General features: G+C 41.2%; 2 protein-coding genes across 2 annotated transcripts; one reads left to right on the top strand and one right to left on the bottom strand.

Moving 5' to 3' along the window:
• Positions 1–14,247: 14,247 nt before the first annotated feature.
• LOC113261465 (olfactory receptor 2V2) lies at positions 14,248–15,195 on the bottom strand. The gene has a single exon (XM_026507587.2). The coding sequence runs from the start codon at positions 15,193–15,195 to the stop codon at positions 14,248–14,250; it is 948 nt and encodes a 315-aa protein (XP_026363372.1).
• A 27,541-nt stretch (positions 15,196–42,736) lies between these two features.
• LOC113261464 (olfactory receptor 56) lies at positions 42,737–43,684 on the top strand. Its single transcript, XM_026507586.1, has one exon. The coding sequence runs from the start codon at positions 42,737–42,739 to the stop codon at positions 43,682–43,684; it is 948 nt and encodes a 315-aa protein (XP_026363371.1).
• Positions 43,685–60,948: the final 17,264 nt, after the last annotated feature.

Genomic DNA, 60,948 nt, shown 5'->3' with positions numbered 1-60,948 from the left:
GACCTCCACACTGTTTTCCAGAGTGGCTGTACCAACTTGCATTCCCACCAACAATGTAGGAGGGATCCCCTTTCTCCACATCCTCTCCAACAATTGTTGTTTCTTGCCTTGTCTATTTTTGCCATTCTAACTGGCGTAAGGTGGTATCCTAGTGTGGTTTTGATTTGAATTTCCTTGATGGCTAATGATTTTGAACATTTTTTCATGTGTCTGTTAGCCATTTGTATGTCTTCATTGGAAAAGTGTCTGTTCATATCTTCTGCCCATTTTTTGATTTGTTTATTTGTTTCTCGTGTATTGAGTTTGAGAAGTTCTTTGTAGATCTTGGATACCAGTCCTTTATCTGTAGTGTCATTTGCAAATATATTCTCCCATTCCGTGGGCTGCCTCTTAGTTTTGTTGACTGTTTCCTTGGCTGTGCAGAAGATTTTTCTCTTGATGAAGTCCCAGAAGTTCATTTTATCTTTTGTTTCTCTTGCCTTTGGAGATGTGTCATGAAAAAGGTTGCTTGGCCAATGTCGTAGAGGTTGCTGCCTATGTTCTCCTCTAGGATTTTAATGGATTCCTGTCTCACATCGAGGTCTTTCATCCATTTGGTGTTTATTTTTGTGTATGGTGTGAGAGAGTGGTCAAGTTTCATTCTTTTGCATGTAGCTGTCCAATTTTCCCAGCACCATTTATTGAGAGACTGTCTTTTTCCCACCGGATGTTTTTTCCTGCTTTATCAAAGATTAGTTGCCCATGGAGCCAAGGGTCCATTTCTGGGTTCTCTATTCTGTTCCATTGGTCTATGTGTCTGTTTTTGTGCCAGTACCATGCTGTCTTTGTGATCATAGCTTTGTAGTACAGCTCGAAATCCGGCATTGTGATGCCCCCAGCTTTGTTTTTCTTTTTCAACAGTTCCTTGGTGATTCGGGGCCTTTTCTGGTTCCAAACAAATTTAAGGACTATTTGCTCCGGTTCTTTGAAAAATGTCCTCGGTATTTTGATTGGGATAGCATTGAAAGTGTAGACTGCTCTGGGTAGCATGGACATTTTAACTATGTTAATTATTCCGATCCATGAGCACGGAATATTTTTCCATCTTTTTGTGTCTTCCTCAATGTCTTTCAAGAGTGATTTGTAGTTTCTAGAATATAGATCTTTTACGTCTCTGGTTACGTTAATTCCAAGGTAACGTATGGTTTTGGTGCTATTGTAAATGGGTTGGATTCCCTAATTTCTCTTTCTTCAGTCTCATTATTCGTGTATAGAAATGCAACTGATTTCTGAGCTTTGATTTTGTATCCCGCCACGTTACTGAATTGCTCCATAACTTCTAATAGTTTGGGAGTGGATTCTTTTGGGTTTTCCATATAGAGTATCATGTCGTCTGTGAAGAGAGACATTTTGACTTCTTTGCCGATTTGGATACTTTTTATCCCTTTTTGTTGTCTGTTTGCTGTTGCAAGTACTTCTAGTACCATGTTGAATAATAGTGGCGAGAGTGGGCATCCTTGTCGTGTTCCTGATCTTAAGGGAAAGGCTTCCAGCCGTCCCCCTTTGAGAATGATATTTGCTGTAGGCTTTTCATAGATGGCTTTTATGAGATTGAGAAATGTACCCTCTATTCCTACACTCTGAAGGGTTTTAATCAGGAAAGGATGCTGTATTTTGTCAGATGCTTTTTATGCATCAATTGAGAGGATCATATGGTTCCTGAGTCTTTTCTTGTTGATATGATGTATCACGCTCATCAATTTGTGAATGTTGAACCACTCTTGCATCTCAGGTATGAATCCCACTTGGTCATGATGGATAATCCTTTAATGTACTGTTGGATTCTATTAGCAGGGATCTTGTTGAGGATTTTGGTGTCCATATTCATGAGGGAAATCGGTCTGTAATTCCCCTTTTGGATGGGGTCTTTGCCTGGTTTGGGGATCAAGGTAATATTGGCCTCATAGAATGAGTTTGGTAGCTTTCCTTCTGTTTTTATTTTTTGAAATAGCTTTAGGAGAATAGGTATTATTTCTTCTTTGAATGTTTGGTATAATTCCCCAGGAAAACCGTCCGGGCCTGGAGTTTTGTTATTTGGAAGGTTGTTAATCACTGACTCAATCTCTTCATAATTAATTGGCCTGTTTAAAAGATCAATTTCTTCCTGTTTCAGTCTTGGGAGTTTATAGGTTTCTAGTAAGGATTCCATCTCTTCCAGATTGCTTAATTTATTGGCATATAGCTGTTGATAAAAATTTCTAACAATCCTTCCAATTTCATTGGTGTTGGTCGTGACCTCTCCTTTTTCATTCATAATTTCATTTATTTGGGTCCTTTCTCTTTTCTTTTGGATAAGTCTTGCCAGTGGTCTGTCAATTTTATTGATTCTCTCAAAGAACCAGCTTCTAGTCCTGTTGATCTGCTCTACTGTACTTGTGGTTTCTAATTCATTGATTTCTGCTCTAATCTTGGTCAACTGCTTCCTCGTGCGTGGATTAGGCCTGTCCCTCTGTTGCTGTTCCAGCTTCTTGAGGTGAGAATATAAAAACTGCATTTAAGATTTTTCTACTCTTTTGAGTGAGGCTTGGATGGCTATGTATTTCCCCCTTAGGACTGCCTTTGCAGTATCCCATAGGTTTTGCACCGTTGTGTTTTCATTCTCGTTGGTCTCCATAAATTGTTTAAGTTGATTTTTGATTTCCTGGTTTATTGAGTCATTCCTGAGCAGGATGGTTCTTAGTCTCCAAGTGTTTGAGTTTCTTCCAAATTTTTCCTTGTGGTTGAGTTCCAATTTCAGAGTGTTGTGGTCTGAGAATATGCAGGGGATAATTTCAATCTTTTGGTATCGGTTGAGACCTGTTTTGTGTCCCAGAATATGGTCTATTCTTGAGATTGTTCCATGGGCATTAGAATAGAATGAGTATTCTTTGGTTCTGGGGTGTAGTGTTCTATATATATTTATGAGGTCCAACTCATCGAGTATGGCATTCAAAGTCTTTGATTCTTTGCTTAGTTTTTGCCAGGGTGTTCTGTCTATTTCTGATAGTGGGGTGTTGAGGTCCCCTACTATTAATGTATTTTTATCTATATGTCTCTTTATTGTGGTTTATAGTTGGCTTGTGTATCATGCTGCTCCCCTGTTCGGGGCATATATATTTATAATTGTTCTATCCACTTGTTGGATACATCCTTTAAGAATAATATGGTGCCCTTCTGGCCATATGCACCCCAATGTTCATAGCAGCAATGTCCACAATAGCTAAATCGTGGAAGGAGCCGAGATGCCCTGCAACAGATGACTGGATTAAGAAATTGTGGTCCATATATACAATGGAATATTACTCAGCTATCAGAAAGAACGAGTTCTCAACATTTGCTGCAACGTGGACGGCACTGGAGGAGATAATGCTAAGTGAAATAAGTCAAGCAGAGAAAGACAACTATCATATGATTTCTCTCATCTATGGAACATAAGAACTAGAATGATCAGTAGGGGAAGAAAGGGATAAAGAAAGGGGGGGTAATCAGAAGGGGGAATGAAACATGAGAGACTATGGACTATGAGAAACAAACTGAGGGCTACAGAGGGGAGGGCGGTGGGGGAATGGGATAGGCCGGTGATGGGTAGTAAGGAGGGCACATATTGCATGGTGCACTGGGTGTTATACACAACTAATGAATCATCGAGCCTTACATCAAAAACCGGGGATGTACTGTATGGTGACTAACATAATATAATAAAAAATCATTATTAAAAAAAAAAAGAATAATATAGTGCCCTTCTTTGTCTCTAACTATAGTCTTTAGTTTAAAATCCAATCTATCTGGGGGCACCTGGGTGGCACAGCGGTTAAGCATCTGCCTTCGGCTCAGAGCGTGATCCCGGCGTTATGGGATCGAGCCCCACATCAGGCTCTTCCACTAGGAGCCTGCTTCTTCCTCTCCCACTGCCCCTGCTTGTGTTCCCTCTCTCGCTGGCTGTCTCTATCTCTGTCAAATAAATAAATAAAATATTAAAAAGAAATAAATAAAATCCAATCTATCTGATATGAGAATTGCTACCCCACCTTTGTTTTGAGGTCCAATTGCGTGAAAGATGGTATTCCATCACTTTACTTTCAGTCTGAATGTATCTTTGGGTTCAAAATGAGTCTCTTGTAGACAGCAAATGGATGGGTCATTTCTTTTTATCCAATCTGCAACCCTGTGTCATTTATGGGAGCATTTAAGCCATTCACACTGAGACTGAATACTGAGAGATATGATTTTAATGATGCCATGTTGCCAGTAAAGTCTTTGTTTGTATTGGCTGTGACTTTCTGTTCTGTATCACTCTTGGGGCCTTTTTACCTTTATAGAACCCCCCTTAATATCTCCTGTAGGGCTGGATTCACGGTTACGAAATTGGTTAATGACTGGCAATTCTGAAATGTCTTTATTTCTCCATCAATTCTGAATGACAGCCTTGCTGGATAAAGGATCCTTGGCTGCATGTTTTTCTCTGAAAGAGTTTTAAAAATGCCCCCCCCCACCATTTCTCTCATTCCAGGTCTGTGTAGACAGGTCTGACGTAATTCTGATACCTTTGCCTTGGTACGTGAGAAATTTCTTTGTCCTGGCCGCTTTCAATACCGTATCCTTGGATCTAATATTTGCGAAATGCACTATGACGTGATGTGGCATAGGTTTGTCATTGTTGAGCTTGGGAGGGGTCCTCCCTAAATCTTGGACATGAATATTTGTTTCCCTCGCTAGATTAGGGAAGTTTTCAGCTACAATTTGTTCAAATATCTCTTCTAGGCCTCTGTTTTTCTCCACCCCCTCGGGGATGCCGATGATTCTGACATTGGATCGTTTCATTGAGTCAGTAATCTCCCATAACCTACATTCGTGGGCCTGGATTTTTTTAAGTCCAGCTTCTATTTTCGCTTTTTCTTCTACTAACCCATCCTCTAATTCGCTAATATGTTCCTCTGCCTCATTTACCCTGGCCGTCAGAGCCTCTAGTTTTCACTGCATTTGGCTTATAGAATTTTGAATTTCTGCCAGATTCGCTCTAATTTCTGCCCTTAAAGATTCTATATTCTGATTAACATTTTCGTTAATACTTTTTTCAAGTCTACACATCATCTTGACCATTGTTACTCTGAATTCCATTTCGGATTATTTGGTTATATCCATATCCATTAGTTCTGTGGCAGAGGCCACAGACTCATTGTCTTTTCTTTGCTGGGGGGATTTCTCCTTCTCGTCATTCTGATGAGGAGAGATTGTGGGGTTGTCCAGAGCCCAAATTATTGACCAGGACCCAGGCCGTGCATCCTTGTTTTATAGGGATCTTAGGGATTTGGGCTTCTTGATTTTTGAGCCTGCTTTCTGGGGGAGGGGCCTGCCACTCCAATACTCAGGCAACCCTGTTTGGGTAGGGTCTCCGTGTCTCCTGCGAGGGGAGATGTGGATGGGCACCCTGTGAGCCAGTGTTTCCAGGGTTTTGTTCTCTGGTGGCTTTCCCTGGCGGTTTGCTGTGCCTTTTCTGAGAAACAGAGCTGTGTTGGCCGAATCTCAGCCCCTGTCACAGAACAGAGGGTATCGCGGGCCATTCTCCACTGATGATGTGGCCACTTTAACTCTGTTTCTGTTGGTGCTGCTTAACCCTGCAGTGTCCCGGGATGTGCGGCCCACTACCAGCGTCCCAGCTCTCACTTCCAGGGCCGGTGCTTCTCTGTCTTTTGTGTTTCTAACACCGCCACCCGCCAGCCGCCCCCGCGTGCTCCTGGAGCTCCCGGTCTCATTCTGTTTCCAGTGAGCACACTGGAGTTCCGTGAGAAGACTTGTGGCACGCGCTCCCCGCTCATGTTCACAGTCTGTTTTCTCGCGGGTGCTGTATGCGAGTCTGCCCACTCCCCCGTGCAGGTGGCTACCGCTTCCTGGCGCCCAAATGCGGCGGCTCCCTCCCCCTTCTGTTTATCTTTTGGTATCTGTGTGCAGTTTCACGGCTTCCTGCCTCGTACCTCAATACTCAGCGCTGGAGATGTTCATTTGTAGAGATCCAGATGTATCTTCCTGTGTCTCAGGCTGTTTCCGTGGATGTTCAGGCTGGTCTGGTACCTATCCAACTCGACTCAGGGGACTGGCTGAAAAAGGTCCCCTACTCCTCTGCCATCTTCCCCTTAATCTCCATGTATTTTTTTTTTTAATTTCTTCTTTATCTACTGGTGAACCCATTCATTGTTTATTAACATGTCATTTCACTTCAAGGAATCCTTTTTAGTATTTCTTGATTGGCTGGTTTAGGAGTCACAAAATCCTTTAGTTTTTGTTTGTCTGGAAAACTCTTTATCTCCCTTCTGTTCTGACTGAAAGCTTTGCTGGATAGAGTATTTTTGGCTACAGGTTTTTCCCATTCAACACTTTGAATATATCATGACAATTTGTTTTGGCTTGCAAAGTTTCCATTGAAAAATCTTCTGCTAGCCTTGTGGGTTTTCCCTTGTAAGTTACTGACTTCTTTAGTCTTGTGGCTTAAAAATTATTTTTTCTCTATCAGTATATTTTGCAAAGTTAATTACAATATGCCTTAGTTTTGGTCTGCTTTTGTTTATTCTGTTAGGGGTTCTCTGTGTCTTCCTGATCTAGATATCTGTTTCCTTTCCCAGATTAGGGAAGTGTTCAGCTATTATTTCTTCAAGTAAATTTCCTGCCCCCTTTGCACTCTCTTCTTCTTCTGGGACTTCTATAAAATGAATGGCATTATGTTTGATGGAGTCACTGAATTCCCTAAGTCTATTCTCATTTTGCATAATTCTTTTCTCTCTCTTTTGTTCAGCTTGATTACTTTCCATTACTCTGTCTTCTAGGTCACGAATTCATTCTTCTGCTTCTCCTATCCTGCTGTTCATTCCATTAAGTATGTTTCTCATTTCATTTATTGTTCATTTTACCTGTGCTGTTATTCCTTATCTCTGTGTTAATGGTGTCAATCATGTCTTCCACTCTTCTCAAGTTCAGTAAGTATTCTTATGACCATTGCTTTAAATTCTCTATCAGGCATGTCACTTATATCTGTTTTTCTCAGATCTCTTTGATCTCTGCTGTGACCTTTTCATGTTCCTTCATTTGGGATAAACTTCTTTGTCTCCTCATTTTGTCTGCTTCTCTTTGCTTCTTTGCGTTAAGAAAGTCAGCTGTGTCCTTTGCTCTTGAAAATAGTGACTTTATGAAGAAGAGATCCTGGAGTGCTCTGGAGCATAGTGTCCCCTGTTCATCTGAACCTGGCACTTCAGGAGAGTATCCTATGTGTGTTGCTTATGCCCTGCTTTTATGTCTGAGTCAGTTTTCCTTTCAGTGCAGTTGTCTGCACTAATTTCTGCCTGTTGTGGCTTGTGCTTGCTCTCTGTGGTGTTAGATGGACCCAGACAGGCCAGCTCTGAGGGGGTAAATTGAGAGCAGGATGGCAGTCTTAGCAAAATTTTTGCTGGGCCACTGAAGCACTTTAACACAGCTGGGGGTTGTGAGCTGGGGTAGCTCAGGTTTGGGATTTGGGATGGCTCATAATGGTACCTGTGAGCACCTGTCTGGGCTGGATTGTGAAGGTACCTGTGGGCATGCAGCTGGGTGAGCCTTGATGGTGGCTGGAGGCTCACAGTTGGGTGTGTTGTGGCAGATGTGTGAGGTTTATAGTGGTAGCTGTGCACTGGGAGGCAGGGTGGGGTACCTCTGTGGCTTTAACAAAATTTGCTCTGAGCCAAAGACTGAGGTTAGCAGACTTTAAGTGGGTGAGTCCTCAGGAGAACTCATGGTGCACTTCTAGTGAGTTAGGTAGCAAGTGTCTGTGTAACCCCACATCCCACAGGTGCCTTTGCCTTTATGCTGGGGAATGGAGGAGGAAAGTGGCACCTGCCAGCTCCCTCATTTTCAGAGAGGTCCCTTGACATACTTCAAAATGAGTATGAACAGATGCTATCACTCACCCTCTCCATTTACCCAGTGCTGAGCCAGCTCACCTCTAAAGCACCAGGTTCCAAGACCCACTGGTTTTACAAACTCACAGAATTCATCCCCTCTGTTTTTTTATTTAAAGATTTTATTTATTTATTTGTCAGGGAGGTGGGGGGGGGAATGAGCGCTCACAATCAGGGAGAGTGACAGGCAGAGGGAGAAGCAGCCTGCCTGCTGAGTTAGGAGCCTGATGCTGGACTGGATCCCAGGACACTGTGATCATGACTGAGCCACCCAGTCATCTCCTTTCTGGTTTTTAAAGCCTGTCTTCCCCGTGTGAGCTCCCTGATGGGAGGGCCTGTTTCTCTGCCCTCTCTGCAAGTGCAGCTCCCTTCCTCATGTGGGCAGCCTCCATCCAACTTTCTGACCTTTCCAACCTTTCAGATGCATCTTCTTTTCTGTTTAGCTTTGAAGTTTGTTCTGCCAGTCTTTGGATAGCTCTCTAGTTTATTGGCTTGGATGTGGATGATATCTAGTTGAAAATGTGGGATCAGGTGAGCTCAGAGTTCTCTTAATTTGCCATGTTCCCAAGCCCTCTCCCCCATTACTTTAAATTTTCTCTCAGACATACTACTTATCTCCATTTCACTTAGGTCTCTGGCTGTGATTTTGTCCTGTTCTTTTATTTGGGGCATATTCCTCTATCTCTTCATTTTACCTGATCTCTGTCTGTTTCTGTGGGTTAGGAAAGTTAGTTACATCTGCTTGAAAGTAATGGTTTTGTGAGGATGAGGTCTTGTGCCTTGCAGTGCAATGTCCCCCGTTCACCTGAACCTGGCATTTCAGGTATGTCCTATCTGTGTTGCATGCACCCTGTTGTTGTGGCTGAGTCATTTTTTCCCTTCAGTCCAGTCATCTGCAGTGGCCCTCTACCTCTTGTGGGCTGTGTGGTCCCTGTGGTGTTAGTGGGCCAGTCTGGGGCTGCCTTAGGCTTGAGCTGAGTCAGACCAGGTGTTTGTGAGATGCAGTAACACAAAATTGCAGGGTGCTTTCTGTGTATTGTCCCATGAGAAGTTTCATTGGTGGCAGGGCCATTGCTAGGGCCTCTGTCCAACTGCTGTGTGTGGATATCTTTCCTCTCCCTGTGGCAGGAGTCTCTCTTTGGAGTGGTGCTAGCACCTGTTGGGCCTACTAGCACACTGCCAGGATTGTGGTACAGTTTGGATGGGCTCTGGCCAAGAGTGTATTGGAGGGGGTAGGATGTCTGTATTTGCAAGGTTTGTGTGCTGGTCCTCTGTGGGAGGGAAATTGCAGCACCAGGGGTGAGACAGGCCTGGCTGGACGAGGCATCAGCCAAAGCACAGGGAGGGGATGTGACAGTGTTAGCAAGTTAGGGTGCTAGTGAGTGTTGATATTGTGCTTTTTCCCACAGGTGGCATGTGTTTATGCTGGGTGGTGGGGGACGAAAGTGATGCCTGCAACTTCTTTGTTCTTGGAGGAGTCTTCCAACCATTTCTGTCCCTCCAGAACATGGTCTGAGATGTGTAACAACTCTCCCTCCATATGCCCCAGATGTATTCCAAACTGATACTTCTATGCTTTATCTCTATGAGGTATTTGTTGTGCTATTTCTTTAAGGGTAGGATTAAAAAAAAAGAAAATAAGGGTAGGATTCAGTTTCCTCTCAGCTTCCTGACTCTCCCAGAACTGAGCTAATTAATTTTTTTTATTAAGATTTTTTATTTATTTATTTGACAGAGATAGAGACAGCCAGCGAGAGAGGGAACACAAGCAGGGGGAGTGGGAGAGGAAGAAGTAGGCTCATGGAGGAGGAGCCCGATGTGGGGCCCGATCCCGGAACGCTGGGATCACGCCCTGAGCCGAAGGTAGATGCTTTAACCGCTGTGCCACCCAGGCGCCCCGTGAGCTAATTAATTTTTTAAATCACTGGTTGTAAGAACTCACAAAATTTGGTCCCTCTGGTTTTCAAATATCTTCCCTGTGTGGGTTCCCTGGTGTGATAGTCTGTTTCTCTTCCTTCTGCACACCCACAGGTCCCTCCCTCTCATGGATGATCCTGTAGGTCCATTTAGCTCCCCACCATGTCTCTACTCTTCTACCCTCTTTGATGTGGTCTCTTCTTTACATTGGTTATGGAATTTATTCTCCCAGTCTTTGAGTCATTTTCTGGGTTATTTATACCGATGTGAGTGTTATCTAGTTGTACACATGGGATGAGGTAAACTTAGGGTCATTTTACTCCACTATCTTCCCAGAAATCCATTCTTTAATTTTTAAAAATAAATTTTCCAATGGCCTATATAAACCCTTTTGCTCCTGGAACTACTTTTACTGTCTGAGATTTCCATTAATTAATGAGTTGAATAAAATCTGTGACATGTTTATTTGATACTGAATGAGAGTTGTGTTTTTAACTGAAAAAAGGAAACTTTGACAACCCCATACAGAAAAAAAAATATGTGATTCAATTCTTCCCTCTATTTAAAAATTCTGAATCATGAATTAAGAACAAACATTTTAAAACATATGATGACAGAGATGGTAAATGAAACTATTCAGAAGGGAAGGCCCTTAATGAAAACATTCTAATCAATGACACCAGGAGGGACTAGGGAGTCAGGAGGACAGGTCCCAATCTAGAGCCCTACCTCCTTGGGGAACAGACTTCACCACCAAGGGAGGGCTGCTTTGATCAGTCAGTTGGGTCTGCAACAGGGTCTCTCTCAGTGCAGGGAAACCAGCACATCTTCATCTCCTTGAAGGAAATGGGGCTGAAATGGAAGCAGGAGGGACCTAGGAAAGGTAGAGAGGAGAAATTTCCAGGAGAAAGAAAGTCTTTTGTGGTGAAAACTCCAGGCTCTCCTCATATCCTGTAAAAAAGGGTATTGACTGAGGTATTTGGGGCACTCCTCATCCACAGGCAGGAAATACCCAATGCCTTCCACAAAGGCTGTAGAAAGGTTTTGAAGAAATGCTAAGATTGGTTAAAATGGGAGACATGTTTGGTCTCAATAAAGAAATACAGGAAAACCTGGAAGAGAGCACTTCATGTCAAAACACTGGCAGAATCCTTAGGGGTTAGGAAAAGTTTTTCAGAAACAAAAATTATAGCACAGAGATAACATTTATCCCTCATTCATAAGGGGAGTACAGGGAGTGGGCTGGACCATGGGGGGAGGGGTCTCATGATTAAGGAGGAAACAGAACCTCACCTGTGGAAAGAAACCCTCACTGAGGCCAGGTCTAGTGCGCAGCTGAGAGGTTTTATTCCCTGACACTCCTCACTGCACCCACTGTTCTCCTGGTCTATTGTGACAAAGGAAAGTTTATTGTATTTTCACAAATCCTTGGAGACCCCTCCTCTGTCACATCTCTGTCCCCAGTCTTGGGCAATTAAGCTCCAAGGGAGGGGAGGCTCCTGCAAAATTCTCTGCTCATCTCAGCTGTTCCAACAAACAAGTTCTCTCTCTCAGGGGGAGGTGGAGAGAATTGGGGAGTGAGGGTAAGGTAGGGGACTTAAGTGGTCTGAGCCCCAGTGTCCTTGTCTGTAAAAGGCACATACTGATGTTCACCACAAAATGTTTGTTGTGAAATTAAAGTGAATAGACAATCTAAAGTCATCTCCCCATGGTAGGTCCTAAGAATTGTAGTGACTATTAGTGTCACTGTCCTCCATTCTCTCCAACCTCGAAAACTAAGCAAATGCCTTCCTGTGGTTTAGTCCAACTTCCAGAACACATTTCTGCCCTCTTTTTCCCCCTTGAATGTAACAAGGAATATTTTATTTTAAATATTTTATTTATTTATTTGACAGAGAGAGACAGCCAGGGAGAGAGGGAACACAAGCAGGGGGAGTGGGAGAGGAAGAAGCAGGCTTCCCAGCAGAGCAGGGAGCCCGATGCGAGGCTCGATTCCAAGACCCCGGGATCATGCCCTGGGCCGAAGGCAGACGCTTAATGACTGAGCCACCCAGACGCCCCAAGAATATTTTCTTCCAGAAAAAGTTTTATTGGAGCTGGTAGAGAGTTTAGATGGATGGATACAAATAACACCAACAACTTAACTACAGATATTTGAAAATATGTCTTCAAATACAGATCAAATTCTGCCATTTATGTTCTAAATGTAATTTCCCAAGGGAAACAGTACAGTGAATTTTCCTGTTACAGAAACTGAAATAACAAAAAGTGGCTAATTCTATTGGAGGATTATATAAACAGCACTTTCCTATATATTTCTTATGTGCCAGACAATAAACGTCTTTACCCCTTTCCTCAAGAATCCCAAAGACCTTACACTTTATTCTTCAAAGAATATAAAGACTTCAAGAAGTCTGTATAAAGTTCCTGGTCACACAAATAACCCAATTAAAAAATGGGTAGGAGACATGAATGGACATTCCTCCAAAGAAGACAGGCAGATGGCCAACAGACATGTAAAAAGATGTTCATCATCACTTATCATCAGGGAAATGCAAATCAAAACTATAATGAGATATCACCTCACACCTGTCAGAATGGCTAAAATCAACAACACAAGAACCAACAGGTATTGGTGAGGATGTGGAGAAAAAAGAACACTCGTACAATGTTGGTGGGAACGCACACTGGTGTAGCCACTCTGGAAATCAGTATAGAGATTCCTCAAAAAGTTAAAAATAAGGGCACCTGAGTGGCTCAGTCAGTTAAGTGTCTGCCTTTGGTTCAGGTCATGATCCCAGGGTCCTGGGATAGAGCCCTACAACAGAGCCCTGCTCAGTGGGGAGCCTCCTTCTCCCAGTGGGGAGCCTCCTTCTCCCTCTCCCCACCCCCTCTCATGCTCTCTATCTCACTGTCTATCTCTCAAATAAATGGATACAATCTTTTTTAACAAGTTAAAAATAGAATTAATGTATGATCCAGCAATCACACTACTATTTACCAAAAGAATACAAAAACACTAAATCTAAGGGATACATGCACCTCTATGTTTATAGCAGCATTATCTATAATAGTCAAGATATGGAAGCAGCCCAAGTGTCCATAGATAGATGAATGGATAAAGATGTAGTATGTGTAAATGAAATACTCTTCAGCCATAAAAAGAACGACATCTTGCATTTACAAAGACATAGATAGAAAAAGAGAGTATGATGCTAAGTGAAATAAGTCACAGAATGACAAATGCCATATAATTTCTATCATATGTGGAATTTAAGAAACAAACCAAAAAGCAAAGGGAAAAAAAAAGAGAAAGGCAAATCAGGAAGCAGACCTGAGAAACAAACTGAGGGCTTCAGAGGGGAGGGGGGTGGGAGAATGGGATAGATTGGTGATGGGTAGTAAGGAGGGCACGTATTGCATGGTGCACTGGGTGTTATACGCAACTAATGAATCATCGAATTTTGCATCAGAAACCAGGGATGTACTGTATGGTGACTAACATAATATAATAAAAAACATTAAAAAAAAGAAGCAGACCCTGAGAGAGAGAGAGAGAGAGAGAGAGAGAGAGAGAGAGAAATCAAGAAACAGACTCTTAACTATAAAGAACAAACTGATGGTTACCAGGGGGGATGGGTGGCATAGGGGATGGGGATTAAGGAGTGCACTAATGATGAGCACAGGTGATGTATGGAAGTGTTGAATTACTATACTGTACACCTGAAATGAATATAACACTGTATATTAACTAACTGGAATTAAAATAAAAACTTAAAAAGCAAAACAAACAAACAAACAAACAAACAAACCCCACTTACATATTAAAAAAAAAGTTCTACTTTTTTTTCACAGAACCTGAAGGGTGAGCATTCTCTAAAGAGAATTTTATAAACTTGTTTTTTGTCATCTGGATGCTTTTCATCTAAGATACTAGTGTGAGACTTTTAATAAATCAGATAAATGATATCTATATATACACATATGGAATATTGTATGTTGCCTGGCACATAGTAGGTTCTGAATCAATGGTAGAGATTAGCAAGAAGAGTTAGGAAGTTAAGCTCAGGGCATCCTCTGATAGTAGAAATTATTCCAGTTTTAAACAATAAGTGATAATAATCCCAATGCGTTACTTTTGTACAGTGCTTGGGTTTACAAAGTCCTATGTTCCAATGTGATGCATTTTACAAATGAATTAGCTCACAAAATTTAAAAAAGCTGGTTTTTCACTAGACATAGAAGAGGGTTTAGGGTTTAAAAAGACATCTCTAAGCCCACAGGTGTTATGATCACTATTAATGAAGAAACAGAGCCTCACATAGAGATTATTTACCCAAATTCACAGTATCAGGACATGGCATCGCCAGGCACAGGGTGTCCTGGCCCTTCAGTGCTGGCTGCCAATCCTGCAATGGTCCAACCCCTTCCTCAGGGCCCCCATCACCTCCTGGTTTCTTAAGCTATAAATGAGGGGGTTGAGCATAGGAGTAAGGACTGTGTAGAAGATAGAGACCACCTTGTCATGGCTAGGGGCCCGGTAGCGCCGAGGCCTCAGGTAGATGAACATGGCTGCCCCGTAGAAGAGGGAGACAGCTGTCAGATGGGAGGAACAGGTGGTCAGAGCCTTTTTGCCAGCCTGAGCAGAGCGCATGTGGAGCACAGCCCTCAGGATAAGAGCATAGGAGGCAACAATGATGGAGAAGGGAAGAAACAGCATGAAGACACAGCAAGCATATATAACGTTCTCAAAAATGGATGTGTCTATACAGGCCAGTTTCAACAAGGATAGCATCTCACAAAAGAAGTGGTTCACTTCCCTCAAGCCACAGTAGGGGAAGGTCATTACTACTACCATCTGGATCACACCATCTATTATCCCAAAGGCCCAAGAGCTCCCAACAATCTGGAGGCAGACCCTCTGACTCATGAGGACAGGATAGTGAAGTGGGTGGCTAATGGCCACATAACGGTCATAAGCCATGAGTCCCAGCAAGAGCCCCTCAGATCCCACAAGACAGACAAAGAGGCCAATTTGTATGCCACAACCCACAAAGGAGATGGACTTCCTGCCAGAAAGGAAGTTGATCACCATCTTTGGCACATTGGTGCAGACCAACATGAGGTCCATGAGGGAGAGCTGACTGAGGAAGAAGTACATGGGTGTGTGAAGTCGAGGATCTATATAGATGAGGAAGAGGAGGAGAACATTCCCACAGAGAGCCACTGTGAAGACCACCATAACCACAGAGAAGAGGACAAGGTCAGTTGGACTGTGAGAAAAAATGCCCAAGAGGATGAAGTCATCTGTGGATGATTGATTCAACCATATCTCCATGGCTTAGTTGAGTTTCCTGGTCACCTGTGAGTGTGAACAAAAAATATTGGATGACTGACATTTCTTTATTACCTCTGCACTCCACATCTTCAGCCAGCTCTTTTCTTCATAACTCACGAGACCTCAACAACATAAACTTTGGGACATAGAAGGGACATTCCTTTATATTCTCATCTAACAGCAATAAGAGTCATCCTAGTTTATAGAATGGGCCAATGATCTATTTATGTATATCCTTACCAGGAAGAATTTATCATAGAACCTTTCTGCAAGCAAAGTTTTGGCTTTATTATATGATCTTGAGTCTTTTATGATATCACACAGATTTGGTTAACTATCTTAAACAAGGGTGTACCTTCTCAGTCCAAGAGACCATTTATATGCACAATAGAAAAGAAAGTGTTTGAAGCATGAGTTGCTCTTTAGCCTGTATGTGTTTTTTTATTTTCTGAGAGTGTTATCATGCTAGTCAATCTGGTATATTTATAGTATTGATAAAAGAAGTATCTTTAGTGCCTCCCATGAGAAGGAAGAGTGATAATCAGAAACCATTATTGTCAGTTATTTTGGAAAGTCACAGAGACAATGTGGAAAAGCAACAGTTTGGTGCCCAAACCTATTAAGAACAGTGAGGTCTTCAGTTGTGCTGAGACTTTTAAAATAATCCCAGGATTAGGCTTCAGTAAAAGTTGACTGATAAACAGGTAATATCTACTTACTAAGTTACCTTTAGTAGACATCAAAGAGCCTTATAAAATATTTCTAACCACTATTTTGCACATGACTTTCTGAACCATTTATTTACTGCTTCGTAAAAGTTCCAATTAAGTTATCAGATCATGTCAATTAAAAGGGATTTCTCTGGATCTTTGGTCAATAATTTTTGTAAATACCTTACTAAGGAACATAATAAGGTGACATGACCTGATTTTACATGAACAAAAGCCAAATTAAGAAATAAAAGTCATGCATGTTTAGAAAGTCATGCATATGAAAACTCCCTTGAGGATAGTCACAATATCTGAACCCAAGGAAAATAAAAGAATAAGTGATTACGAATAATTAAATGGAAAACATCATACTATCCTGATACAACTCTTTCTTTTATTGTTGTCCTCACTCTCTCTCTCCATTGAACCCTGTCTTCACCCTCAAAGGCATTTCCAGTTTTTAGGCTTCTTCTTTTCTCTCTTATCAGCCTCCTTCTAATTTCACCTGTCCTCTTTATTCATTCAGGGCTGCACTATCAGGCATTTGCATGGTTCTGAAAGTGGCTTTTCAGTGTGGTCTTTTCCCTTAAATTTGCTTTAGCAAATTTAGCTATCTATTAGCTAATGTAATTAGCTATTAGCTGTGTAACAAATAGCTAAAAAAATTAGCATTTAAAATAAAATGGCAATCATTTATTATCTTACAGTTTCTGTGGGTCAGGAATGTAGGTGAAGCTTAGCTGGGGACCTCTGGCATAAGGCCCCTCAGAGGATTACCATGAAGTTGTCAAAAAGACTGCAGTCCCAGGCTGGGCTGGAGGAGGTTCTACTCCTGAGATCACTCATGTGGCTATTGATAGACCTTGCTCCCTCTTCATGGGGCTGACTCACAGCATGACAACTGACTTCTCCTAGGGAGCAATACTGGAAAGAGTGAGAGCAAAAGCACCCTAGATAGAAGTCACAGTCTTAAAACATAGTATTGGAAGTGACATCCCATGAGTTCAGCTGAATTCTATTCTTTAGAAGTGAGTCACCAAATCTAGCCCATACTCACTGGGAAGAGAGCACAAGGGCATGAATACCAGGAAAGGGGACCAATGGGGCCATCTAAGAGGCTGTCTACCACATCTTTCCATGTTCTATCTCAAATCCTGATTATTGATATAACTATGCTGGAGTCTAATTATTTTAAAAAGTGATCTTGTCATATAAGAAAGATGGTGAAAAAAAAGAAAGATGGTGATTTGTAAGTTGCCTAGAAACAATGAATCAAACATGTTGAGTTTGTGAGTCTATCTCTCATCTGCTGAGAAGTAACAGGGCTCTCTGCCTGATTCTAGTGACAAGCAACCCACAATCACTAGAAAGAAATTAAACTCTTGCATCCCACAGTACTCCCATCCATTTTTTATTTGACCTCATAGTAGGACCCTGCAGTGAAGGTACAGTGATATTATTAAATAGACCCTCTTCTACAGATGAGGAAAATGAGGCTCTGAAGAGTTGGCTGGAGTGCCCAAGGTTACATGGCTGGTAAACACAGGACGAACACTTGAGAAGAGGGCTTTGGAACCTAAGCTCTGGACACTTACTGTGTCAGGATGTTTCTGGGCAAAAAATATTCTTAGAAGGACAAACTACCTTATCTTGTAGAAATTTTCAGTTAGGAGCTTCCAATTTCCTAATGTAATTCTTGGCTAACTCCACAGCCTTCTGATCCATAGTCTAGACTCTTAACACTTGGAGATCCTTTTGCTAAAGAACAGTTGTGGTTTCTTGTAAGATACAACTTGTATCACAGATGAATATTTGATCACTCATGATAAGTTCCTGTCTTACAAATTCATTAGTTTAAATGGATTTCCTGAAGCTAGATGAATATTACAATTACATTTCTGACTTTGTGAAACTCAAGGAAAGTCTTGGAAGGGATTACCACAAGGCTGAGGGGGAGGAGAAAGAGAATCCATCTGCCTATATGTCTCTCCAAGTGACACCAAAATCTTTGGATCGCAGACACCTCCCAAGCCTGAGCCAAGCCTGAGTCACCGCCTCAAACTTCCAATTCTCTGCAGAATTTATATAATTGCATTTCTTGTTCACATTTCAAATAGAAAACAACTAGGCATTAATGTTCACCTGCATGTGTTAGAAAAGTAATATCTACTATTCTCATATTCTTTCTTTAATATGGTATTTTACTCTCCCAATCATTCAAGCTCAAAATGATTCATGCTGAATACCTATGTGCCTCAAGTCCAAAATTCTCGTGGTCCTGTTGATTTGCCCTTTGTGGAGAGTCTTGCTTCTTACAACTGACCCTCTATTTTCATCCCTTGTGTCACCACTGTATTCAGAGCATCTTCATTTTGCCAGCATTCATGCAATGGCCCTGACCCAAGGACCTCCTGGTGCATCGCAAATTGTAGGCACTTCCCAGAGCACCCCCCCTGTGGGCCATGTCACTGCTCAAGACTGAGAGCAGAGATCCACCTCTAACCTATTGAAGTCCAGGTGTGGCCCTGCTCTCCCTTTCCAAGTTTTCATCCCCAACCCCTTCTAAATAAATCCTACATTCCACCTCAACAGACACCTGAAGATTGCCAAATATGACTTCTCTTTGCCTCTTTTGGTTTTGCTCACACAGTTCCATTCACCTGGCATATCTTTCTCCAAATTCCTCTTTTCAAATTTTGTCTTTCAGACCTCAGCTCAAACCTGCTTCTGCCATTGAAGGGGTCCCAAGTAACCCCCAGTTCAGATGATGCTTTCCCCTCTGGTTTTCTACCTCACATTTGTTTGGCCTGAGAACGTGCTTCTTGGGTTGCAGTTATGGTTCACAGCAACCTCTCAACTGGTTTCCCTTTCTTCTCTACCCAGCAGCTGGAGAGTTAAACCATCTGAAATGCAAGTCAGATGATGTCACTCTTGGGCTCAAGATATGGCATTGGCTCCCAACACACTCAGAACCAGGCCAAACCCTTGCAAGGCCCCCAAGTCCTATGCACCCACCCCCAAGGATGCTCTTCCCACACCCAATACTGCAAGATGGGCTCTGACCCTGTCCCCTTACTCAGGGTGTTTCTGCTACCAGAACCTCTTTATTCTTTCCTGGATCAAGCCAGACACATTCTTACCTTAGGACATTTACCTTCCCTTTTCATGGAGTGTTCCTCCTCCAGTTATCTTCATGGCTCACCCTCACTTCAGATCTTTACCAAGTGTCATTGAGAACTTCTCTGCAAAGCCTCCCATGTTCCTATATATGTGTGTGTTGACTTAATAAAATAACCAGATTAAGTAACAGGAAGCTACAACCTCCAAGTTCTGAGAGCAGAAAGCCTGGATTTTTTCATTGCAGAAGCTGTTGTTCTTGACCTGAATGTACTATGAATTCATGGCTGGAGTCTTTCCTGTGAGGGACAGTAAAAATCTTCAGGTATTTACAAATGACAAAGATGTTCTCCACAAATGGATGAGAGTAATATCTAGGATACATTTGTGAGGGGTGTATTCATCTCTACTTTACTTCCTTGCAAAGAGGAAATGCAAAGACCACATAGGACACTGTCTGTGTAAAGATCCAGGGTGATTTCCTATGCTGGGTTGGGCCTGCTCAGATCTATAACCAGGGAGTTTGGCTGGGTGAGCTTGTCCCTACAGAGGGGAGCATGGCCTGACTCATGACCAAAGACTTGTGTCCTTTACACCAACAACTCCCTGTTACAGTGTGTGTGTGTGTGTGTGTGTGTGTGTGTGTGTGTGTGTATGTGTATGTGTTCTATAAGAATAAATTGCTGTACCTACAGCCTTTAAGTACTATCTTGGTCATATTGGACCCAGATTATCCAACCAACAGAACAGATCAGGTCCCTCAGACTTTATAGCTGAACTTCCTCCTGTTCTGAGGATGTCCAGCACTACTCTCTGTGTGTAGAGGCATTCAGCTGAATACATTTTCAAGGAGATGTACCTCTCTCTCTCTCTCTTTCATCACCTCTGACAATAATCACACTTCTCTGTCTCATCAGAAATTATTACATCACACTTGTAGTACAAGTGTCTCTCCCTTAAAAAAGCCTTTTCTTTGCATAAACAGCAATTACAATTATAACAGAAAACCCTAAAAGACATCTGGAGTCCTGGGTCCAAGACATAGCTGTGTCACCACTAATTGTGGACCTTCTTCAACATGTAGACCCTCTGTTGCAGGAGGATAATCACACATTGTCCCTCACGGCTTTCCTGTGAGCCTCAATGAGAGAGTTTATGTGGAACTTTCTAGGAAAGGGTTCTGCAAATGTAACTAGTACTAACATACTATGTTGGTCACTAAAGATATTTCTCTCCCTATCCTGGATGGCTCAAATGAACTGATTCTTATACCCACTGCATATTTAGCATTTCCACTTGGATATCCAGTGGTCTTATCCAACCTGAGGTAACCAAACTGTGCTCTTGGTCTCCATTGGAGAAACACCTGTTCTGACTTTCTCAGTTTAATTAAGGTCAGGTCTCTCCAGTTGCTCAGGGCACAACACATGCATCATCTTGAATCCTCTCCTTCCCTCTCACATCCCAACCATCAGAAACTTCTGCTGCCTTTTCCTCCAAATGTATTCACTCCTGACCACTTTTCACTTCTGCCAGCTTCCACGTTACCACACCATTGTTACTATTTTCCTGGATGATAACAGTGGCCCCTAACTGGGATTTGCCTCCCCATTCGACTCTTGCTTCCATGTTAGTCTATTTGCCACATAGCACTGGAGTGAACACATCTCTGAAAGATAAAAGCTTAAATGTTTCAAAACTATATCCAGACTTTTTTGGAGAGTCTTCCATCACCACCAAGACCTCCTTTTCTTCTGCTGTCCCTGGAATTCCCTTGACTCCTCCAGTTCACTTGTCCACCATCTGCCCCTTGAGTTCCTCCTATACAATAGGCAGACACCAGCTCAGGCACTTGCTTCTACATCTTCAAGGAAGGCTATTCCCAGATATGCTCCACATTGTTGCCTCACATCCCCTTCACATCCTCAGCCAGGACTTGCTCAATACCTGTTTGGAGTTCAAATCCTTCCTTTCCTGTTCCTTCTTTGCCTTATATTTCTCAGAGCACTTAACACCACCAGGCATGCCACATTTAATTTATATGGATTTGTTTTCTGCTTTACCAATGAAACCTATATTCCTTTTTTTAAAAGATTTTATTTATTTATTTGACAGAGATAGAGACAGCCAGCGAGAGAGGGAACACAAGCAGGGGAGGTGGGAGAGGAAGAAGCAAGCTCATAGCGGAGGAGCCTGATGTGGGGCTCGATCCCATAACGCCGGGATCACGCCCTGAGCCGAAGGCAGATGTTTAACCGCTGTGCCACCCAGGCGCCCCAAAACCTATATTCCTGATGCCACTTTTGCTCATGGCAGGATACCTGGATCCTAGAACAGTGCCTGGCATATATTATGTCCTTAGTAGATATTGTTGAATGATTATTGTAAAGTGCAAACAACTCAAGAAACTATCCTAGCATCTCACATGCTCATTTCCTGCTCTCTTAATTTATTTCTCCCTTTTAGGTAATGGCTTCATTGTCTTTCTAGAAACAACACTATGAAAGAATTCACCTTGTCTCTACAATATTATTTTGGGGATGAGGTAACTCCATGTCTACTTTTAGCCCTCTCCTTCCTCCCCTTCACCTGTACCTCTTTCTACTCATCCTTTGTCTTTCTGCTTTAGATCATTCTTCAACCCAGGAACCCATCACTGAGCCCCACAATCCACAGAAAGGGAAAGAGGAAAGGAAGGATTAATGAGACATTTAGAAAAGAAACAGGGAGAAACAGATCAAAGGAAGAGGACTAGAAGAAAGAGTGAGGAGGAACAACACCAGAAAGAATGTGCTCAGCCCCTGTTCCCTGCAAAAGGAAGGAAATAAGACCCCGAAAGAGGCAGGCAATAGAAGGAAGAAGAAATGACCTACAAACAGTAATAGAAACTGTGAGGAAGAGAGAAGTAGGTGATAGGGAAAAGGTCCTCACTCACCTGTGAGTGGGTTTCTTAGAGGAAAACACATTCAGCAGATATCCTGTGGAGGACTTTTTACATTCAAAATCATATTATCAACCTTCTTCTGAATTTGTACTTACTATGTCAGAGGGGACAGAGAGGAACACCCCACCTCAGCTCTGATCTCCTTCCTTAGCACCACCACTCCCACAACTTTGTAGCCAAACTGTGAACTCTCTAGCTCTAACAGTGGGTCTCAGACAAACAACAGCTTCTTCTCAGCCAAATGGTAGAAGGAGAAAGGGGACTTAATTCAGGAGATGGTAGTAGGAAGATGGGGTATGTGCCAGGACCTATGTGTCCATGCCCACTCACTGATGACCATTCACATTCCATAGGCTGTTCTCAGCCTGGGTTGCAGAACTGTTTCTACTGCCCATGCAATACTTAACACTAAACCTGATTGAGGAGGGTGAAGTTGTGGAGTCCTGGGGGAGCCCACTCCAGGCTTGGAACAAGAGCTCCCCAGCTTACAATTAAGGAAACTCAAACAGGGACCCTGGGGACAAAACTGGGAAGAGGGCCAGTGGGGATAGTGTTAGGAAACCTGGTCAGGGGAAGGCCATGGGACAGCAAGCCATACGAATGGGGAGCATTCTTGGTTCTCTACCCCCCCCCACAGACACATTCCACACTTCCCCAGTAACACCCCAGTCCCTCACTGGGTCTCCATCTGTGGCTGTCCTGCCCGGCTTTCCCTGCACCATGCAATCCACACCTGTTTTTTACTTGCCCCATGGAGTCAGCCTGTATCTCTGATACCCATGATTGCAGAGTACTGGGTAAGATGTGCTTAAATCAAGGTAGGGCCACACTATCTTGGCCCCAAGGATTTTCTAGTCCAATGGGAAGGAAAGAAGAGCACTCTCATTTATGATTCAGGAGTGACATGGAGCTGGGTGTCATTCCAAACACTTTCAGACATATCTGTGAGCTAACTACCCTCTCAGTTTGCTGTGGACAGTCCTGTGATCTAGTTGTTAAGCCTGTCCTTCCTGTGTAATCTGTAGAACCCCCTTTCACTCTCCAGAGTGTCCCAGGTTGAACAATAAATTTTATACTCACTGTACTTTTGCCTTTATGTCCTATAGAGCTAGGCAGTTTTTTCATTGGCCAATATGTTTGCAATTTACTTGCCAAACAGTTAAGTCACAAACTTATTTGAGAACTGATATTCTTACAACATAGAGCATCTGAACCCATGAATATGGTATATGTCTCCATTCAGATTCTTTTTTTCATTATAATAATATTTTTTTATTATATTATGTTAGTCACCATACAGTACATCCCTGGTTTTTGATGTAAAGTCCCATGATTCATTAGTCCATTCAGATTCTTTAACTTTTCTTAGCATGTTTTGTAGCATAAACTCTTTGAACCTCTTATATTAGGATTATTCCTGAATATATGATGAATTTTAAGTGTTTATCAATTTCAAATGTATTCAAAAAGTAAATAGAAATTTCCCATTATTCCTAGCTTGATGTGAGTGATCATGAATGGGTGTTGAATTTCATTAAATGACATTTCTACATGTCTTGAGATGATCATATTTTCCTCCTTAATACTGTTTGTATTCACATTTACTGTATTAATCATGCCTTTTTATTTATTTAAAAATTTTTTCAATTTAAATTCTGTTAGTTGACATATAGTGTAATATTGGTTTCAGGAGTAGAAGTTAGTGATTCGTCACTTACATATAATACCCAATGCTCATCATAACAACTACTCTCCTTAATATCCGCCACCCATTTAGCCCTTGCCTCATCCTCTCCCTCCATCAACCCTCAGTTTGTCCTCTATCAATGCTCATCATAACAACTACTCTCCTTAATATCCGCCACCCATTTAGCCCTTGCCTCATCCTCTCCCTCCATCAACCCTCAGTTTGTCCTCTATCATTAAGAGTCTCTTATGGTAGAAGCAGAAAAAGCATTTGACAAAATGCAGCATCCATTCTTGATAAAAAACCTTGACAGAGTTGGTGTAGATGGAACACACCTCAACATCATTAAGACCAATAGCTAATATCATCCTCAATGGGGGAAAAACTGAGAGGGTTTCCCCGATGGTCAGGAGCAAGACAAGAATGTCCACTTTTACCATTACTATTTAACACAGTATTGGAAGCATTAGCCTTAGCAATCAGACAACACAAAGAAATAAAAGGCATCCAAATCAGCAAGGTGGAAGTCAAACTTTCACTATTTGTAGATGACATGATACTATATGTAGAAAACCAGAAAGATGCCATCAAAAAATTGCTAGAACTCATACATGAATTCAGCAAAGTTGCAGGATATAAAATCAACATAGACAAATCTTTGCATTTCTATACACCAATAATGAAGCAGCAGAAAAAGAAATCAAGGCATACCTAGGACGCACCTAACCAAAGAGGTAAAAGATCTGTACTCTGAAAAAAATAGAAGACTTCTGAAAGAAATGAGGAAGACACAAAGAATTGGAAAAACATTCCACACTCACAGGTTGAAAGAATGAACACTGTTAAAATGTCTATGCTTCCCAGAGAAATCTACACATTCAATGCAATCCTTATCAAAATACCACCAGCATAACAATCCTCAAATTTGTATGGAACCACAAAAGACCTCAAATAGCCAAAGCAATTCTGAAAAAGAAAGCAAAGCTGGAGGCATCACAATTCTGGACTTCAAGGTATATTACAAAGCTATAGTCATCAAGACAGTATGGTACTGACACAAAAACAAGACGCATAGATAAGTGGAACAGAATAGAGAACCCAGAAATGGACCCTCAACTCTGTTGTCAACGAATCCTTTTGTTTTTCTTATGGCATAGTTTAACAAACATCATATGTCTTTGTACTTTCCAAATTTTCACAATTACAAATAATGTTGCAAATAAAAAGCCTTGTCAATATGTATTAGTGAATACAGAAAGGTACATCTTCAGAGTATCCTATAACTGAGCCAGTGATGGTTTCTATATATTGGTCATTATATTACTTACTTATTCATTCTAGGTATGGTCAACTAATTTTCAATAATCAGGAAAGAATATCCACTGGAAAAAGGCAGTCTCTTCAACAAATGGCGCTGGGAAAATTGGACAGCCACATGCAGAAGGTTGAAATTGAACCACTTTCTTGCACCATACACAAAAGAGCTTATCAAACTTGATATCCAAAAAAACACATAATCCAGTTAAGAAATGAGCAGAAGATATGAACAGACATTTCTCCAAAGAAGATATCAAGATGGATAACAGGCACATGAAAAGATGCTCAACATCACTCATCATCAGGGAAATGCAAATCAAAATGATGACGAGATACCACCTCACACCTGTCAGAATGGCTAAAATTAAACACAGGAAACAACAGGCATTGGCAAAGATGTTAAGAAAGGGTAACACTCTTGCAGTGTTGGTGGGAATGGAAACTGGTGCAGCCAGTCTGGACAACAGTATGGAGGTTCTTCAAAAACTTAAAAATAGAACTATCCTATAACCCATCAATTACACTACTAGGGATTTACTCAAAAAATACAAAAAACTGATATGAAGGGAGACATGCACCCTGATATTTATATCAGCATTATCAACAATAGCCAGACTATGGATTGAGCCCAAAAGTCCCTTGACTAATGAATGGTTACAGATGAAGTAGTATACAATGGAAAATACACAGCCATCAAAAAGATGAAATCTTGCCATTTACAATGACATGGATGGAGCTAGAGTATATTATGCTAAGTAAAATAAGTCAGAGAAAATTAAATACCATATGATCTCATTTGTATGTGGAATTTCAGAAAGAAAACACATTAACACGGGGTGGGGGAGGGAGAGGGAAAAAACCATAAGAGACTCTTTTTTTAAATTGTCTTTTTTTTCGATGTAAAATTCCATGATTCATTACTTGCGTATAACACCCAGTGCACCATGCAATACGTGCCCTCCTTAATACCCATGACCAGCCTATCCCATTCCCCCACCCCCTCCCCTCTGAAGCCCTCAGGTTGTTTCCCAGAGTCCATAGTCTCTCATGGTTCATTCCCCCTTCTGTTTACCCCCCCCATAAGAGACTCTTAAAGATAGAGATCAAACTGAGGGTTGATGGAGAGAGGGGGGGTAGGGAGTGGGCTAGTGGGTGATAGGTATTAAAGAGGGAGTTTGTGATGAGCACTGAGTGTTGTATGTAAATGATGAATCACTGAATGGTACTCCAGAAACCAATATTGCACCGTATGATAACTAAAATATAAATAAAGAAAAAAAAAGAGTCTCTCATGTTTTCTTTCTTTCTCTCTACCCCCCTTCGCATACGGTCCAGCAATTTTTGGTGGAGCCTTTTGTATTTTCTACATAGAGTATCATGTCATCTATGAAGACTGAAAGTTTGACTTCTTCCTTGCTGATTTGGATGCATTTTATTTCTTTTTGTTGTCTGATTGCTGAGGCTAGGACTTCCAGTAGTATGCTGAACAACAGTGGTGAGAATGGACTATTCTGTCATGTTCCTGACATTGGGGGTAAAGCTCTCATTTTTTTCCCCATTGAAGGTGATATTCACCGTGGGTCTTTCATATATGGCTTTTATGATGTTGAAGTATGTTTCCTCTATCCCTACACTGCAGAGACATTTATTTATTTATTTATTTTTCAGAATTTTATTTTATTTATTTATTTATTTTAATGATTTTTTATTATATTATGTTAGTCACCATACAGTACATCCCTGGTTTCCGATGTAAGGCTCGATGATTCATTAGTTGCGTATAACACCCAGCGCACCATGCAATACGGGCCCTCTTTACTACCCATCATCGGTCTATCCCATTCCCCCACCCCCGTCCCCTCTGAGGCCCTCAGTTTGTTTCACAGAGTCCATAGTCTCTCATGTTTCATTCCCCCTTCTGATTACCCCCCCTTTCTTTATCCCTTTCTTCCCCTACCGATCATCCTAGTTCTTATGTTCCATAGATGAGAGAAATCATATGATAGTTGTCTTTCTCTGCTTGACTTATTTCACTTAGCATTATCTCCTCCAGTGCCGTCCATGTTGTAGCAAATGTTGAGAACTCGTTCTTTCTGATAGCTGAGTAATATTCCATTGTATATATGGACCACAACTTAATCCAGTCATCTGTTGAAGGGCATCTCGGCTCCTTCCATGATTTAGCTATTGTGGACATTGCTGCTATGAACATTGGGGTGCATATGGCCCTTCTCTTCACTATGTCTGTATCTTTGGGGTAAATACCCAGTAGTGCAATGGCTGGATCATAGGGTAGCTCAATTTTTAACTTTTTAAGGGACCTCCACACTGTTTTCCAGAGTGGCTGTACCAACTTGCATTCCCACCAACAATGTAGGAGGGATCCCCTTTCTCCACATCCTCTCCAACATTTGTTGTTTCTTGCCTTGTCTATTTTTGCCATTCTAACTGGCGTAAGGTGGTATCTCAGTGTGGTTTTGATTTGAATTTCCTTGATGGCTAATGATTTTGAACATTTTTTCATGTGTCCGTTAGCCATTTGTATGTCTTTAGTGGAAAAGTGTGTGTTCATATCTTCTGCCCATTTTTTGATTTGTTTATTTGTTTCTCGTGTATTGAGTTTGAGAAGTTCTTTGTAGATCTTGGATACCAGTCCTTTATCTGTAGTGTCATTTGCAAATATATTCTCCCATTCCGTGGGCTGCCTCTTAGTTTTGTTGACTGTTTCCTTGGCTGTGCAGAAGCTTTTTATCTTGATGAAGTCCCATAAGTTCATTTTATCTTTTGTTTCTCTTGCCTTTGGGGATGTATCATGAAAAAGGTTGCTTTGGCCGATGTCGTAGAGGTTGCTGCCTATGTTCTCCTCTAGAATTTTGTTGGATTCGTGTCTCACATCGAGGTCTTTCATCCATTTGGAGTTTATTTTTGTGTATGGTGTGAGAGAGTGGTCCAGTTTCATTCTTTTGCATGTAGCTGTCCAATTTTCCCAGCACCATTTACTGAAGAGACTGTCTTTTTTCCACCGGATGTTTTTTCCTGCTTTATCAAAGATTAGTTGCCCAAAGAGCCGAGGGTCCATTTCTGGGTTCTCTATTCTGTTCCATTGGTCTATGTGTCTGTTTTTGTGCCAGTACCATGCTGTCTTTGTGATCACAGCTTTGTAGTACAGCTCGAAATCCGGCATTGTGATGCCCCCAGCTTTGTTTCTCCTTTTCAACAGTTCCTTGGAGATTTGGGGCCTTTTCTGGGTCCATACAAATTTCAGGACTATTTGTTCCAGTTCTTTGAAAAATGTCCTTGGTATATTGATCGGGACAGCATTGAAAGTGTAGATTGCTCTGGGTAGCATGGACATTTTAACTATGTTAATTCTTCCGATCCATGAGCATGGAATATCTTTCCTTCTTTTTATGTCTTCCTCAATGTCTTTCAAGAGTGATTTATAGTTTCTAGAATATAGGTCCTTTACGTCTCTGGTTAAGTTAATTCCAAGGTAACGTATGGTTTTTGGTGCTATTGTAAATGGGATGGATTCCCGAATTTCTCTTTCTTCGGTCTCGTTATTCGTGTATAGAAATGCAATTGATTTCTGAGCATTGATTTTGTATCCTGCCACATTACTGAATTGCTCTATAACTTCTAATAGTTTGGGAGTGGGTTCTTTTGGGTTTTCCATATAGAGTATCATGTCATCTGCAAAGAGAGACATTTTGACTTCTTCTTTGCCGATTTGGATACCTTTGATCCCTTTTTGTCGTCTGATTGCTGTTGCAAGGACTTCTAGTACTATGTTGAATAATAGTGGCGAGAGTGGGCATCCTTGTCGTGTTCCTGATCTTAAGGGAAAGGCTTCCAGCTTTTCCCCATTGAGAACGATATTTGCTGTCGGCTTTTCATAGATGGCTTTTATGAGATTGAGAAATGTACCTTCTATTCCTACACTCTGAAGGGTTTTAATCAGGAAAGGATGCTGTATTTTGTCAAATGCTTTTTCGACATCGATTGAGAGGATCATATGGTTCCTGAGTCTTTTCTTGTTGATATGATGTATCACGCTGATTGATTTGTGAATATTGAACCACGCTTGCATCCCAGGTATGAATCCCACTTGATCATGATGGATAATACTTTTAATGTACTGTTGGATTCTATTAGCAAGTATCTTGTTGAGGATTTTGGCGTCCATATTCATTAGGGAAATAGGTCTGTAATTCTCCTTTTTGAGGGGGTCTTTGCCTGGTTTGGGGATCAAGGTAATATTGGCCTTATAGAATGAGTTTGGTAGCTTTCCTTCTGTTTCTATTTTTTGAAATAGCTTTAGGAGAATAGGTATTATTTCTTCTTTGAATGTTTGGTATAATTCCCCAGGAAAACCGTCCAGGCCTGGAGTTTTGTTATTTGGAAGGTTGTTTATCACTGACTCAATTTCTTCATAATTAATTGGCCTGTTTAAGGAATCAATTTCTTCCTGTTTCAGTCTTGGTAGTTTATAGGTTTCCAGGAAGGATTCCATCTCTTCCAGATTGCTTAGTTTATTGGCATATAGCTGTTGATAAAAATTTCTCATAATCCTTCCAATTTCAATGGTTTTCATCGTGACCTCTCCTTTTTCATTCATAATTTTAATAATCTGGGTCCTTTCTCTTTTCTTTTGGATAAGTCTTGCCAGTGGTCTGTCAATTTTATTGATTCTCTCAAGGAACCAGCTTCTAGTCCTGTTGATCTGCTCGAATGTACTTGTGGTTTCTGCTTGATTGATTTCAGCTCTAATTTTGGTCAACTGCTTCCTCGTGAGTGAATTAGGCCTGTCCCTCTGTTGCTGTTCCAGCTTCTTGAGGTGAGAATATAAAAACTGCATTTTAGATTTTTCTATTCTTTTGAGTGAGGGTTGGATGGCTATGTATTTCCCCCTTAGGACTGCCTTTTCAGTATCCCATAGGTTTTGGACTGTTGTATTTTCATTCTCATTGGTCTCCATAAATTGTTTAATTTGATTTTTGATTTCCTGGTTTATCGAGTCATTCCTGAGCAGGATGGTTCTTAGTCTCCAAGTGTTTGAGTTTCTTCCAAATTTTTCCTTGTGGTTGAGTTCCAATTTCAGAGCGTTGTGGTCTGAGAATATGCAGGGGATAATTTCAGTCTTTTGGTATCGGTTGAGACCTGTTTTGTGTCCCAGAACATGGTCTATTCTTGAGAATGTTCCATGGGCATTAGAATAGAATGAGTATTCTTTGGTTCTGGGGTGTAGTGTTCTATGTATATCTATGAGGTCCAACTCGTCGAGTATGGCATTCACAGCCTTTGATTCTTTGCTTAGTTTTTGCCAGGGTGTTCTGTCTATTTCTGATAGTGGAGTGTTGAGGTCCCCTACTATTAATGTGTTTTTATTTACGTGTCTCTTTATTCTGGTTAAGAGTTGGCTTGTGTATCTTGCTGCTCCCCTGTTGGGGGCATATATATTTATAATTGTCATATCCACTTGTTGAATACTTCCTTTAAGAATAATATAGTGCCCTTCTGCATCTCTAACTATAGTCTGTAGCTTAACATCCAATTTATCTGATATGAGAATTGCTACCCCAGCTTTCTTTTGAGGTCCATTTGCGTGAAAGATGGTACTCCATCCCCTTACTCTCAGTCTGAATGCATCTTTGGGTTTGAAATGAGTCTTTTGTATACAGCAAATGGATGGTTCATTTCTTTTTATCCAATCTGCAACCCTGTGGCACTTTATGGGATCGTTCAAACCATTTACATTAAGACTGATCACTGAGAGATATGATTTTAATGATGCCATGTTGCCAGTAAAGTCTTTGTTTGTATTGGCTGTGACTTTCTGTTCTGTATCACTCTTGGGGCCTTTTTACTTTTATAGAACCCCCTGTAATATCTCTTGTAGGGCTGTTTTCGTGGTTACGAAATTGGTTAGTGACTGGTGATTCTGAAATGTCTTTATTTCTCCATCAATTCTGAATGACAGCCTTGCTGGATAAAGGATCCTTGGCTGCATGTTTTTCTCTGAAAGAGCTTTAAATATGCTCCCCCAACCCTTTCTCTCATTCCAGGTCTGTGTAAACAGGTGTGACGTAATTCTGATGCCTTTGCCTTGGTACGTGAGAAATTTCTTTGCCCTGGCTGCTTTCAATACTGTATCCTTGGATCTAATATTTGGGAAATGGACTATGATGTGACGTGGCGTAGGTTTGTCGTGGTTGAGCTTGGGAGGGGTCCTCTCTGCCTCTTGGACACGAATGTTTGTTTCCCTCGCTAGATTAGGGAAGTTTTCAGCTATAATTTGTTCAAATATCTCTTCTAGACCTGTGTTTTTCTCCACCCCCTCGGGGATGCCGATGATTCTAACATTGGATCGTTTCATTGAGTCAGTAATCTCCCGTAACCTACATTCGTGGGCGTGGATTTTTTTAAGAGCAGCTTCTATTTTGTTTTTTTCCTCTATTAACCCATCCTCCAACTCACTAACCCGTTCCTCTGCTTCTGCGACCCTGTCCGTCAGAGCCTCTAGTTTTGCCTGCATTTGGCTCATAGAATTTTTAATTTCTGTCAGATTCGCTCTCATTTCTGTCCTTAGGGATTCTATATTCTCAGTAACCTTTTTGTTAATAGTTTTTTCAATTCTACTCATCATTTTGACCATCGTTACTCTGAATTCCATTTCTGATAATTTGGTTACATCCATATCCATTATTTCTGTGGCAGAGGCCACAGACTCACTGTCTTTTCTTTGCTGGGGGGGGGGGGCTTCTCCTTCTTGTCATTCTGATGAGGAGAGGTTGCGGTGTTGTCCAGAGCCCAAATTATTGACTGGGTCCCAGGCCGTGCCCCTTGTTTTATAGGGATCTTAGGAATGTGGGCTGCTTCTTTAAAGATTTTATTTATTTATTTATGTGGCAGCTAACCAGCAAGAGAGGCAACAGAAGCATGGGAATGGGAGAGGAAGAAGCAGGCTCCCAGCGGAGGAGCCCGATGAGGGACTCCTTTCTGGAACGCCGGGATCACGCCCTAAGCCAAAGACAGGCCCTCAATGACTGCGCCACCCAGGCGCCCGGGTTGTGGGCTTCTTGATTTTTCAGCCTGCCTTCTTCGTTTGGGGGATGGGCCTGACGCGCCGATACTCAGGCAACCCTGTTTGGGTAGAGTGTCCGCGTCCCCTGCGAGGGGGGATGGGGATTGGCACTCTCTGAGCCGGTATTTCCAGGCTTTTTTTCTCTGGCGGCTTTCCCTGGTGGTTTGCTGTGCCTCTTCTGAGAGAGCAGCAGCGGCCAAATTTCAGCCTCTGTGACAGAACAGAGGGATTGCGGCCTGTTCTCTACTAATGTTCTGGCCACTTTAACTCTGTTACTGTTGGTTCTGCTCAACCCTGCAGTGTCCCGGGATGTGCGCCCCACACCCGGCGTCCCTGCCCTCACTTCCAGGGCTGGCGCGTCTCTGTCCTTTGTGTTTCTAACACCGCCAGCCGCCAGCCGCCCCGCGCGCGCTCCGGAAGCTCCTGGTCTCAGTCTGGATCCAGTGAGAGCACCGGGATTCCGGGGTTCCACGAGATGCCTTGTGTCGCGCGCACCCGGCTCACGGTCTCAGTCTGCTCTTTTGCGGGTGCCAACCACGAGCCCGCCCGCTCCCCCGTGCAAGTGGCTACCGCTTCCCGGCGCCCGAACGCAGTGGCTCCCTCCCCCTTCCATTTATCTTCTGATATCTTTGCATGGTTTCATGGCTCCCCACTTCGTACCTCAATACTCAGCGCTGGAGATGTTCATTTGTAGAGATCCAGATGCATCTTCCTGTGTCTCAGGCTGGTTCCATGGTTGTTTAGGCTGGTCTGGTACCTATCCAACTCGACTCGAGGGACCAGCTGAAAACGGTGTCTCCTACTCCTCTGCCATCTTAACTCCGCCCCTTCATTCCCCCTTCTGATACCCTCCCTTTCTTTATCCCTTTCTTCCCCTACCGATCTTCCCAGTTCTTATGTTCCATAGATGAGAGAAATCTTATGATAATTGTCTTTCTCTGCTTGACTTATTTCACTTAGCATTATCTCCTCCTGTGCCGTCCATGTTGCAGCAAATGTTGAGAACTCGTTCTTTCTGATAGCTGAGTAATATTCCATTGTATATATGGACCACAACTTCTTAATCCAGTCATCTGTTGAAGGGCATCTTGGCTCCTTCCACGATTTAGCTATTGTGGACATTGCTGCTAAGAACATTGGGGTGCATATGGCCCTTCTCTTTACTACGTCTGTATCTTTACTACATCTGTCTGTACCACTAAGGTGGTATCTTAGTGTGGTTTTGATTTGAATTTCCCTGATGGCTAATGATTTTGAACATTTTTTCATGTGTCTGTTAGCCATTTGTATGTCATCATTTAAAAAGTCTTCTGCCCATTTTATGATTTGCTTATTTGTTTCTCACGTATTGAGTTTGCGAAGTTCTTTGTAGATCTTGGATACCAGTCTTTATCTGTAGCATCATTTGCAAATATCTTCTCCCATTCCATGGGCTGCCTCTTAGTTTTGTTGACTGTTTCCTTGGCTGTGCAGAAGCTTTTTATCTTGATGCAGTCCCACAAGTTCATTTTATCTTTTGTTTCTCTTGCCTTTGGATATGTGTCATGAAAAAGGTTGCTTTGGCTGATGTTGTAGAGGTTGGTGCCTATGTTCTCCTCTAGGATTATGATGGATTCCTGTCTCACATCAAGGTCTTTCATCCATTTGGAGTCTTTTCATAGATGGTTTTTATGAAATTGAGGAATGTACCCTCTATCCCTACACTCTGAAGTGTTTATTCAGGGAAGGATGCTGTATTTTGTCAAATGCTTTTTCTGCATCAGTTGAGAGGATCATATGGTTCTTGACTCTTTTCTTGTTGATATGATCTATCATACTGATTGATTTGCAAATGTTGAACCACCCTTGCATCCCAGGGATGAATCCCCCTTGGTAACGAAGGATAATTCTTTTAATGTACTGTTGGATCCTATTAGCTAGGATCTTGTTGAGAATTTTGGCATCCATATTCATCAGGGATATCACTCTGTAATTCTTCTTTTGGATGGGGTCTTTGCCTGGTTTGGGCATCAAGGTAATACTGGCCTCATATAATGAGTTTGGTAGTTTTCCTTCTGTTTCTTTTTTTTTGAAACAGCTTCAGGAGAATAGGTATTAATAAACAAAAAAATGGGCAGAAGATATGAACAGACACTTTTTCAATGAAGACATACCAATGGCTAACAGACATATGTAAAAATGTTCAAAATCATTAGCCACCAGGGAAATTCAAATCAAAACCACACTGAGATACCACCTTACACCAGTTAGAGTGGCAAAAATTGACAAGGCAGGGAACAACAAATGTTGGAGAGGATGTGGAGAAAGGGGATCCCTCTTACATTGTTGGTGGGAATGCAAGTTGGTACAGCCACTCTGGAAAACAGTGTGGAGGTCCCTTAAAAAGTTAAAAATTGAGCTACCTTATGATCCAGCCATTGCACTACTGGGTATTTACCCCAAAGATCCAGATGTAGTGAAGAGAAGGGCCATATGCACCCCAGTGTTCATAGCAGCAATGTCCACAATAGCTAAATCGTGGAAGGAGCCGAGATGCCCTTCAACGGATGACTGGATTAAGAAGTGGTGGTCCATATATACAATGGAATATTACTCAGCCATCAAAAAGAACGAGTTCTCAACATTTTCTGCAACATGGATGGGACTGGAGGAGATAATGCTAAGTGAAATAAGTCAAGCAGAGAAAGACAATTATCATATGGTTTCAGTCATTTATGGAACATAAGAAGTAGGATGATCAGTAGGAGAAGAAAGGGAAGACGAAAGGGGGGGTAAACAGAAGGGGGAATGAACCATGAGAGGCTATGGACTCTAGGAAACAAACTGAGGGCTTGGGGGGGTGGGGAATGGGATAGGCTGGTGATGGGTAGTAAGGAGGGCACATATTGCATGGTGCACTGTGTGTTATATGCAACTAATGAGTCATGGAACTTTACATCAAAAACTGGGGATGTACTGTATGGTGACTAACACAATATAATGAAAAATATTATTATTAAAAAAAAACTAACGATGTACTATATGCTGTCTAACTGAACATAATAAACACAGTAAAGCATTGTGGTCTGAAAATATGCAGGGAATGATCCCAATCTTTTGGTATGGGTTGAGACCTGATTTGTGACACAGTATGTGATCTGTTTTGGACAATGTTTCATGTGCACTTGAGAAGATGGGTATTCTGTTGCTTTAGGATGAAATGCTCTGAATGTATCTGTGAAGTCCATTTGGTCCAGTGTTTCATTCAAAGCCCTTGTTTCCTTGTTGATCTTCTGCTTAGATGATCTGTCTATTGCTGTGAGTGAGGGGTTAAAGTCCTCTACTATTATTGTATTATTATCAGTGTGTTTCTTTAATTTTGTTATTAATTGGTTTTTAAATTAGCTGCTCCCAAGTTTGGGGCATAAATATTTACAATTGTTAGATCTTTTAGTTGGATAGACCTTTAATTATGATATAGTGTCCTTGTCCAACTCTTTCTTTAAAAATTATTTATTTATTAGAGAGAGAGAGAGAGAGAGCAGAGCGAGAGTGAGAGAGAGCGAGCACAATCAGAGGTGAGGGGCAGAGGGAGAGGGACAAACAGACTCTCTGCTGAGCAGAGAGCCCAATTCAGGGCTCGATCCCAGGACCCTGGGATCATGACTGGAGCTGAATGCAGATGCCCTCCTGACTGAGCCACCCAGGTACCCCCCACTTCAACTCCTCTTACAGCCTTTGTTTTAAAATCTTATTTGTCTGATATGAGGATGGCTACCCCAGCTTTCTTTTGCTGTCCATTAGCATGGTAAATAGTTGCCTACCTCCACACCTTCAATTTGGAAGTGTCTTTGGGTCTAAAATGGGTCTCTTGTAGGAAGCATATTGATGGGTCTTATGGGTCTTGTTCTTTTTTTAAATTTTTTTATCCAATCTGATACCCTGTTTTATTTGATTGGAGCATTTAACCCATTTACATTCAGGCCAATTATCAAAAGATATGAATTTAGTGCCATTGTATTACCTGTAAAGTCCCTGTTTCTGTATTTTGTCTGTGTTCTCGTCTGATCTATGTTACTTTTGGGCTCTCTCTTTGCTTAAAGTACCCCCTGAAGTAATTCTTTCAGTGCTAGTTTAGTTGCCAAAAACTCTTTTAGTTTCTGTTTTTCCTTAAAGCTTTTTATCTCTCCTTCTGTTCTGAATGAAGACCTTGCTGGATAAAGTATTCCCCATGGTGGATCCCCAAGCCCTGTCAGGCTTGAGCTAGGCAGAATTAATCAGATAGGTTTTGAATTAGATGGGAGATTTAAGTCGTGACTTGGATAAGGCTGGATCATAGCCTACAGAAAGCCAGTCTTGATTAGCTAAGTGGGATGAGACTTATACTTGAAGCTGACCAGACAGCTCTGCAATCAACCTGATATCAGTCAAGAGGTGGGCAAGAAGATTCCAGGTATGAAGGTGGTCCTAGCTCAAAGTAAAGTTGTTTTTTGTTCATATGCATTCAAGTTTCACCCAATCACTATGTGGGTTAGATAAATGGTAATAGAACAGATTTCACATGGAAGAACAAATATAATTTCAAATTGTGCAGACAATAGTCCAAAGGGGCTTACAGAGGCTGAAGTGAATGTGGATCAAATCTGTGGAATGTGAGAATAATAACAATGAGTTTTAGATGAGTCTTTATAGAATAAGTTTAATTTCAATAGGAAATACAAAGCTGGCAAACTAAGTTCCAATGGAACAATAACCTGAACAAGAATGTGGAGGTGGGAATTCTTCAGTTAACTCTTGAAACTAGAGAGATTAGTGGGTAGTAGAGAATAAGCAGGGAAGGAAGTTGGGACAGAAGAGTGTGAGATAGCTGTAGGGAGTTTCTTTTTTTTTTTTTTTAAGATTTTATTTATTTATTTGACAGACAGCCAGCAAGAGAGGGAACACAAGCAGGGGGAGTGGGAGAGGAAGAAGCAGGCTCACAGCGGAGGAGCCTGATGTGGGGCTCGATCCCATAACGCCGGGATCACGCCCTGAGCCGAAGGCAGACGCTTAACCGCTGTGCCACCCAGGCGCCCCAGGGAGTTTCTTTAAAAGCCAGGTTGGTGTGCCTGGAACTTTTGGCAGAAGGACTATTTTTCCTGTGCCTCTATTTCCACCTCCCTGTTTCTCCCAACATCTCCCATCAATCCCCCTTCTCTTAGCCCTTTGATCCAATTTCTCCTCTCTGTGCATTACTCTCCAACTGAAACCCCGAGAGTTTTGTATGGCAGGTAAAACATTTTTTTTTTTTTTTACTATTGTGAAAATAAATGAAAACCAGTCAAATAAAACTAAAGACTCAAAATAAAAGATAAATTGGTCATTTGACCAATTGGTAAGAGTGCTGTCCATGATTACACTGGGAAGACAGGAGTAACATCTGTAGACCACAGGGCTATCCACAGCAAACTTTGAAGGGCACTGAGTTTAGGGAGACATCTGACAGTTTTGAGATGACAACCAGTTCTCTGCCACCATCTGACTCTTCTGAATGTGGGTACTCTTCTTTCCCTCACACTGGGTTATAATGCCCATAAGGCTATATTGTGTTAAGTCTCCACCTTTGATTTAAGTACAATGTCTCACCTAGTGTGCTGTGTATCATGGGTCCTCAATAGATATAGGGTGACTTCATGGGATAGGTAAAGAACAGGTGTGGATTGCATGGTACAGGAGCAGACTACTGGGACAGCCACAGATGGAGACCCTGTGAGGGTCCTTAGAGTCCCTGGGGAAGCATGGAATGTGTCTGCAGTTGGAGGTAGGGCATCAAGAGAAGCTTCCCTCTCCTGACCAGGTTTCCTCACATTATCCCAACTGGCTCTTCTCTGGTCCTGTCCCCAAGCTCCCTGTTTGGGTTTCTTTAATTGTAAGCTTGGGAACTACTATTCCAGAGCTGGAGTTTGTGGGCTCCCCTGGGAGTCATCAGCTTCACCCTCCTTGCTAAGGTTCAGTGTTAAGTACCTGCATGGGCAGTGGGAGACAGCTGCAATCTGGGCTAGACGCAGCTTGTGGAAGGTGGATGAGTATCTGTGGGTGGGCTGGGATGCACAGGTGTTGGTTCTGTGCCCACTATCATCTCCTTGGCTAAGTTTTCTTTCTTTCTTTCTTTCTTTCTTTCTTTCTTTCTTTCTTTCTTTCTTTCTTTCTTTCTTCTTTCTTTTTCTTTCTTTCTTTTCTTTCTTTCTTTCTTTCTTTCTTTCTTTCTTTCTTTCTTCTTTCTTTCTTTCTCTCTTTATTTTCTTTCTTTTCTTTCTTTCTTTCTTTCTTTCTTTCTTTCTTTCTTTCTTTCTTTCTTTCTTTCTTTTTCTTTCCACTTTTGCTGAGAAAAGCCTGTTGTCTGAGTCTTACTGTCTGAGCTAGAGAGCCACAGGAGGGCTGAAGGTGACAAGGGTTTTGATAGCCTGGCTGAGAGTTGAGTGAGGGGCTGAGGAAGTACAGAGCTAGAAGGTTGCCCCTTCTCTCCTCTGACCCAGTAAGTACAAACTCAAGGAAGGACAATGAAATTATTTTGGTGTTAGAAACTCCTCCAGAGGATATCTGCTGAATTTTTTTTCTTCCAGAGATCCCACTCAAAGGTGAGTGTGGGTCTTTTCCCTATCGCTCCCTTCCCTCTTCCTTGAAGTTTCTTTTCTTTTTTAAAAATTTTTATTATATTATGTTAGTCACCATACAGTTTCTATTACTGATTGCAGGTCATTTCTCCACTTCTTTTTGTTTATCACATTTCATCTTCCTCTTATTGTCTGCCTCCTTCAGTTTTTTTGGGGGGGGGATGGAGGGCTTGAGCATATTCTTTCTAATTTTATGTCTCTCTCTGATCTTTCTTCTAGTCCTCTTCCTTTGATCTATTTCTCTATCCCTCTGTCTGGATTAAGGGGCTCAGTGCTGGGCTCCTGGGCGAAAGAGTGATCTAAAGCAGAAAGGCGAAGGATGAGTGGAAAGAGGTGCAGGTGAAGGAGAGGCAGAAGGGTTGATATATAACATAATATAATAAAAAATTATTATTAAAAAAGGGCTGATATAGGACATAGAGTTTACTCATCACCAAAATTATACTGTAGAGACAAAGTGGTTCCTTTTATGGTGTCATTTTGAGGGAAAAAATGAAGCCATTAACTAAAAACCCATGAAATAAATGAAGTTAGAGAGCAGGAACTGAACATGTAAGAATGCTAGAGTAGTTTCTTGAGATGTTTGCATGTTATAGTTAATCATTGAACAACATTTACTGAGAGCATAATATGTGCCAGTACTGTTCTGGGAACTAGGGATCTTCCCATGACCAAAAGTGGCATCAGGAATATAGGTACTAGTGGGAAAGCAGAAAACAAATCCATGTGAATTAAATGTAGAATGTCTGATGGTAATGAGTGTCCTGAGAAGCCCAAGGGCAGGGAAGAAATGGGGAGGAAAGAAGGATCAACTCCAAATAGGTGTTGAGTAAGGCCTGGCTGAATAGGTGAGGAGAAAGTGAGGGAACAATGTTGAGCATATCTGGGAAGAGCTTTCCATGAGGAATTTAGAGCACGTACCAATTCCTCCTGAAATGTAGGGAGGCCTGTGACACCAGAGTAGAGGAAATTCCAGGGAAAGCAAAAGTAAAAGAGGTCTGGGTGATGATGGGGGGCTAGCTAGATGAGTCTCCCTTTATTCTTGAAGCATTTTGTCTTTTATTTTTACAGAAACAACTTCACTCTAGTGCTATGTGCAAATAGAATAAAGTGGGAGCAAGTACAGAAGGGGGAGACAAATCCAGTTAAGGGTGATTGCCATCATCCAGGGGGAGCAGTGATGACAGTGTAGCCAGCCGGAACCTGCATGAGTGAGATGTGGCCAGAAGTGAATACATTCTTCAGGAAGAGCCAGCAGTGGTTCTGATGTTGGGATTTGCATGAGAAGAGAGGAGTCAAGGATACACCATGTGTTATCCTGGGCAACTGACAGACCTGCCATTAATTGAGCTGGCAAGAGAGAAAAACAGTTGTTTCCACAGGGGAGACCAAGGGTTCTGTCTGGTCAATTTAGATAGGAAAAGCCCACTGAACATCCAAGTGGAGGTGTTCGGTATAAGTAGATATAAGAATCAGAGTTCAGGGGAGCTGTCCAGGAAGGGAAAGAAAGGTCATTTTTCACCTGTGCAGTATTTTAAGAGTTGGGATGAAGGAAAGGTGTGGAGTGCATCTCTTTGAAGGTGCATGTGGCTGAGTGCCTCTGCACACAGTTGGTAAGACTAGTCGTCCTCAGCACAGGAGGAAGAACTTCTGATATGGTCTGGGGGACCTGGTTTGTTCAGTTGATTGGCTCAGTCTGGGGCTGATATATTCAAGATGGTATTTGAAGGCTATAGGAACAGTGATTTTCCTCCTGTAGAACAACCCTTCCCAACATCATACCTGGGTGTTGGTGGTGGCCAGGATACCTGGGCACATCTTCATGGGCACAAGTCAGGACATACTCCCTTCTGTAGGGACAAAGCTCACACAGCTCATCCTATGCAAGCCCATTCTAGTTTAGAAAATTACCCTGAATCTTACACAGAGCACATGTCCCATGGGGTTGCCTCATTTCTTCTTTGTAGGGAGGTAAAGTAGACATGAATATATCCCACACAAACATCTGCTAGATGCTGCTATCATGCATTTGTTTAAAAACCCTTATCTTTTAAAAATACCTGAGATATTTCTTACTAAATCACTCACTTTTCCTCAGAAGAAGGAATCTGGCAGTGAACTAGTACATTCAGGCCAGGAACAAGCGCTCTGGGAAACAAACTGAGGTTTGTGGAAAGGGAGGTGGGTGGGGGGATGGGGTAACTTGGTGATGGGCATTAAGGAGGGCATGTGATGTGATGAACACTGGGTGCTATATGCAACTAATGAATCATTGAACATTATATCAAAATTTAATGATGTACTATATTTGGCTAATTAAATTTAAATAATAATAATAATAATAAAGAAGAAGGGCTCCTGCAATTAAAGGAGGAGTCTTTCTGCTTTCAGAAAATGAAAGTTTCAGTTATATTTCACTTCATCATTATTATTTTATTCAGTCAACACATATATATTGAGGTTATACTATAACCTGGGAAATCATTCTAGGATCTGCCAATGTTACTGTGGATAATAAATGGTGCTTATGTTCCAGTGGGGTAAGACAGACCACAAAAGTAGAGAAATGTGATGAGCACTTGGTGTTATATGCAACTATGAATAGTTGGACACTACATCAAAAACCAATGATAGACTGGTGATGGGTAGTAAGGAGGGCACGTACTGCATGGTGCACTGGGTGTTATACACAACTAATGAATCATCGAACTCTACATCAGAAACCAGGGATGTACTGTATGGTGACTAACATAATATAATAAAAAAACATTAAAATAAAAAAAGAAAAAAACCCCAATGATGTATTATATGTTGGCTAATTGAACATAATAAAAAAATAAAAAGCAATGTAGAGGGGAAAAAAGTAGAGAAATGTAAGCAATGTGTGTTAAATTGTGTAAGTGCTATGGGAAAAAAAAACAAGAGCAGGGAAGGCTTGAGAGTACAAGCCATTTTTGTTCTTAATATGACCTTCATAGAAGGCATTTCTATAGAGGTAGGCATTTGAGTAAAGATCTGAAGCAGGTAAGAGATAGAAGTCTGAAGAAAGAGCATTCCAAAGAGAAGAAAATGCAAAATCCCAAAGGTGGGAGTGTGTCTATTTTGTCCAAGGAAATTCAAGAAAGCACAGTGAGGAAAGGGGGCATGATAAGAGAGGAAGTCAGAGGTCCTGGTGTGTGTGTGTGTGTGTGTGTGTGTGTGTGTGTGTGTGTGTGTGTGTAATACATGTAGGGCCTTACCACAACAAGGATTTCAATTTAATTTTGAGTAATTTTGGTAGATATGGACATACTATCAGCAAGAGAGTTACATCATGTCACATATTTTAACAGACTCGTTTAAACTGCTACGAGATTAGACTCAAAAGATTCAAGGACAGAAGCCAGGAAACTGGAGAGGAGCTTATAATAATCCACCTGAGAGAGGATAGTGGCTTGGGGCAGGACAGTTGCAATGGGGGTGATAGGAATCAATTGGATTCTGAGTATTCTGAATGTAGAGCCAAGAGGCTCTTCTGATGGTTTGATCTAGGGAACTCTAAGACAGAAAAATTTAAAATGATTCCAAGATATTAGGCCTTAACAAAATAAAGAACATCTCAAGTCTCCGTTAACTTTCCTATTGTTAACATATATAAATTATTTCTTGGACTTGAAATGGTCCAAGGCCTATTGGAGATAGTTTACTTAGTTTGTGTAGTCCCAGATAAAAAGAATCATGTCATATAGGGAAAAACCAATATTTTCCTGCTACAGGAGGATTGTTCCACGGTCTTGTGACACAGAAAATAATTCAGTTCCTATTATTTTTGATATGGATACATACAAATATAGATATGTGGTCCAATTCTATAAGCTAGCAAAGATCCTATAATCCACATCATGGGAATATGAAAGAGCACCTTATTTATGTTTCAAACCACATGTTGTTGAGCTTTGATGAGTTACAAAAGATACAACTGACTGAAGAAGTCAGAGATAAATAAAGACATGTTACTCAATCTCAGAATTTCTCTGTTCATGTTCTCAGGTGATTGTGAACAACTGAGCCATGGGGATATGGTTGAATCGATCATCTATAGATGGTTTCATCCTCTTGGGCATCTTTTCTCATAGCCAGACTGATCTTGTCCTCTTCTCTGTGATTATGGTGATCTTCACAGTGGCTCTCTGTGGGAATGTTCTCCTCCTCTTCCTCATCTACATAGATCCTCGACTTCACAAACCCATGTACTTCTTCCTCAGTCAGCTTTCCCTCATGGACCTCATGTTGGTCTGTAATATCACACCAAAGATGGCAGTCAACTTTCTCTCTGGCAGGAACTCCATCTCCTTTGTGGGTTGTGGCATACAAATTGGCTTTTTTGTCTCTCTTGTGGGATCTGAGGGGCTCTTGCTGGGACTCATGTCTTATGACCGCTATGTGGCCATTAGCCACCCACTTCACTATCCTGTCCTCATGAGTCAGAGGGTCTGCTTCCAGATTGCTGGGAGTTCCTGGGCCTTTGGGATACTAGATGGAATTATACAGATGGTGGCAGCCATGAGCTTACCTTACTGTGGCTCAAGAAATGTGGATCATTTCTTCTGTGAGGTGCCAGCTTTATTAAAACTGGCCTGTACAGACACATCCCTTTTTGACACCCTGCTCTTTGCTTGCTGTGTCTTTATGCTGCTCCTTCCCTTCTCCATCATTGTGGCCTCCTATGCTCACATCCTAAGGGCTGTGCTCCACATGCGCTCTGCTCAGGCTCGTAAAAAGGCCCTGGCCACCTGTTCCTCCCATCTGACAGCTGTCTCCCTCTTCTATGGAGCAGCCATGTTCATTTACCTGAGGCCTCGGCGCTACCGGGCCCCTAGCCATGACAAGGTGGTCTCTATCTTCTACACAGTCCTTACTCCTATGCTCAACCCCCTCATTTATAGCTTGAGAAACCAGGAGGTGGTGGGGGCCCTGAGGAAGGGGATGGGCCATTGCAGGATTGGCAGCCAGCACTGAAGCAACAGCATCTGGTGCTTGGTGTTGCCATCTCTTGGTTGCATAACACTGGTAAGTCGCTCACCTTTTTTGAGTGTCTGTTTCCTCATCAGTAAAAGAGAATCATGACACCTGCCCCTGCCTCACAGGGATCAGTACATGTAAATCTAAAGCCTCATGAAGAAACAATGCATTGATATTGTTGTCATTATTAATAATTTTTAAAATTTTGAATTACATCTACCTATTTCATAATTCTTCTTGGTTATAACTGTTTTATTGAGTGCTTTAATTGCTGGCACTGTTCTTTTCCCTTCACATACCTTCTATATTATTTAATTGATGATTCAGATTAACAAGTATGGACAGTTTAAGTGGAAATTTCCTAGATGGCAGAAATTGAGTCTCTATAATTCCTTATTGTTGGTTCCTAGCCTGCTCCCATGCTGCATTAGAGGGTTTATAAATTTTCCTTTAGGAAATGTAAATATATCCCTATAGTTTAGGAATTACCTGCATATTTTCTATTAAGAAACAAAATAGATGAACATAGGGGAAGGGAGGGAAAAATAAAATGAGATGAAAACAGAGAGGTAGGCAAACCATAAGAGACTGTTAACTATAGGAAACCAACTGAGGGTGGCTGGAGGGGAGGAGCGGGAGGGGATGGGGTAATTGGGTGATGGGCATTAAGGATGGCATTAATGAGCACTGGGTTTTCTATAGAAGTGGTGAATCACTAAATTCTACCCCTGAAACTAATAATATACTATATGTTAACTAAATTGAATTTAAAAATTGTAAAAAATTGAAAATCCAAAAAAAAAGAGAAAAAAATTACTTGCATATTTCCAGTATGTGACTCTGTGCCTTATAAATTGCAATTGCTCAATAAAACCTTACTGAATGAATGCAAGAAGAAAATCTCAAATGAGATAATATGCATGAAAGCATTTTTTGAAGCACTATTCACATGCCAAGTGTGCTGTGCTAGCTGTGATTATTTCTGTACCTCATGTTCTGCAACAGTAAAACTGTATCTCTTTAAAAGGATGACGATTAGAATGGAAATACAGAAGTGAAGCCATTATTTTAAAACTTACATAACAGTGTCCATTCAGGAATAAAACCACATTATTTATTTTACCAGAAAATATGTAATATAAAAGTTGTTAACCAGATATTTGAGAATTGAAATGGCAAAACAAGAACGCTAAGGATTACTGCAGGGGGAAAAAAATCTAACTAATTCTTAGGCCTGGGGCTGTAAAGGGAAAGGTTAGGGTTTTAAAACTTGGAGAGTTGGAGCCTAAAGGTCTGAGGAGTGGGCACCCACCAGCTCGTATTCCTACCTCAGAAGGAGCCCTGTGGAGGTCTCTCCCAGACCTCAGAGAAGACTGCCCAGGCCAACTTAATGAGAGGGGCTTGCTTGGGTCCCAGACTTCTGACAAGTGGGTGACGTAAGGTTAGTTCTTGTCCCCCAGTTCATAGGAGTCTCTGTCAGCAGACTGCCAAAGGATAGGTGCTGCTCAGTGCTGCTTGTTCTTCTGAGGGACAGGATGAGACTCTTTCTGTGTGTGTGAAAATAAAATTTGCAAAGTGGAACCAACTGCCAAGATGAAGAATGAAGGATGAAGAAACACTGCGGGGATAATCGTGATAGGGAAAAACTAGGAATAGTGAAAAAGTGAGTTTCTTTCTTTCTTTTTTTAAACGATTTTATTTATTTATTTCACAGAGAGAGAGACAGCCAGTGAGAGAGGGAACACAGTCAGGGGGAGTGGGAGAGGAAGAAGCAGGCCCCCAGCGGAGCAGGGAGCCTGATATGGGGCTCGATCCCAAGACCTACAGTCTTCTTCTAGTGCCCCTATTGGCATATCTGAATTCACACCTCATGACAAGGCAGCAGCAGCATCACAAGTTGGAGTATAGAGTTTGGAGTGAGACAATAACTTAACAATTGGCACAGTCTACACTTTCGGCTAGTCAGTTTCCAGACCACTTAATGTTTGAATTTCTGTTAAACACAAACAACAACATACCAATGTGTAACTATTCTCTTTTTTAGAGTTTGTATTTGCATTCCAGTTAGTTAAACTAAAGTGTAATATTAGTTTCAGATGTACAATATAATGATGCAATATCTACTTATCACACCCTGTGCTCATTACAATAGATGCCCTCCTTAATTCCCATCAACTATTTGACCCATCCCCCACTCCCCTCCCCTCTGGTAACCATCAGTTTACTCTCTCAAGTTGAGTCTGTTTCTCCTCTCTTTGCTCTGCCCCCAAATAAATAAATAAAATCTTTAAAAAAGGGAGCTCTCTGGGTGGCTCAGTCAGTTAAGTGTCTGCCTTTGGCTCAGGTCATGATCTGAGGGTCTTGAAATTGAGTCCCTCATCAGGCTTTCTGCTCAGCGGGGAGTCTGTTCTCTCTCTCTGCTCCCCCCCACACCTCAAATAAATAAATACATCTTAAAGAAAAAGAAGAGTCTGTTTTTTGGCTTAACCCCTCTTTCTTTTTTCCACTTAGCTGGTTGGTTTTGTTTCTTAAATCCCACATATGAGTGAAATAATGTGATATTTGTCTTTTTCTGACTGATTATTTCACTTAGCCTTATACTTTCTAGCTCCATCCATGTCATTGCAAATGGCAAGCATTCATTCTTTTTTGATGGCTGAGTAATATTCCATTGTATATCCATGCCACTTCTTTTTTAAAAAAAAATTTTAAATTATATTATGTTAGTCACCATACAGTACATCCTTGGTTTCTGATGTAAAGTTCAATGATTTAGTTGCGTATAACACCCAGTGCACCACACAATACGTGCCCTCCTTACTACCCATCACCAGTCTATCCCATTACTGCACTCCCTCCCCTCTGAAGCCCTCAGTTTGTGTCTCAGAGTCCATAGTCTCTCATGCATCATTCCCCCTTCTGCTTAACCCCCTTCCTTTATTCCTTTCTTCCCCAACCGATCTTCCTAGTTCTTATGCTCCATGCATGAGAGAAATCATATGAAAATTGTCTTTCTCTGCTTGACTTATTTCACTTAGCATTATCTCCTCCAGTCCCGTCCATGTTGCAGCAAATGTTGAGAATTCGTTCTTTCTGATAGCTGAGTAATATTCCATTGTATACATGGACCACAACTTCTTAATCCAGTCATCTGTTGAAGGGCATCTCAGCTCCTTCCACGATTTAGCTATTGTGGACAATGCTGCTATGAACATTGGGGTGCATATGGCCCTTCTCTTCACTACGTCTGTATCTTTGGGGTAAACACCCAGTAGTGCAATGGCTGGATCATAGGGTAGCTCAATTTTTAACTTCTTAACGGACCTCCACACTGTTTTCCAGAGTGGCTGTACCAAACTGCATTCCGACCAACAATGTTGGAGGGATCCCCTTTCTCAACATCCTCTCCAACAATTGTTGTTTCTTGCCTTGTCTATTTTTGCTATTACAACTGGTGTAAGGTGGTGTCTCAGTGTGGTTTTGATTTGAATTTCCCTGATGGCTAATGATTTTGAACACTTTTTCATGTGTCTGTTAACCATTTGTATGTCATCATTGGAAAAGTGTCTGTTCATATCTTCTGCCCATTTTATGATTTATTTTTTTCTTGTGTATTGAGTTTGAGAAGTTCTTTGTAGATCTTGGATACCAGTCTTTTATCTGTAGTGTCATTTGCAAATATCTTCTCCCATTCCATGGGCTGCCTCTTAGTTTTTTTGACTGTTTCCTTGGCTGTGCAGAAGCTTTTTATCTTGATGAGGGCCCACAAGTTCATTTTATCTTTTGTTTCTCTTGCTTTTGGAGATGTGTCATGAAAAGGTTGCTTTGGCCGATGTTGTATAGGTTGCTGCCTGTGTTCTCCTCTAAGATTTTGATGGATTCCTGTCTCACATCAAGGTCTTTCATCCATTTGGAGTTTATTTTTGTGTATGGTGTGAGATAGTGGTCAAGTGTCATTCTTTTGCATGTAGCTGTCCAATTTTCCCAGCACCATTTATTGAAGAGACTGGCTTTTTCCACTGTATGTTTTTTCCTGCTTTATCAAAGATTAGTTGCCCAAGAGCTGAGAGTCCATTTCTGGGTTCTCTATTCTGTTCCATTGGTCTATGTGTCTGTTTTTGTGCCAGTACCATGCTGTCTTTGTGATCACAGCTTTGTAGTACAGGTCGAAATCTGGCATTTTGATGCCCCAAGCTTTGTTTTTCCTTTTCAACAGTTCCTTGGCGATTTGGGGCCTTTTCTGGTTCCATACAAATTTAAGGACTATTTGTTCCAGTTCTTTGAAAAATGTCCTCGGTATTTTGATCGGGATAGCATTGAAAGTGTAGATTGTTCTGGGTAGTTTGGACATTTTAACTATGTTAATTCTTTCGATCCATGAGCATGGAATATTTTTCCATCTTCTTGTATCTTCCTCAATTGGAGCACAGCTTCTTAATCAGTCATCTGTTGAAGGGCATCTCGGTTCCTTCCACAATTTAGCTATTGTGGACAATGCTGCTATGGACATTGGGGTTCATATGGCCCTTCTCTTCACTATGTCTGTATCTTTGGGGTAAAGACCCAGTATTGCAATGGCTGGGTCATAGGGTAGCTCAATTTTTAACTTTTTAAGGGACCTCCACACTGTTTTCCAGAGTGGCTACAGCAGCCTGCATTCCCGCCAACAATGTAGCAGCGATCCCCTTTCTCCACATCCTCTCCAGCAATTGCTGTTTCCTGCCTTGTTAATTTTTGCCATTCTAACTGGCATAAGGTGGTATCTTAGTGTGGTTTTGTTTTGAATTTCCCTGATGGCTAATGAGTTTGAACATTTTTTCATGTGTCTGTTAGCCATTTGTATGTCATCATTGGAAAAGTGTCTGTTCATATCTTCTGCCCATTTTATGATTTGTTTATTTGTTTCTCGTGTATTGAGTTTGAGAAGTTCTTTGTAGATCTTGGATACCAGTCTTTATCTGTAGCATCATTTGCAAATATCTTCTCCCATTCCGTGGGCTGCCTCCTAGTTTTGTTGACTGTTTCCTTGGCTGTGCAGAAGCTTTTTATCTTGATGAAGTCCCAGAAGTTCATTTTATCTTTTGTTTCTCTTGCCTTTGGAGATGTGTCATGAAAAAGGTTGCTGTGGCCGATGTCATAGAGGTTGCTGCCTATGTTCTCCTCTAGGATTTTGATGGATTCCTGTCTCACATCAAGGTCTTTCATCCATTTGGAGTTTATCTTTGTGTATGATGTGAGAGAGGTTAAGTTTCATTCTTTTGCATGTAGCTGTCCAATTTTCCCAGCACCATTTATTGAAGAGACTGTCTTTTTTTCCACCAGATGTTTTTTCCTGCATTATCAAAGATTAGTTGCCCAAAGAGCCGAGAGTCCATTTCTGGGTTCTCTATTCTGTTCCATTGGTCTATGTGTCTGTTTTTGTGCCAGTAACATGCTGTCTTTGTGATCATAGCTTTGTAGTACAGCTTGAAATCCTGTAACGTGATGCCCGCAGCTTTTGTTTCTCCTTTTCAACAATTCCTTGGTTATTCGGGGCCTTTCTGGTTTCACACAAATTTAAGGGTTGTTTGTTCCAGCTCTTTCAAAAATGTCAATGGTATTTTGGCGATTTGGGGCCTTTTCTGGTTCCATACAAATTTAAGGACTATTTGTTCCAGTTCCTTGAAAAATGTCATCGGTATTTTGATCGGGATAGCATTGAAAGTATAGATTGCTCTGGGTAGCATGGACATTTTAACTATGTTAATTCTTCCAATTCATGAGCATGGAATATTTTTCCATCTTTTTGTGTCTTCCTCAATGTCTTTCAAAAGTGATTTATAGTTTCTATAATATAGACCCTTTACGTCTCTCATTAAGTTAATTCCGAGATAACGTATGATTTTTGGTGCTATTGTAAATGGGATGGATTCCCTAATTCCTCTTTCTTCAGTCTCATTATTCGTGTATAGAAATGCAACTGATTTCTGAGCATTGATTTTGTATCCTGCCACATTATTGAATTGCTCTATAATTTCTAGTAGTTCTGAAGTGGATTCCTTTGGATTGTCCATATAGAGTATCATGTCATCTGCAAAGAGAGACAATTTGACTTCTTCTTTGCCGATTTGGATACCTTTTATACGTTTTTGTTGTCTGACTGCTGTCGCAGGACTTCTGGTACTATGTTGAATAATAGTGGTGAGAGTGGGCATCCTTGTCGTGTTCCTGATCTTAAGGGAAAGGCTTCCAGCTTTTCCCCATTGAGAATAATATTTGCTGTAGGTTTTTCATAGATCGCCTTTATGATCTTGAGAAATGTACCCATTTCCTACACTCTGAACGGTTTTAATCAGGAAAGGATGCTGTATTTTGTCAAATGCTTTTTATGCATCTATTGAGAGAATCATATGGTTTCTGAATTTTTCTTTTTGATAAAATCTAAGACACTGATAGATTTGCGAATTTTGTACCACCCTTGCATCCCAGGAATTAATCCCAATTGGTCATGATGGATAATCCTTTAACGTACAGTTTGATTCTATTAGCCAGGATCTTGTTGAGGATTTTGGCATACATATTTTAGGGAAATCGGTCTATAATTCTCCTTTTTTGGGGGGTCTTTGCCTGGTTTGGGGTATCAATGTAATATTGGCCTCATAGAATGAGTTTGGTAGCTTTCCTTCTGTTTCTATTTTTTGAAATAGCTTTAGGAGAATAGGTATTATTTCTTCTTTGAATGTTTGGTAGAATTCCCCAGGAAAACCGTCCAGGCCTGTTTTATTTTGGAAGGTTTTTTTTTATCACTGACTCAATCTCTTCATAATTAATTTGCATGTTTAAAAAATCAATTTCTTTCTGTTTCAGTCTTGGTAGTTTATGGGGTTCCAGGAAGGCCTCCATCTCTTCCAGGTTGCCTAATTTATTGGCATAAAGCTGTTGATAAAGGTTTCGAGTAATCCTTCCAATTTCATTGTTGTTGGTTGTGAGCTCTCTTTTTTCATTCATAATTTTATTAATTTGGGTCCTTTCTCTGTTCTTTTGGATAAGTCTTGCCAGTGTTCTGTCATGTTATTAATTCTTTCAAAGAACCAGCTTCTAGTCCTGTTGATCAGCTCTACTGTATTTCTGGTTTCTAATTCATTGATTTCTGCTCTAATCTTGGTCAACTGCTTCCTTGTGCGTGGATTAGGCCTGTCCCTCTGTTGCTGTTCCAGCTTCTTGAGGTGAGAATATAAAAACTGCATTTTAGATTTTTCTATTCTTTTGAGTGAGGCTTGGATGGCTATGTTTTTCCTCCTTAGGACTGCCTTTGCAGTTTCCCATAGGTTTTGGATTGTTGTATTTTCATTCTCAATGGTCTCCATAAATTGTTTAAATTGATTTTTGATTTCCTGGTTTATTGAATCATTCCTGAGCAGGATGGTTCTTAGTCTCCAAGTGTTTGAGTTTCTTCCAAATTTTTCCTTGTGATTGAGTTCCACTTTCAAAGCGTTGTGGTCTGAGAATATGCAGGGGATAATTTCAATCTTTTGGTATCGGTTGAGACCTGTTTTGTGTCACAGAACATGGTCTATTCTTGAGAATGTTCCATGGGCATTAGAATAGAATGAGTATTCTTTGGTTCTGGGGTGTAGTGTTCTATATATATCTATGAGGTCCAAGTCATCGAGTATGGCATTCAAAGCCTTTGTTTCTTTGTCGGGTTTTTGCATGGGTGTTCTGTCTTTTTCAGATTGTGGGGTGTTGTGGTCCCCTACTATTAATGTATTTTTATCTATATGTCTCTTTATTTTTTTAAGAGTTGGCTTGTGTATCTTGGTGCTCCTCTGTTGGGGGCATATATATTTATAATTGTCATATCCACTTGTTGGATACATCCTCTAAGATTAATATAGTGCGCTTCTGTATCTCTAACTATAGCCTTTAGTTTAATATCTGATCTATCTGATATGAGTATTGCTACCACAGCTTTCTTTTGAGGTCCATTTGCATGAAATATGGTATTCCATCCCTTTACTTTCAGTCTGAATGTATCTTTAGGTTCAAAATGGGTCTCTTATAGACAGCAAATGGATGGGTCATGCCTTTTTATCCAATCTGCAACCCCGTGTCATTTTATGGGAGCATTTAGGCCATTCACATTGAGACTGAATATTGAGAGATATGATTTTAATGAGGCCATGTTGCCAGTAATGTTTTGTTTCTATCCATTGTGACTTTCTGCTCTGTATCACTCTTGGGGCCTTTTTACCTTTATAGAACCCCACTTAATATCTCCAGTAGGGCTGGTTTCATGGTTACAAAATTGGTCAATGACTAGTGATTCTGGGACGTCTTTTTTTCTCCATCAATTCTGAATGACAGCCTTGCTGGATAAAGGATCCTTGGCTGCATGTTTTTCTCTGAAAGAGCTTTAAAAATGCCCCCCCCCCAACCCTTTCCCTCATTCCTGGTCTGTGTAGACAGGTGACGTAATTCTGGTACCTATGCCTTGGTACGTGAGAAATTTCTTTGCCCTGGCCGCTTTCAATACTGTATCCTTGGATCTAATATTTGTGAAATGCACTATGACGTGACGTGGCGTAGGTTTGTCATGGGTGAGCTTGGGAGGGGTCCTCTCTGCCTCTTGGATACAAATGCTTGTTTCCCTTGCTAGATTAGGGAAGTTTTCAGCTACAATTTGTTCAAATATCTCTTCTAGACCTCTGTTTTTCTGCACCCCCTGGGGGATGCCAATGATTTTGACATTGGAACGTTTCATTGAGTCATCAATCTCCCGTAACCTACATTCTTGGGTGTGGATTTTTTAAGTCCGGATTCTATTTTCGCTTTTTCTTCTACTAACCCATCCTCCAATTCACTGATATGTTCTTCTGTCTCATTCACCCTGGCCATCAGAGCCTCTAGTTTTGCCTGCATTTGGCTCATAGAATTTTTAATTTCTGCAAGATTTGCTCCCATTTCTGTCCTTAGAGATTCTATATTCTCATTAACATTTTCGTTAATACTTTTTTCAAGTCTACACATCATCTTGACCATTGTTACTCTGAACTCCATTTCTGATAATTTGGTTATATCCATATCCATAGTTGTGTGGCAGAGGCCCCAGACTCATTGTCTTTTCTTTGCTGGGGGTGATTTCTCTTTCTCCTCATTCTGATGAGGAGAGATTGCGGGGTTGTCCAGAGAACAAATTATTGACCAAGACCCAGGCCGTGAGCCCTTGTTTTATAGGGATCTTAGGGATGTAGGCTTCTTGATTTTTCAGCCTGCTTTCTGGGGGAGGGGCCTGCCGCACTGATACTCAGGGAACCCTGTTTGGGTAGAGTTTCCCTGTCCCCTCTGCGGGGGGATGTGGATGGGCACCTTGTGAGCTGGTCTTTCCAGGCTTTTGTTCTCTGGTGGCTTTCCCTGGCGGTTTGCTGTGCCTCTTCTGAGAGTCAGAGCAGCAGTGGCCGAATCTCAGCCTCTGTCACAGAACAGAGGGGATCGCGGAGTGTTGTCCACTGATGATCTGGCCACTTTAACTCTGTTTCTGTTGGTGCTGCTCAACCCTGCAGTGTCCCGGGATGTGCGCCCCACTCCCAGCGTCCCTGCTCTCACTTCCAAGGCCAGCGCGTCTCTGTCCTTTGTGTTTGTAATACAGCCAACCGCCAGCCACCCCCGCACGCTCCCAGAGCTCCGGGTCTCAGTCTGGTTCCAGTGAGCACACCAGAGTTCCATGATAAGTCTGGTAGCATGCACTCCCGGCTCACGGTCTCAGTCTGTTCTCTCCCGGGAGCTGTCCTTGAGTCTGCCCTGCTCCCCCGTGCAGGTGGCTACCGCTTCCCGGTGCCCAAACGTGGCAGCTCCTCCCCCTTCCATTTATCTTCCAGTATCTGTGCGTGGTTTCACGGCTCCCCACTTCGTACCTCAACACTCAGCACTGGAGTTGTTCATTTGTAGACATCCAGATGTATCTTCCTGCGTCTCAGGCTGATTCCATGGATGTTTAGGCTGGTCTGGTACCTATCCAACTCGACTCAGGGGACCGTCTGAAAAAGTGGTCCCCTACTCCTCCACCATCTTAACCTCTCTCCCGATACTACTTCTTTATTCATTCATCTGTCAATGGACATTTGGGTCATTTTCATAGTTGTAGATAATGCTGCTATAAACATAGGGCTGTGTGTATCCCTTTGAATTAGTATTTTTGTATTCTTTTGTTAAATACCTAGCAGTGCAATTGATGGATTTTACAGTAGTCTATTTTTAATTTTTTGAGGAACCTCCATATTGTTTTCCAGAGTGACCTCACAGTTTCCATTCCCACCAACAGTAGCAAGAGAGTTCCCCTCTCCCCACATCCTTACCCAAATCTGTTGTTTCCTGTGTTGTTGATTTTAGTCATTATGACAGGTGTGAGGTGATATCTCATTGTAGTTTTGATTTGTATTTCCCTGATGATGAGTGATGTTGAGCATCTTCTCATCTGTCTGTTGGTCGTCCAGATATCTTCTTTGGAAAAATGACTGTTCATGTCTTCTGTCCATTTTTTAATTGGATTATTTGTTTCTTTGGGTGTTGAGTTTTATAAGTTCTTTGTAGATTTTGGATACTAACCCTTTATCAGTTATTCCATTTGCAAATATCTTCTCCCATTCTGAGGTTTCCTTTTAATTTTGTTGATTATTTTATTTGCTATGTAGAGGCTTTTTTATTTTGATGTAGACCCAATAGTTTATTTTTCCTTTTGTTTCTCTTGCCTCAGGAGACATATTTAGAAAGAATTTGCTATGTCTAAGTCAAAGAATGTATTGCTTGTGTTTTCTTCTAGAATTTTTATGGTTTCAGCTCTAACATTTAGGTCTTTCCAACCATTTTTTTTTAAAGATTTTATATATTTATTTATTTGACAGAGAGAGAGACAGCCAGCGAGAGCGGGAACACAAGCAGGGGGAGTGGGAGAGGAAGAAGCAGGCTCATAGCAGAAGAGCCTGATGTGGGGCTCGATCCCATAATGCCGGGATCACGCCCTGAGCTGAAGGCAGACACTTAACCGCTGTGCCACCCAGGCGCCCCCCAACCATTTTTTTAAAAAAAGGATTTTATTTATTTATTTGACAGAGAGAGAGAGACAGCCAGCGAGAGAGGGAACACAAGCAGGGGAAGTGGGAGAGGAAGAAGCAGGCTCATAGCGGAGGAGCCTGATGTGGGGCTCGATCCCATAACGCCGGGATCACGCCCTGAGCCAAAGGCAGATGCTTAACCGCTGTGCCGCCCAGGTGCCCCAAGGTCTTTCCAACCATTTTGAATTTATTTTTGTGTATGGTGTAAGTAAGTGGCCCAGTTCCATCCTTCTGCCTATAGGTAACCAATTTTTTTCCAGCATCTCTTGTTGAAGAGACTGTCTCTCCCCCATTGGATATTCTTTCCTGCTTCATCAATGATTAATTGCCCATATAGTTGTGTACTCATTTCTGGGTTTTTTTAAAAAAAGTTACATTATGTTTGTCATCATACCATACATCATTAGTTTTTCATGTAGCGTTCAATGATTCATTATTTAGGGGTGCCTGGGTGGCTCAGTGTTAAGCGTCTGCCTTCTGCTCAGGGCATGATCCCAGAGTCCTGGGATCGAGCCCCATATCAGGCTCCTCCACTGGGAGCCTGCTTTTTCCTCTCCCACTCCCCCTGCCTGTGTTCCCTCTCTTGCTGGCTGTCTCTCTGTCTGTCAAATAAATAAATAAAATCTTTAAAAAATGATCCATTATTTGTATACTACACACAGTGCTCATTACCACATGTGCCCTCCTTAATACCCATCACCTGGCTACCCTATTTCCAACCCCCCTCCTCTCTGAAACTCTCAGATTGTTTCCTGGAGTCCATAGTCTCTAATGGTTCATCTTGCCCTCTGATTTCTCCCCCTCCAGTTTTCCCTTCCTTCCCCTAATGTCCTCTGTGCTATTGCTTACGTTCCATATACGAGTGAAACCATATGGTAATTGTCTTTCTCTGCTTGACTTATTTCACTTAGCATAATCCCCTCTAGTTCCATCCATGTCGATGCAAATGGTAGGTATTCATCCTTTCTGATGGCTGAGTAATATTGCATTGTAAAAATGAACCCATCTTCTTTATCCATTCATCTGTTGAAGGGCATCTCAGCTCCTTCCACAGTTTGGTTATTACAGACATTGCTGCTATGAACATTGAGGTGCATGTGCCCCTTCTTTTCACTACATCTGTATCTTTATGGTAAATACCTAGTAGGTAGTGCAATTGCTGGGTCATATGGTAGCTCTATTTTTAACTTTTTAAGGAACCTCCATACTGTTTTCCAAAGTGGCTGTACGAGCTTGCATTCCCACCAACAGTGTAAAAGGGTTCCCTTTTCTCCACGACCTCTCCAACATTTGTTGTTTCCTGCCTTGTTAATTTTTGCCATTTTAACTTGTGTTATATGGTATCTCAATGTGGTTTTGATTGAATTTCCCTGATGACTACTGATGAACATTTTTTCATGTGTCTATTGGTCACTCATATGCCTTCTTTGGAGAAGTGTCTGTTCATATCTTCTACTCGTTTCTTGACTGGATTCTTTGTTTTTTGGTTGTTAAGTTTGAGAAGTACATTTTAGATCTTGGATACCATCCCTTTCTCTGTAATATCATTTGTAAATATCTTCTTCTATTCCATAGGTTGCCTTTTAGTTTTATTGACAGTTTCTTCACTGTGCAGAAGCTTTTGATCTTGATGAAGTCCCAAAGGTTCATTTTTGCTTTTGTTTCCCTTGCCTTTGGAGATGTGCCTTTTTAAAAAAAAATTTATATTATGTTATGTTAGTCACCGTACAGTACATCCTTAGTTTTTGATGTAGTGTTCCATGATTCATTATTTGCGTATAACACCCAGTGCCCCATGCAATACATGCCCTCCTTAATACCCATCACTGGCCTATCCCAATATCCAACCTCCCTCCACTCTGAAGCCCTCAGTTTGTTTTCCAGAGTCCATAGTCTCTCATGGTTCATTCCCCCTTCTCTTTACCCCCCCTTCTTCCCTTCCTTGTCCTACCGATCTCCTGCTATTTCCTATGTTCCATAAATGAGTGAAACCATATGATAATTGTCTTTATCTGCTTGACTTATTTCACTTAGCATAATCTCCTCCAGTCCCATCCATGTTGCTGCAAATGTTGGGTAATCATTCTTTCTGATGGCTGAGTAATATTCCATTGTATGTATGGACCACATCTTCTTAATACAGTCAACTGTTGAAGGGCTTCTCGGCTCCTTCCACAGTTTAGCTGTTGTGGACAATGTTGCTATTGGGGTGCATATGGCCTTTCTCTTCACTACATCTGTATCTTTGGAGTAAATACCCAGTAGTGCAATTGCTGGATCATAGGGTAGCTCAATTTTTAACTTTTTGAGGGACCTCCACACTGTTTTCCAAAGGGGCTGTACCAACTTGCATTCCCACCAACAGTGTAAGAGGGTTCCCCTTTCTCCACATCCTCTCCAACATTTGTTGTTCCTTGTCTTGTCAATTTTTGCCATTCTAACTGGTGTAAGTGGTATCTCAATGTAGTTTTGATTTGAATTTCCCTGATGGCTAATGATTTTGAACATTTTTTATGTGTCTGTTAGTTATTTGTATGTCTTCATTGGAAAAGTGTCTGTTCATATCTTCTGCCCATTTTTTGATTTGATTATTTGTTTCTCATGTATTGACTTTGAGAAGTTCTTTATAGATCTTGGATACCAGCCTTTTACCTGTAGTTTCATTTGCAAATATCTTCTCCCTTTCTGTGGGTTGCCTCTTTGTTTTGATGACTGTTTCCTTGGCTGTGCAGAAACTTTTTATCTTGATGAAGTCCCCAAAGTTCATTTTTTCTTTTGTTTCTGGAGATGTGTCTTGAAAGAAGTTGCTGAGGCCAATGTCAAATAGTTACTGAGTATGTTCTCCTCTAGAATTTTGATGGATTCCTGTCTCACATTGAGGTCTTTCATCCATTTTGAGTTTATTTTTGTGTATGGTGTAAAAGAATGGTCCAGTTTTATTCTTCTGCATGTGGCTGTCCAATTTTCCCAGCACCATTTATTGAAGAGACTGTCCTTTATCCATTGGATATTATTTCCTGCTTTGTGGAAGATTAATTGACCATAGAGTTGAGGGTCCATTTCTGGGGTTTCTTTTCTGCTCCATTTATCTCTGTGTCTGTTTTTGTGCCAGTACCATGGTGTCTTGGTGATCACAGTTTTGTAATACAGCTTGAAGTCAGGCAACGTGATGCTTCCTGCTTTGGTTTTCTTTTTCAACATTCTCCTGGCAATTCTGTGTCTGTTCTGGTTCCATATAAATTTAGGATTATTTGTTCCAGCATTGAAAGTATAGATCGCTCTGGCTAGCATAGACATTTTAATGATGTTTATTCTTCCAATCAATGAGCATGGAATGTTTTTCCATCCATTTGTTTCTTCCTCAATTTCTTTTATAAGTCTTCTGTATTTCTAGAGTATAGATCTTTTACCTCTTTGGTTAGGTTTATTCCTAGATATCTTATGGTTTTTGGTGCTGTTGTAAATGGAATGGATTCCTTAATTTCTTTTTCTACAATTACATTGCTAGTGTATAGAAAAGCAACTGATATGTGTGCATTGATTTTGTATCCTGCAACATCACTGCATTGCTGTGTGATTCTAGTCATTTGGGGGTGGAATCTTTTGGGTTTTCCACATAAAATATCATGTCATCTGTGAAGACAGAGAGTTGGACATCTTCTTTGCCAATTTGAATGCTTTTTATTTCTTTTTCTTTCTGATTGCTGATGCTAGGACTTCTAGTCCTGTGTTGACCAATAATGGAGAGTGGAGTTCCTTGTGGTGTTCCTGATCTTAAGGGAAAAGCTCTCAGCTTTTCCCCATTGAGAATGATATTTGCTGTGGGCTTTTCATAGATGGTTTTTATGAAATTGAGGAATGTTCCCGCTATCCCTACACTCTGAAGAGTTTTAATCAGGAAAGGGTGCTGTATTTCGTCAAACACTTTTTCTGCATCAATTGAGAGGATAATATAGTTCTTGTCTCTTCTTTTCTTAATGTGACAGATCATGTTGATTAATTTGCAAATGTTGAATCACCCTTGCATCCAAGGAATAAATTCCACCTGGTAGTGATGAATAATCCTTTTAATGTACTGTTGGTTCCTATTGGCTAGGATATTGTTGAGAACTTTGGCATCCATGTTCATTAGGGATATTGGTCTGTAGTTCTCCTTTTTGATGGGGTCTTTGCTTGGTTTTGTGATCAGGGTAATGCTGGCCTCATAGGATGAGTTTGGAAGTTTTCCTTCTGCTTCTATTTTTTGGAAATAGCATCAGAAGAATAGGTACTATTTCTTCTCTAAATGTTTGGTAGAATTCCCCTGGGAAGTCATCTGGTCCTGGACTCTCATTTTTCAGGAGGTTTTTGATGACTGCTTCAATTTTGTTACTGGTAATTGGTCTATTCAGATTATCTATTTCTTCCTGTTTTAGTCTTGGTAGTTTATAAGTTTCCAGGAAGACATGCATTTCTTGGAGGTTGCTTAATTTGTTGGCATATAGTTGCTGGTCATAATTTCTAATAATTGTTTCTATTTCCTTGGCATTAGTTGTGATTTCTCCCCTTTCATTCATGATTTTATTAATTTGGGTCTTTTCTCTTTTCGTTTACATAAGTCTGGCCAGAGGTTTATTGATCTTATTAATTCTTTCAAAGAACCAGCTTCCAGTTTCTTTGATCTGCTCTACTGTTTTTCTGGTTTCTATTTCATTGATCTCTGCTCTAATCTTTATTATTTATCTTCTCCTGCTTGGTTTAGGTTTTGTTTGCTGTTCTTTCTCCAGCTCCTTTAGGTGTAAGGTTAGCTTGTGCATTAAGGATTTTTTCACTTTTTTGAGTGAGGCTTGGATGGCTATGTATTTCCCCCTTAGGATTTTGCATTATCCCATAGGTTTTGGACTGATGTGTTTCCATTCTCATTGGTTTACATGAACTGTTTAAGTTCTTTGATTTCCTGGGTGACCCAAACATTCTTTTTTTTTTTTTTTAAGATTTTATTTATTTATTCGACAGAGATAGAGACAGCCAGTGAGAGAAGGAACACAAGCAGGGGGAGTGGGAGAGGAAGAGGCAGGCTCCCAGCAGAGGAGCCTGATGTGGGGCTCGATCCCAGAATGCCGGGATCACGCCCTGAGCCGAAGGCAGATGCTTAACTGCTGTGCCACCCAGGCGCCCCTGACCCAAACATTCTTAAGCAGGATGGTCTTTAGCTTCCAAATGTTTGCATTCCTTCCAAATTTTTTCTTGTGATTGAGTTCCAGTTTCAAGGCATTGTTGTCTGAGAATTTCAGGGAATAGTCTCATTTTTTTAAATATCAGTTGAGACCTCCTTTGTGACCCAGTATGTGGTCTGTTCTGGGGAAAGTTCCATGTGCATTCAAGAAAAATGAGTATTCTGTAGTTTCAGAATGGAATAGTTTTAGCATGGAAATCCTTATATATCTACAAAGTCCATCGGGTCCAATGTGCCATTCAAAACTCTTGTGTCTTTGTTGATCTTCTGCTTTGAAGTTCTGCCCATTGCTGAAAGTGGAGTGTTGAGGTCTCCTACTATTAAATTATTGTTATCAATATGATTCTTTATTTTGCTTAACATCTGGCTTATGTAGTTGGCTGCTTCCGTGTTGGGGGCATAGATATTTATAATTGTTAGATTTTCTTGTTGGATAGACCCTTTAAGAATGATAGTGTCCCTTTCCATCTCTTCCTATGGTCTTTGGTTTAAAATCTAATTTGTCTGATATGAGAATTGTTACCCCACCTTTCTTTCAAGGTCTGTTGGCATGAGAAATAGTTCTCTATCCTCTCACTTTCAATCTGGAGGTATCTTTAGGTTCAAAATGAGTCTCTTATAGACAGCATATGGATGGGTCATGTCTTTTTATCCAATCTACCACCCTGTGCCATTTCATGGGATCATTTTGGCCATTCACATTGAGAGTGACTATTGAAAGATGATTTTAGTGCCATCATGTTGCCTGTGATGTCCCTATTCCTATAGATCATCTCTGTAAATTTCTGGTCAATATTATTCTTTGGGTCTTTCTTCTTTTATAGAATTCCCCTTAATATTTCTTGCACGGCTGGCTTGGTGTTTACATATTCTTTCAGTTTCCACTGGTCCTGGAAGCTCCTTGTTCCTGATCCATTCTGAAAGACAACCTTTCTGGATAAATTTTTTTGGCTTCA

The sequence above is a fragment of the Ursus arctos genome, unplaced genomic scaffold (genome assembly GCF_023065955.2).
Source record: "Ursus arctos isolate Adak ecotype North America unplaced genomic scaffold, UrsArc2.0 scaffold_5, whole genome shotgun sequence".
Lineage (NCBI taxonomy): Eukaryota > Metazoa > Chordata > Mammalia > Carnivora > Ursidae > Ursus > Ursus arctos.
This window is presented reverse-complemented; position numbering and strand designations above follow the sequence as displayed.

Excerpts from the sequence above, each read along its gene's own strand:
- LOC113261465 (XM_026507587.2), bottom strand. The coding sequence starts at position 15,195 with ATGGAGATATGGTTGAATCAATCATCCACAGATGACTTCATCCTCTTG.
- LOC113261464 (XM_026507586.1), top strand. The coding sequence starts at position 42,737 with ATGGGGATATGGTTGAATCGATCATCTATAGATGGTTTCATCCTCTTG.